We start from the raw sequence: 72089 nt of genomic DNA on the forward strand, positions 1-72089 counted from the left end.
TTCTTCATCCAAGTAACCATTTAAGAAGACAGTCTTAACATCCATTTGCTATATCTCAAAGTCATAGTACGCCGCTATGGCTAAGAGAATCCTAATAGCTCTAATGTCCGCAACTGGAGAAAAGGTCTCATCATAGTCAACATCGAAACGTTGAGTATAACCTTTCGCCACAAGACGAGCTTTATAGGTGTGTATATTTCCATCCATGCCCGTCTTCTTCTTGAAGATCCACTTACACCCAACAATTTGAGCATTTTGTGGAAGATCAACCAAACTCCAGACTTGATTGTCTTTCATGGATTTTATTTCCACCTTCGTAGCTTCAAGCCATTTGTCAGATTCCGGATCTGATAATGCAGCTTTGAAATTCGGAGGCTCATCGAGATCTCCTAAAATGTTTTCTTCTACCATCAGACATAATCTGTCAGTAGGACGTCTCGTCCTTTCGGACCTACGAAGTGGAATCGCTTCATCATCATCGACTTGAGGTTCATCACTTTGAACATTCCCCCCCCCCCCAAGTTGATGATTGCTAGGAGCTTCAGAAGTGACACATCTTCCTCTTGAGTCTCATCAAGTTCTACAACCCTCACACTATTCTCTTGAGCTAATTTCTTTTCAAAGAATTCAACATATCGAGCAATGCAAACAGTGTTTTTGATGGGATCATAGAAGTCGTAACCCATCGTTTCCTTAGGGTATTCGACAAAGATGCATTTAGTAGTTCTGGGTTTAAGTTTGTCAGGCGTATCGCGCTTCACAAGTGCCTCACATCCCCAGACTCTTAAGTAAGACAGATTAGGGACATTTCCATGCCATAATTCATATGGAGTCTTGTCAACCTTCTTGGTTGGAACCATATTGAGAATGCGTACATCAGTCTCTAGAGCATAATCCCAAAACAAAGTTGGGAGAGTCGTAAGGGTTATCATAGATCTCACCATGTCTAGCAAGGTTCAATTTCTCCTTTCAGACACTCCATTATGTTGAGGAGTGTATGGAGGAGTAAGTTGTTGGACAATTCCACACGCTTTCAGATAATCCTTAAACTTTTGGCTTAAGTATTCACCACCTTGATCCGAACGAAGAATCTTGATGGTTTTGCCGAGTTGATTTTCTACTTCATTTTTAAACTCTTTGAATGTTTCAAACACTTCATGTTTATGTTTATGCAAGTAAACATAACCATAACGACTGAAATCATCCGTAAAAGTTATGAAGTAGCTAGCTCCTTTCCTTGACACATGTCTAAATGGGCCTCAAACATCGGTATGAATAAGTCCAAGAAGATCTTTAGCCCTTTCCGGCGTATGCTTAAAAGGTTTTCTTGTCATCTTGCCGGAAACACATGACTCGCATTTATCAAATGATTCATCATTTAATTTTAAGATCCCTTCATGTTGAAGTCTTTCAATGCGATTTTTGCCAATGTGTGCGAGACGACAGTGCCAAGATAGGTAGAGTTCAAGTCCGTCTTGGCTGTTTTGCTAACATTATACATTGAATTATTTGAATCACAACCACGCATATAAATTTCATAAATACCATCATAAGCAATAGCATCAAAATAATGAACATTATTTTTAGAAACTGAAATACCAATATCATTAAAAACATTAATGAATCCGTTGTCTTTCAACAAAAAAACTAAAACTACACCTCTAGTAATAGATGGTGCATAATGACAATTGTCTAAAACAATAATTAAACCAGAAGGAAGAATTAAATGATATTCTCCAATAGCTTCAACAGGTGCTGGCAGACCATTGCCTACGACCAACTGCAAAGCTCCGGGCTTCAACTTCCTCCTTTTCCTAAGTGCCTGTAAGTCATTACAGATATGAGTTCCACAGCCAGTGTCATAAACCCACGATTTACGCTTAGTTAAGGAAAATAATTCAATAGTGAAGACATCTGAAGTACTAGCACCGCTAGCTTGCTTCTTCTTCACATTCAACTCGGCAAGATACTTGGGACAGTTCCTCTTCCAGTGCCCGACTTCATTACAATGATGACAGGATTGGTCTTTAGCCGGATGCTCTTTCTTAGCCGGAGGGGTTATCTTTGGTTTGGAGGGATTCGCAACTTGCTTACCCTTGCCTTTACCATCAAACTTGCCTTTAGCTCGGTGCGAATGTTTTCTTTTCTGGACACTACCCCTTTGATTGCAAGAACTTGGGGTGTTGGTGATTTCTTTGGAAGCTTCTTTTCATACTCAATTATCATATCATGAAGTTCAGCAATGGTATAATTCTTGCTATGCATATGATAATCGCTCACAAATTCCTCAAAATCCTTAGATAAAGACTTGAGAATTATCCTAATCATAATAAGATGAGCATAAGTATGATTCAACCTTTCCAATTGCTCAAAGTACATTCTCATTTCCAGTACATGAGGTCCAACCGGTGTTCCTTGCTCGTGTTGTAAGCAATGAATTGTTTTAATTAGACCAAACAAATTTATTTCAGTTTGCTTTCTATACATAGCATTAGATGCACTCAACTCATTAGTTGCAGCATCAATTCCCGGAACAACGGGTTTCTCCACTTCAAAGGTTTCACAGCTATTTAGAACCATTGTCAGCTGATGATTGAGGTCATTGAAGTTTGGTCCAGAAAGAGTTTCTCTTTCAAACATTTTCCGAAAAGCATTGGTGTTTGTGGAATGATTCATTGCCATCTACAAAACAGATTAAGTTCAAAAATCAGTATTTTCGATAATCAATCCTTAAAAAATTAATTACCCAATGTTTATAAAATAAACAATTAATTTCATTAAGGCTAGGATCTAATTGACATACAACCATTTCATCAGTTGATCTGCTAGAAATGATTGCACTCAAATGGTAAGTGACGAACAATAATTAAAGTACATGTGCAATTCCTAGTAAGAATGGGACCTACAAATGAAACTTGATTCATCAAGTGATTTGTAGTCATGTTTTGTCCTATCTTTTGCCACGGGTCAAGGTCTCACCGCTTAACTCGCTTTAAGTCGTCCAACCAAGAACACACAAATTTGTCCACCACTGTGTACCAGTGAGTGGGATTCGCCATGCAACTGCCATTTCACCACTGTGTACCAGTGAGTAAAAAACAACAGCCACATGTGTCCTTTACAAGTTGGATGGCAAATGACTTAAGTTTATTGGGTCATTCAATTTGATGTGTGATTAAAAAGTTATGTTTTGAAGATTCATGCATATCTTCTAAACATAATGTGTTTATAAAACTCATTTTTATTGCCTTTAAATACAAAAGAGCTCGGCAGCTCCATTTGAACTCACAAAGAAGCGCAAGGGCAAAGGTTTGCGATGAACGCAATTAAAAACCCGCCCTTTTAAAAGGCTAACGCACTCCGACTTATACCTCTCTTAGAGTTCGTTCAAATGGGTGAGCCGGTGTATCTTTTGATTTTAGGGCACCAATTTTATAAACAAAATCATTATTTCAATAGTTATTAGTCAAGTTTATTTTTCCAAAAACAATTTTGCACACAATTTTCATAAAAGGCAAAATTAAACTTACTAAATATACAACTTAACAATTAAGGTAATCAACCTAATTTTGGTCACTATGGTATAAGATTTGGCTCCTTTTTCATATGAAAAAAGACCGCATACATCAAATTGTCTTGATTGAGTAAGCCAAAAATTCTATAACAAATTATCTAGCATAAATAATAAGATGCTGATCTGGAAAATCCAGCAGCTTCACAACCAAATCTGACCTTGAAGAAGGCCGAACTGGGCTTAGCTCAAAAGATAAAAGTTGTAGCCCTATGAGTCAAGCTTCTACTGTAAAGATTTGAGCTTCTAACTCCATACAATTGATTAGTTATGATCGTTTTAGTGAACTAGTGTCATACAGGAATTTTCACAAAACTTAATCACATTGTCACACAATTAGTTATTCAGTTATCTAGCATAATTAACCCTAATGATCAAGATTTCATATCAATATATCTAAGTAATAACATGAATAAGTTGCATGAAAAATTCATGATTTTTACTTCTATTTAACCATTAAATAATTAAAAGTATACCATAAATACATGCAATTTATCAAATAAACATGTAATTAATCAAAACTTGGATTAGGAACTTCCAAAAAACAAATTTTTTTATTTTTCTGCAATTTCGAACCATATATAAAAATAATATAAATGTTATTTGTTTCCTTATTTTAAATAATGTAATTAAATTACAAAATCAATTTATATATATATAAATTCGAAAATAAATAAACTCAAGAACCCTAACCACCCTTCAAGTTTTGATCTAATTGGTAATCAAGAAACATACATAGTAGGCTCGTGATACCACTGTTGGGTTATATAACAAGTTATCTAATTAAATCACAAAGCACGCAGCGGAAGATTAAAACTATGTAGTTAATTAATTAACCAAAAAAGATAGCATATACCTTTAATTGAAGATGATAAAGTAAGAAACTTTATAAAAAGGTGTAAAGTAAAACCTCTCTACGTTTGCACACACGACACTTGAATATATGCGTGCTAGCACTTGATCACGAACCGGCAACGATTGGCTTCTCCTTTGCTTGCTTTGGTCGAACCACCAAGAAACCTAAGGGTTTATTATTTTCGGCCCTATGACCGAAAATAAGAGAGAGGGAGAGAGATTTAGGGTTTTAGAAAACCTTTAGAATTGAATGTGTGTGAAAAACAATTAGCCTAGACCTCTATTTATAGGAGTAGTAAACTTGATGACCAAGTTTAGGGTTTTGAAAACCCCTTTTTTTCCTCTTTGGTGGTCGTCCCCTCTAGGAACATTCTAGAGGGTTTCTTAATTGTTCTCTTTAATCACAATTATCTCCTCCATTAAGTCCGTCAGTTAAGTACCGTTAACTATTAACATTTAACAGCCGACCGTTAGATTTCTGTCGAAAGCTCCGCGGGACCACCTACCACTAGTCTTCGGCCATTTTAATTAATCAGTAAGTACTTTCCGGACATACTTTCCTCAGTTAATTATAATTACATTAGTGTCGACACGTGTGGCCCCGTAGGCTTAAATACTTTCCGGACATACGTTCATTTTACGTGATCATATTCCAACACTAACAATCTAACATCTAAGTATCTAACATAAGTATATACAGGGGATTAATGAGCATAACAATTTTGGATAAAACAGACTTTGTTATTTCTCATCAAACATATTACAACACGATAAAACAAAATTTGGAGAGGCCTAAATTTACAAGTTCTAATCACTATATCCATTGCTAAACTAGTTTCCTATTATTATACACAGAATCAATGTCTATACAGACATTTAAATAAGGGTTTAGTGCGACGGAATGCAACTAACTATGCCCAAAAAGTTTTAGTGTGCCCAAAAGGTTATAGTTTGTTTCATTCCGGCGCACTAAACCCTTTAAATAATACATCATTATCCTATATATATATGTACATTTATCTAGTTTCTTCTGCTTAATTTTGTGTCTACGCACAATTTTGAAGAATGTTTTTGTTTTTATCACTTGTTAATATGGTTAAGTTTTTGTTGTGGGTTATTGTCTGCTTCGATGTGTTATCTGCCCACAGCGAAGCGCGTCGGGTATGTAACATTTTAGTTGTAATTTCTAATATATACTAGCATAGTACCCGCGCATTGCGGCAGATACACAATTGGCATCACAAATCATCCGATGTACACCTTTTTTTCCTCCCGAATGGAGCATGTTCAAATCGCTATGCTTATACATGTAATAACAAGGGGTGAGTTGTGTGTTCAAGGGATAGGTTGTGTATGTTCAAAGGATAGGGAATAAGGAGAGTATAATTATAATTTCTTCATATGTAACTTTCAACATTTAGAAGAGAAAGTATTATTCTTTTAATAAAAGAGTATGGAAGATAGTATAACGTATAATACCTTCTATACATATTCTAAGAAAACAAACATATATAAGTAGATGCGCGTACTGCGTACATAGAAAGTAATTATTATGAACACGAGGGTTGGTGCCCGCACGTTTCGGCGGTTAAACGGCGATGATAATACAAAACAATGTGGGATGAATTGATATGCGTGTGTGTAAATAGGAAGAAGAGAAAGAAGTGACTGTATGTTAGATCTTTGTAGGATGTTTGTCTGATTGTGTTTAGAGATATAAAATTAAAAATAACGTATGAATTAAGGGTAATATGGCTATATTCAAAAAAGTTCTTAAATTACTTAAAATAGAGTTTCAATATGTTTTATAAAGGGTTTATAAATTATAGATATAGATAATTAATATAGGCCAACTAGTTACGTTTAATAAACTACTCTAATAATTACTCTGTAATAATTAAGTTAAGGGTAAATTACAAAAATCATACCTGAGGTTTGTTCGAAACTACACTGGTCATACCTATAATTTAAAAATTACGCGAGTCATACCCACTGTTGTCAAAAACTTACACTAACCATACCTATCGCTGACGGTCGTCTATTTGACCGTTAAGTCAAGTTACGTATCATGCATGTGAGGTATCAAAACTGTAATTTCGTGCATACTTTAGGTACTATCCTTGTAATTCACTATAAAAATAATTATTAAGAATTTTAGAGTTTTATTTATACTTCATTTATTAAGTTGGGTTGATATGACATTTATTATGAAACAATAATTTTTATAATGAAAAGTATATCGGTGAAAAATTGTTGATACAATAATGCATTTATTATTAAACATGTCATTAGTATTTTGTTATATGTGTATAGTAAATATAACAAGGATGAGAACCATCAAAACCATTAAAATTTTCACTTTTATATTATTATTATTATTATTATTATTATTATTATTATCATTATTAATTTATGATTTATTCTTTTTAATAAAAACCTATTTAAAAAAATATATAATTTTAAAAAGCAATATAACTTTTTCGTATGGTTTGCTGACATCCTCCTCAGATTAGAGGGGTAAGCAATATCGAATACTCGTTACGGTTTTAGAATATATCTCAAAGTTAGCAATTTGTAATATTTTGTGTTTAAAGTTCCAGGGTTAATCATTAGTCTAATCTTAGAATTTCAATTTGATTGTGCGTCTTTAATGTGTGATGAGGTAATGCTTTTGATTTTGAGGGCAAGTGTTAGACTTGGTTGAAATGGTTCACTTTAGATTTCCAGTTACAGCAATGATGGATTAAGAGGCTTGAATGTTTGTAAGTAATTTATATGTATATTTTCCGGTTATAGCAATGATGGATTTATTCTCTGGAACGCCACTTTCTTTTTTACTTTCATGGCACTCAAGTAAGCTTAAATTTGTATCTTTTAGTACTTATATATTGGCAGGTTGAACGGGTTGGGCAACGAATCGGAATGGGTATGTGTTGGAGCGCAAAATTTTGATTTAGGACTATCGGTTGGCATGACAATCATACCCAAAACACTGAGCTCTTTTGCTGAGTTACAAAATTGTGTTACTTTAATGACTATTTAACTTGAACATGGTTTGGGAGGCTGTAGCTATTGACACTGGAAAATTTTCACCTGTTTGCTCCATACGCCCCATTTGACCCACTTTTTTTTTTGCCCGAATCATGACCCTACAGTGACCATTGGAGATGGTCTAATCAAACAACCAGAAGAATTAGCCTTCTTTCATATTTGTGTGAACAAGTTTTGGTTTGAAGCTTTAGAGATGCTTTTCTTCCTACTCTTCTTGATTTCGTATTACAAATTTTGCCACTAATATTGTATCATTAAATGAGTAAATATATGTATATATGTATTGAAGGGTTTTTGTCAATTTATATCATTGAATGTATATGAGTTTCAATGATGAGGTTATAGTTTGTGCATATGATGATCGACCTTTGCTGTATATATACATATTACCATATTTTTTTGATTAACTTGGGCATTTAGTTAACTCTTCATTATGCTCATGAAGAGTCTCCTACTCTCATGAGAATAGCAAAGATTAGAGCTCTTAATAATTTTTTGCTATTACTTTTACCATACCAACCGAACAGAAAACCTTCTCCTCTTTCTTTTGGATGATTCACTCATTATTCATAGCTTCATTCCCAGGTTCATTTCTTGATGGATTTATCTTTTTACCTTGATTAGTGTAGAATCTATCAATATCCTTGAATATTTTTTTTCTCTCAATAACAGGGTATAAATGATTAACAAACCATCAAGCTGTTATTTCAAAGTTTTCCTTGCATTCTTTATCTTCTTTGTTTTTTAAAGATACTTGGTGGAAACAACTTTTGCATCGGTTGAATTAGTGTCCAAGAATTGCACATCTTTAGATAAAGTTAATCAATCTTAATTAAGATTGTAATTTATTTGTTGGTTTTACTTAAAGATGAGATTTTTTCTGTAGGTTTTTGTAATTTGAATGTGGGTAAAGTTTAAATGGATTTGATTCATCGTTTGAACAGAGATCTTTTTCGTGGACTCAGATTTTAATACTTTGTAAAATTGATTATAGTTCTGGAACCATAGTATGCAAAATCCAGGTCTGTTATTAACCAAAATTGTTGTGATTTTCTAATTTTGGTGAAACAATTTACAGTAACAATTAAAAAAAGGTGTTTCATCCGATTATTCACCACTAAATGGTGTCCTCATTTAATCGGCGTCTCGCTAGCATTTTTTTTATTTTTTTTTGAAGTAAAAGGAAGTAAACCTTTGGTTTGGAATTATTATTATCGATTGTGTAGTTTCTGTTGATCCTTTTGCTATCACCTTACTTACCATGTGATATTAATCTAAGAGGTTAGTTGCATTTTTCATTGAGATTTTTCAATCCATAAATTTTATTTTCCAAAACAATGGTTGTGTAGCTTTTTATGTTTGGATGAAAACTAAAACTTAAGAACTATCTCTTCTGATTGTTGGGGCTATAATGCTATATATTTAATATCATCATTGCTAAGAGTTACTTTGGCTGTATCATCCGTGATCAGTTTCTTTGATTTTGTTTATAATTATTTCAATATTTGTTGATTTTGTCATACATTGTTAGATGAACTGGATATTTTAGTTTTTCTTTTCTTTTCATGCTTTGTTTTGAATTTTGATTATTTTGAGTTAATAAGTTTTAGCTAAATCTATAATATATTTGGCGCTTAGATGTTTTGTTGATCTTGATACAATGTAATATCTGGATTATTTGTAGGAATAAACATGCACTTTTACCAAGCAATATATGCAATTTTTCGTTTTCGCAGCAGGACGTGAATAACATGACTGGATGTTCGAGAAAGATTTCAGCTATATGGTAAGTTTTCCGGTTTTTTATAAATGTCCAATGGATGACTAAATTATCAATTTCTCATAGCTTATTGTGCTTTGAAACACTTAGAGTAATCATGGATAGAGAAACTGGCACGTCCAAGGTTTTGGCTTTGTTACTCTTGGTGACACCGAGGCTGCTTTTGCTACCATGGAGTCAATGGATCAATGGGTATTTGTTCTTTCTTTGATCTTATTGGTTACGTGGTTTGAGCTGCTCTTTTTATATGGGTTTATTTTGCTTCAGACTTAGGCTTCATACAATATTTAAAGTGATGTTAGTTTTGACGTTCTTAATAAATCTTTAGCACTCATGACTGATGTGATATAATTGTAATGATAATGGACAAATAAGTTGATGCATTATGCCAACATTCATATATAGAGATTTTTAAGTATGTGCTAATATGACGCGTTTTGAACAAAATTTGCAGGAGTTACATGGCCAAACTCTTAGGGTGAACTACACCAAATCAGAGGTCACAAAGTGGAGGTATAGCTTTCAGGCATGTGATTACTTTGGTGTTTGGATTGGAAGAATGTTTGAAATGATCGAGTGATAATGAATGTTTGGCAACTAAAGAGGAAACTGTTACAAAGAATATTTTGGTTAACTCGAAATTTATCATCTAAATGGTTCTGAGCTTTATTTCTTTATATGATCATGCAGTAGGTTTTCAAAGGGATAAGTGTTGTAAAAGGACAGCTATGCAATTTTCTAAGGTAATTTGTCTTTTTAACTTATTTTCTGATCTCATTTGTGGTATGTATACTTACGAAAAGTCAGGCCTTTTGGATATAATCTATATGTGTACATTGGGATTTGGGAACAGGGCAAGGTTTAATGAGATTAAGAAAATATAGGGTTTGACAAACTACTATCTCTTGAGTCTTTCAAGAAGATTAGAAATGGGTACATGTTGAAAGATGTGTATGTGTTTGGAGTTGAAGTTTTTGTTGATTCGTAGTTTGCATAAAACGACAAGTGCTTATTTGTAAATCCCCCGACAACTACCAATACCATTGATAAATTTACAAATGCAATACAGAAATATATTCGTTCAAATGTTCTCACAGTTGGGAATCTCAAGTGGTACATCAACTTTTACTTTCTCCGAGTTATATGGATTTGATTTGCCCTGGCTTTTTGAGTCTCATCACTAAGGATTTGAACTTCTGAATTAGTTTTTGATTAAATAAGGACTGACGGTAGTATAGTTGGGGATAGTTTGGGTTGGCGTAATGGGTGGGTTGGGTAATGAGAATAAACACTATGGCTATAATACAAGCTGGCCTCAGGAGCCCAGTTAATGACTCACTAAATGTAAAGAAACCGGGAAAGCCGCAATGGGCTTCATGGAATACAATGCTGTTGTTGTGCCAGGTAGCCCTGCAGCTGGCTACTCAAAGGATGATTAGGTAAGCCCAGATACCGTGTGTTATGGATTCGATAACACTTTTTCTGAAACAGCACGTAAGTTAAGGGATGTTTGGATTCGAGCCATCAACCCATTAGTTTATTACTTAGAGATGGAAATGGGTGGGTTGGGACATCAATATTCCAATTTTTAACGTCATTTGAAATGCTTTTATTTGTGCATAAAAAGTTTACTTATACAAGTGCAAAAAAAATGATGCAACTGCAGAATGTTTCATTTTAACTGGATGTTTTAGTGAAGCAGCTGAGCCCTATGCCAAAGGGGACCAGATCTCCAATTATCTATTGATTTGCATAAAGTATGCACTATATCGGATATTGGAAAGAGCCTGTGGATGTTAAATGTACAGGACTACAACAAATTGAGCAAGAAATTTTGGAGAGTTGTGCACTTCATTTCCATAAACATAAAGATCCTAAATCCATGGTAAATTTGTGAAAACTGTTTTCTCCAGAATCTAAGCGAGTATTCTTAAGGTCATTAGGCTACAATGATGAACTTTTATTGCTAGCAGAAGAATGGGGTCAATTTCTTGATGTTGTTGAGCTGGCGAGGTCATTTGGTTATGTTTAAAAGAGGCTGATCTCTTGGATAAGCCCAGTCATTGATTGGAGGCCACATATCTCTTTTGCTCACATGGGAAACTGGAAACAGAAGTTGGCCATTGAAGTCATTTGCCATTAACAAGACCTTTGTGAGAAAGCAAAGTTGTTTGCAAAAATGAGCTCTCATAATTCCTATGATTTTTTTTGTAATGAGCTTAAAGTACTCTCTAATGAGCATAGTTTGTAGCCTGAGCTCAAGAAAGATTTATTTTCTCACAAAGAGTGGAGATATTAATGATTACGAAGATATTGGATTCTCATTTTCGTATAAATTTCTCAAAGTACTTTTAGAAGGATGAATATACCAACCGATATTACTAATATTTGTGAAAAAAGATTTTCCTGTTAGAACTCTGGATTTCAAGTTTATCTAGTGGAAGGAGTATGACGTGAAAATGAAGAGCCAAATAAAAGCGATAATCTTGATGATTTTTATTATCTTCTTATTTTTGTTTCCATGTATTTTGGTTTATTATGTTGTCGCCATATATATCTTATTTTCATTTCATATGCTTGACGTTTTAACGTTTTCAAACTATTATAACGATATGTTAAAAAGGTGTGGATTACTGGATTATATATGTCTTAATTTATGTGAGTAAAGATATGTGTTGATGGAACGTGGCTTAATCAGAAACTAAATTGATGTGTACTTTGTAGTTGGATCTACGAATATGGTTAAATTAGTTGGGTTTGACATGTTGAAACTAATATAAATCTTTGGATTGGAACCAAAATAAATGTTAAATGGTGGGAGTTATTCTTGGTTACAGAGAATGAATTTAACATACTGTTGTTTTGATATGGAGTTTATGTCCTGTCTAATTTGGAATATGATATAATAAGGTCCTTCAACCAACTCATGATGAAAAACAACCAACTATAATCAAAGATTAGTTTCCCAAAATGCAAAGAACGATATTTTTTAAGAACATCAATCATGAGTTTCAAAACCAGTTTGGTCCTCTTCTATTGCTTAAACACTTACCCAAGAGTGCATTGTATACCCACTTACCTAGCTAGCCGTGCATCGCACGGGCGTGCACTCTAGCATATATATATATATATATATATATATATATATATATATATATATACTAGGTTTAGTCCCGTGCGTTGCACGAGATAACATAAATTTCGATCAAATAGTTCAACAAATTTTCAATATAAAAAAAAAGTTGTCATCGAAGAACGAAGATATTTTTTTATGTAATGAAGTAAAATGTCAAATGACAAAGTAATAAACATTATTAGAAGGAAAAATTATAAACCTCAAGATAAATCTTCACTTTTTTTCATCTTCCCTCATCTTTTCCACAAGCAATGAATATTTCACCATTCTCTCACCGTCTATGTAGGAATTAATCTTGACTCAGTCATATTATCTAGTTTGAGTTGGTTTTATTTAAGTTAGTATTTGAGTTTGTTTTAGTGTTGCTTCAAATAAATGGTATAAAGTCATGGGGTTGACCGAATTATATGCAATTGAGAATATGGACGTTATGGGTCATACCCATGACCAATTCCTTAGGTAGAGTTGGTAGTTTATTTGCTTATTTTTAGGATCACATGAGATGTAGTTTTGCCTATTTAAGGCTTTTTCTGTCATTGAATGAGAAGTAAGTTTCACCTTTGTTTTTTATATTTTTGTACGTATTTATACTCTCTTTTCATATTAACATACATAATATACATACTGAGTGATGTTGAGAGTGATAAAAAAAAAAGAAAAAGATAAAATTAAAAAGGTGAGAAAGAAACCAGATTTACACCACCATCACCACTTTGCTACCCACCCCTTTGGTACCTACAGGGCGAGTGGTGTTCCAACTGGTCACCGGTCGATCACCACCTTGCCTCCTTACGTATTACGTCCACCCTCAAAGAATTAAACATGGAGTATATAAAAACATAAATTCAACTTAAATTAAGACAACATTTTTTTTATGTTCCAAGTAATATAAAGTTTATACTTTTGTAATATATTTATGTTGGAAAATAAAAATTAAATATAAAAAAAAAATTTACATCTCAAAAGATATTATATTAAAAAAAAATTAAGAATCATTATTACTTTTTAATAAGAATTAAAAAGATCTTTAAAATATGGAAACTTTTATAAATTTAGAATATGTCATTAATATATATTTTAGGTAAGAAACTATTACCATATATCTCTTTTATATATATGTTAAGTGTCATTTAATTATATAAATAATATTTTTAATAGTTTTTTGTGCGATTTTAGACCTAATATCTATAATTTTTTTCAAAATATAAACAAAAATCTCATTAGATCAAGTGGTTTATGTTTCACATAAAATACTTGAGGTTGCGAGTTCTAATCATGCTTATGACTTTTTAATATGCTATTTATTCATAATTAATAAAAGCTATGTGGTTGTTGACTGGATGATAATTTGTCAAGTATGTATAGGTGTTAGCTTACGTGTCAACGTTTAAGAGACTAACGACGTGAGATCGCCACGTAGGAAAAAGATGATGTGGCGAGCTCTGAGATATGACACATCATCAAATTGAGATAGAGAATTATATATATATATATATATGTGTGTGTGTGTGTGTGTGTGTGTGTGTGAATTTTAGTATAGAATATCTACCCACTTTAATAAATGAAATATAAATATAAATATCTTAATAGTTTTTATTAGGGTGAATTACACAAATGATACCTGAAGTATACACGAAATTACGGTTTTGATACTTCACATGCACATCACGTGACTTGACTTAACGGCCAAATTGACGGCCGTCAGTAATAGGTATGGTCAGTGTAAGTTTTTGACAACGATGGGTATGACTCGTGTAATTTTTAAATTGTAGGTATGACCATTGTAGTTTTGAACAAACCTCAGGTATGATTTTTGTAATTTACCCTTAAGTTAAATATCAACTTGAGATTCTGAAAATTAATAGAACATTGAATTTTTTTAATTGTCGTTTATAAGTATTGATCCAGAAGTATTGAACCAGATCAAGATACCAAGCTATAGGCCCAATTGAAATAGTATACATCGAGTTATTAGAATTGAACCATGTTAGGTTAGCCTCAATTGGTAGAAGTTTATGTCTCTTAAACTCGATCTAAGGTCAAACATTGGAATCTACCAATAAACTAAAACAGGATTGACATGTTTTTGAAATGACACGCGACGTAATCCTTGATTGACACATGTCTTTATAATTATTTATTTTGTTAAATTAGTTTTTTAGTTGTATATAAATTCAATTTCCTAATTAGACTTAGAATTAAACTTTAACTCTTGTCTTAATATAAAAGACATTATAATTACCTTATTTGATTGATCGTTTTCTCATTAATAAATTGTCTATTTTTCTTTAATTCTTCGAACTCCTATTACTTATATTAGTTATGATAAATTATTAAATTGAAGGCTTCAAAAATTTGAGTTTACGATCCGAAATCACAAGGTTATTTGCCATCATTCACTATGCTTACAAGTTCTGATTTTGACGTGGTTCTAAAAATTTAAGGTAAATCCAAAATTCTAGCTAAACATATATTATATTTATCATTACTGTTTATCATAATTTAACTTGGATCATTGATTTATTTTAACCATAATTTATTTCATACTCATAAATCATGTATGAGGCATATTCGGGTTTTTTTTTATGATACATCAACCTACACCAGTTGACGTCACAGCCACCACCAATAGTCGTCGTCAACACCACCAGTTGCAGACACCACTATACGGCTATTGCCACCAACAACCATTATCGTCACCATCATCGCACATATTTTTGGGTATCTGATGTATAGAGCGAAAAGGGTCCTCCGAGAATATTATCGCACATTTAAGTTTGGTGGGCCGCAAACATCAAAACCCAATTATAAGTACAATTGTTTCAACATTACATTTACATAGCTAGTTAGTGGGCCTCTATTTATTTTGTAGCCCATTATATGTAAATTACTTGATTTCATTTATTTTAATTTGGTATATATCATGGGGATGGGAATATAAGGCTGTTAGGTACCTAATCTTATGTGTGAAACACTCACATATTGTTTTTTAATCCATAAATATCATGGAGGCCCAAACATTTAATCATTAAACAAAAAATATTAAAAAATTTGTAAGTGAGGGGTTCCACACCTAAGCTTAGGTGTCGGACAACCTTATATTCCATTTTCCCATATATCATTTTCAGGTAGCGTATATATATATTTTTTAGAAAGGTAGGTAGCGTATATATCGAAACGCCTCCTTCATGGATACCCATAAGTCCATACAGGGTCGGCTCAACCTTTTCGGGGACTCTAAGCAAGATCAATTTTTGAGGCCTTTTTACGGTCTTCAATACTTCGTTTGAGATCGACAAACGATAATCGAAAAAACTTATAAATGTGAGTAATAGTCACCCGTAAACACATACATGAAAGTATATACACTAAAGTAAATCTTCTCATTAACTAAAATAAATCTTTGTGTCTAAATTATTGTATTTCATTTTTAAGTTGGCTTTGGTCACTCATCAGGAGTTTATTTCTAGAATTATATTGTGTAATTGTACCTATTAGCAATTAGCATCTTGTTAATTTGCTTTTATCAATAAAAACATATGTCAGTTCCAAAAAATATATATATAAAAAATAAATCTTTTTATTTAAAGGCATAATATGATTAGTAATAGAATTGTTATGGTGACTATTAATAAGTGTTCTTTTATATGTTTCTATGTATACAGAATGACAAAAGGATTACAATAGCAGTTATTAGGAATTGAGAAAAGGATCAATTTTGTGTATACAAATGGACAAAAGGATAATTTTTTTAAGCCCAAAAATAAATTTATATAACAAACTAACAAAGTACACCTCAACTCAATTTAGGGGCCCTAACAATTGTGGGGCTTAAACAATGGCCTAGCCCAACATACATATAGAGCCGGCACTGAGTCCATAACATATTGTATTTTTGGCATGATATCGGCTATACAGTACAATTCCGTTCCCCTCAAATTTTAATGTAAACCAAATGGTGTGTTTAGTAAAAAAAAACGAGAAACGTGTTTTAGAAATTTTCTAAAACGAAATATGGAAAATCGAAAAGGTATTTATATGTGGTTTTTTCAAATGCGTTTTCCATGAAAACAAGATATTCAGTTTTTAATTAATAACTATACTCTAAAATACCCATATATTCAACTTTTTAGCTTTTCTGATTTTAGCATCTCGGCATGAGTATAAAACACATCAGTATGGTGAATCTAGTAGTGGTCGTGAAGAAGAGCTTGAGGCTCAGAACGTGGGAAAAGATCAAAGTGTTAAAGGAAAGGAAGAAGCCTAGTACACATATTTTGGTAAGCAGTGGTTGTTAGAGAATTTCATCCATGAAAAACTATATATAAACTTTTGCGTAAACACTCTAAAGCCCATAACACCTTTTATACTTATAATAACAGCTAACAATTAGTATAGCCATAATATTAACAACCAGACAGCATTTAGAAATCATTAAGCATCAGAATTTTTTATTTCGCACAAATAAGGAAATTAAAGATGGCATGCATATCTTAAGGTTGTGGTTGACACTCACATGAAAACTGATGAGAGGAAAAATAAGGACATAAATAATTCTAAAGTACAAAAGACCCGTTTACAAATTTATACAAAATGTTAATAATGTTTACCGTTTGGGAAAGCATCCAACGTCGTTCCAACTCAACTCATGTACTTGCTGAATTATATAGAAGCTTGAGTAGTACTGTATCACTTTTAGGATGCGTAAGATGGGCAAGGTTGGAGAACCCGTGACTCGGACTCGACTCGGCGAGAGGGGGGGGGGGGGGCGGAGTAGGGAGTTTTTGGAGACTTGGACTCAACTCAGGGAGAACTCGGATTAGAATTTTACATACAAACATAAGTATTTATGAAATTATATGTAATAATAGAACTTTAAAAATATCTTCCAAACTTCAAATTTTTGCATAATTGTTTAACAACGGTAACATAATAATTCAAAACTTGAAAATTAAACGTATGATTAGTTGATAGAATCACGTTTCATCATCATTTTGTGCGTATCGAGGTAAGAGAACTTGTGACTCGGACTCGACTCGGCAAGGTGAGGAGTCAGGAGTTTATTTTGGGTTTTTGCCCGACTCGGGGGAGTTTTACAACCATGAAGATGGGTGACAACCAAAGGTGGACGAAGCGCAATTTGGTTCTTTTCGGGCCTTAAACATCTCCTCAGTCTCAGACCACAACTAACCTCTTAACCTGTATCAAGCACTACATTCATGAGAACATTTTATTAACAAGGAATCATTAAATATATATATATATATATATATATATATATATATATGTTATCTGTTTAATTTATTTGGTAATGTAGTTAAAAATTCTCTTTTTCTTAAAGTTACCATAAGTGCAGCATATTAGCAAATGCAGAAGGTAAGACCGCACAAGTGACATGACCATCGCTATTTTACGATCTTAAATTTTTTAAACACATAATATTACCATAACCAGTAAAAAACCATTTTCCAAATGGAAAAAACAATGGTTAATTATCTACGTAACTGATTGACAACGATATCAATTGAGAGCAATATATCAGAAAGATTTTTCGTCTAGAAATAATGCTAAAAGATGATACGAGTAACCTTTTTCGTCTAGAAAGACTGACATATATAAGATTTTTTTTTAATACATGCTGAAACTTTTTCGTGTCATAAGCCTATTTTTTGATCCTGCAATGTACCCCCAAGTGTTCGTTCAATTCTTAATATCAATATACTCTTAATTAATTAAGGGATTAAAACAAATTTAGGTGGCATTTCCACAAACAGTTTGTGGGCATATGAAATGTTAAACCACATTATCAGATAATAATAGGTAAACAAAGGTTTAACATTGATAGATTTAACAAAATAACAGTTTTAGATTGATATAAGCAGACTGCAGAAGGGTGAAAAATGAAAATGATGCATCTCTGATGAACTTATCTATATGGAGTCAAAATGGCCCAATTGGTAAATAACTCTAGTTGAGCCTTTCAAAAAACTTGGGCTAAATGAGTTTTATTATTATTACTATTATTATTATTTTAAGGTTAGTTTCGATTCAAATTTGTTGGAGACAATTTAACCAGCAATTTGCTGGACCTTCAACCCTCCTTCTTAATCACTTCGAAGTAATTTAAGATGTTTGGTTTTTTTCTTTTTGGTATTATAAATTACTAGAATTTAATTTTTTTTTAACAAACTCATTCGGTACAAACTTTGTCTTTAAACTTAGAGATTATTTTTTTTCACGTCAAGACTTCAATCCAAAATCTCAAATCCTCACTTGACCTCATAATACTAGAAGTGTGTTTATCAATGATATGCGACTAAAGGATTCTAAGTAACGTGTAAGATAGTCAATGATAATCATATAAGAGATAGATTGATGTAGTGCTTTGAAATATACCACTAATAACCTTTGTCTTTTGAGCTCAAGCCAAGACGCCAAATATATCGACATACCCGGTCGTGTATCGCACGGGTTTTCACTCTAGTATAAATAAAAAAATTAACAAAACCCAAAGCTGAGCAACTAATAATAATGGAGTGTTAGTATTAGGTATTTTGAATTTTCCAAATGAAAATAAAACCTTGATGGGCCACCACCCACCTCCACTCAAAAATGAATAACCGATCACCTACCATCATCCATTCCAACTCCGCTCTTCATTCATTCATTATTATGACTCCGTATTATTTTTTTAATCGGTCGATATCAAGATGAGGGATTTGGGAGATGATGGGCCAATACTTTCCTTTTCTTCCATCACTACTACACTTTTTTCTCAGAAGTGTACTTTTTTTAATCTTGTACTTGTTTCCATTCAAGCATTATATGGTCTGAGACAAAGGTTGGAAACTCAGAAGCACAATACTTTTGGGAAGGTTGGAAACTCAGAAGCACAATACTTTTGGGAGGTAACTATGATTGTCTTGTTTGAAAATGTCATTAATGTAGGGTGTTTTTAATTATAGATGACAAATGGGTGGTTTGGATAACATGTCTGCAGGGTCAAAGGGTGTAATTTTGGGACTTGTTAACATTGTCCAGCTCGCATTGTGTGAGCTTGAAAACTCATTTTCTATACTTTCAAGCTATTTATGACGATTTATGCATTAAAAATGCACTATGAATGACCATCGACCAATTTGACCCACTCCATTTAAAGCTAGCCTCTTTGATTTAACTCGCTGGAGATACACTATATACCGACTCTACCCCTTCACAAACAAGAAGGTTAATATCACATACTCTACTTTTAAGTTTCAATATCTGCAAAACGAACTTTTTGGTAAACCAATAGGCATTTCCGTGCTGGTTCGGGGCCATTGGATAGAACTACGTACATGTTCACTTATGTTGAGCCACAACCTAGCAGCCCAAAACTGGAAGAGTTGCTAGAAGATTATTGGGATCTAATGCCAATATATCAGGTAATGTATTCGAGCTTTATCTATAGTCCTTGCAAGAAATATTAACATCGCCAGGCATGTTTTATAGATAATTAACTAGACATATGATGCTATTATATGCTGATTTAAGATTATGAACTTCAAACAGGGAGTTTCATTGGGTGAGTTAGAGATTCTGAGAGTTATACATGGTATTTTCCCGACCTATCGTGACAGGTAAAATTGTATACCCATCGTATATGCACATAATGTTTCCATGATTTAAACCCTTGCTCCTTTGCAAGGAATGATCAATGCTTGATCAACAGTATCCCAACTTATGGTTGGTTTAGATTTTCCTATTCATCTTTATTGGCATTAAGACATAAAATCAATCTGAAAATATGACCAAGTCATTTATCTTCATCGTGGAGAGTTTAATTTGCAGTCCACTACCAGCAGCTTTCAATCGTATTCTACAGGTATAATAATCAAGTCTTTTAAGCTTCAATATTTAACATTCAAATCAAATTTCCGCATGCCCATTACGTTGTTATTTTCTGCAGTTTGGTGATGCTAGTGGCATACAGTCTCCTGTTTCCTTTGGCGGTTTTGGAAGTTTGACCAGGAATCTCGGAAGACTATCAAATGGTAAGTAAAAAAATAGGTTACCAATTGAAGTTAACTATAAACTCAGTTTAGAACTCCCCGTATTCATCTTATACCTATGAAATTCAGGAATACATGAAGCAATTAGTGGAAATTTACTGGACTCCGAGAATTTGTCATTGTTGAATCCATACATGGTCAGTATATCCTCTGGGCTAGGTTATATTCCATGGGAACTACTTTTTTACATGAATGAAATATATTCTTCAGCCAAACCTAAGTGCATCTTGGTTATTTCAATGAGCCATGTCTGCAAGAAAAGAAACCGGTGTCTCACCAGATTTCAGTAATGACCTTCTTCATGTCAATTTCCAGAGCATGCAGGTATATAGTGTAGCTTTTAAGTTAGATTATACCCCATTAATCATTTTTAACTGTTAAAAGTGTTTCTGCAGAAACTAGGGGATCCAGTGCTAAGACCATTTCTTCAGGTAGGCTCTAATTGAATTTCTCTCTTTAGAAAATGGTTCAAAGGTAAGTGAATCTGACTCTGACTTGGCTTTGACTCTAACTGTGTGTAACACCACAACAAGGCGGAATCATGAGGGTTACATACTAAGCACAACACAACATGGAAATTAAGTAGAGACAATCTAGAATGCATTCAAAGGATTGGATAATCCATAAATCGATCAATTACAAGTACCGGATCATACAAAAATACATAAGGAGCACATCCATCAAACGTTTACAATATAATAGTTCAAAAGATGGTAAATGTTCATAAGCATAACCCATAATCGGGAATCTATGAACCACGGATTCATGAAGTCCAATCCAGGCACAATCAAGCAACAAATCATCATATACGTCTTCCATTAATCCGTTCACCTGAAAAGTGTACTAAAACGTGTTAACATAAAGTTGGTGAGTTCGTAGGTTTGAGTAATAAATTAAAATCAAGTGTGTCAGGATATCAACCGTTAACGATACACGAGGATTAGGATACCTAATCACGTTCACACAAATCAACACAAGTCAACGATTACGTTTAATAATAGCAATAACCGGCACGACTTACATGATGAACAATGCGTAAAATACGTTTTCTGGCACGACTTACATAATAAATAATGCGTAATAAACCGGCGCGACTTACATGATAGACAATGCGTAAAATACGTTTCCTGACATGACTTACATACTAAATAATGTGTAATAAACCGGCACGACTTACATGATAGACAATGTGTAAAATACGTTTCCCGACATGACTTACATAATAAATAATGCGTAATAAACCGGCACGACTTACATGATAGACAATGCGTAATCGTGAACACATACAATCACGTAAACAAGCAAAACAAGTAAGCATTCAGCGTCCCGTTCCATATCATAACAAGTTAATTAACCGACAACCGTTTAATAACGAGTACACTTTCCACTCCAAAATAAGATAAACGTAGGGGCTACGAGACTCACCTTGAGCGGCTATGACAAGTTAAGATTGAGCTACAAGCGTAAGATATTCGTCACACGTTCACAACCTGTAGTTAAACATGCATACACTTTCAAAGTTACTCTCGACGGGAGAATCCAGGCTAGCTGGCGAGCGATCCCAGTTCGCGACAGTTTCCATTTGGTAGTTTTTTTTATCGTATATCAATATACGCTCATGATTTGAGGCTCGTTTGATCATAAGAATCAAAATCATTTTTGTTGGATGGATATGAGATTGGGGGGATGTTAGGAATTGTCTTTGGCATGGATTAAACGACTTAAAGACATAAAGGAAGAAAGTGGGCAGCAACATAGGTTTGACTAAAAAGTCAAAATTGACCAAGAACATTCAAACTCTAATTCGACACTTGAAAATCCGATTTTGTGAGATTCAAGACTCAACTCGGCATATGATCAACATGATTGAACATAACAAACATAACCCCTTTCATAATTTCGTTCCATAACATCACTTTAACTCAAGAATTGTTCTTGACCCATTTTGACCTCACAAAACCCTAATTCAACCTAGACCTCGATTTGAAGAATGTTAAGACATGGTTTGAGCATAATTTGGCATAAGTAATGTGTATGAAACTAACCCATACTTAAAAAATCATTCCATAACTTCAATTAAGCCACAAATTCGATTTTGACCTAAATTATCCAAGTTGTAAGGCGCTGTGCGTATCGACCCGTGCAGTGCTGTAGCTAACGCGTTAAGTATCCTGCCTGGGGAGTACGTTCGCAAGAGAAACCCTAAAATCGACCCATTAAGCTTTTGAACCAAAAATTGACTAAGGGTTGTTTAGGTTAGACTTGAAACGTGATTATAAACATAAAATGGTGGATTTGAGATGAGTTTTACTTACCAAAATTACCTTCAAAGAGTCAAACCCGAATTTGAGCTAAATGGAAGGATTTCTTGGACTTTGACCTTTAAATCCTTGGTATGATGACCCAACAATGAAAGAGATGGTGAATTTAATGTGATTCCAACTTAAGACACAATTAATGATTCAAGAAATTTAGAAAGAGAGGGGGAGATGTTGATGTGCATTTTGTGAGAGAGAGATAGAGAAAGATAAGAGATTAAAGGTGGGTGAGAAAGAGAAAGGATAAAAGATAAGTGGATGGGGGATGTGGGGCTGGTTTGGGAGAACAAAATAGGTGGGTATTTATCCCACTAATGCCACACAAATAGCTAGTTAACTCGACACGAGTATAGTGTAAATGCTTGGGCATAATTTACACTAAAGTTCTCAAATATTCATTTCCGAAATATAAATTCGTTCAAGTCTAACAACATAAGTCACGATAAGTAAACGAGTCAAAACGGCAAATGCTACACTATTACCTTATGTATATTATCACTATTTGTCCCCAACTAGTCTATTGTCGATTCCAACACTTTTAAACTATTACACCATGTAAGTAGGCTCTTTATGTCCACTTTTTCTTTTTCGACTCTTTTAGACTATTACCCATGTAAGTAGTCTATTCATGTTAATACAAGTTAAAAATCACGAATGTTACATTGTGACAGGATGTGATACAATTTGGTCCTCTAGTAAAGACGCTAGGCCTCGTTATGCTAACAAAGCCTCAAATAATTCCTTCTATATTTAAACAGGTAAATAGCCGGCTCAGATTGTTAAATTTACCGAAGAGAAAGATCTAATATTTACAATCAACAGGTTGGCTTCCCGGTGCTGATCGACTGGCTAGGACATTTTTCATCATTGGGTTCTTATACATTTCTTTCAATATTCATTGACCCTCTTATAAGGTATCAGACTATCTATGACTACTAATATGAGATATTATAGGTCATCTATTCAGATTGTAAGATGATTACGCCAACCATTTTAACATTGTGTCAGGCCTGTGATCCATAGATTTTCAACCGAGATGAAATACAAATGGCACAGACAACTTGAGGCATGGAAATATGGAGCTGGCTTGGATTACAAATTCAGCCAAGAAGAAGTAACCAAGAAAGGTTCCAACAAAGTCAATAAAATCGAAAACGTAAAGATATGACCTTTCACTTGAAGTCATGAACCATTACTTATTGGTTTCCAGCAGAATGTAAATCTGTGATATAGAGATTTGACAACGATATTAACTGATTTCCGTCATTGACAACAATATTTATGTATACTTTAGGAGGTAAACCAAACCAAAAAGACTATTTGAACAATATTGTATGGATTCAAGGTATACCGAGTGAACAAGAATACATGTTCATGAAACTTTGTTTATATGGACTTTGTCGATGATAAACATCTTAGAATTGTGATCATGGACTCCATTTTTTCCATGCCTTAATGATGACAATTATTAACAATTTCTATGAATGAAAAAGATGGAAGCCACAACTGGGTTATGTTATGTCACTTATGTGTTATATACTTAGATGTATGTTGAAAAGTTAAGGGATCGACCAAAGTGTATAGCACCAACTCTCAGATGGTCATCGAAATTCTATTTCAAATTCAATTTACATAAACTTCTATAAACTACCATAAAGGCCTATACATCAAAAACCGCCACTTTACATAAAACTGCCTCTTTATGTTTGCTATACAACAACCACGTCAGATTTCAAAGGTATAGATTGCTTCCTAAGACATGCCACATAGGATTGTTTTAGAGGGATTTATATACAGTATAGTGTGTATATATATATATATATATAGGATATACTAGTCCTTAGGCCCGTCCATTGGACATGTAATTTCAAGATATATAAATCTTATAATTATTGTGAAACAAAAAGTGTATGACCAATATCACAACTTAATGTATACAAAACCTAAATAAGAAACATATGAAAATTAACACGATATAAATATTGATTCCAGTTTACCTTTTTTTTCCAACTTTAGTTAATTAAAAAGAGAAACAAAAAGTGTATGACCAATATCACAACTTAATCAATACGAAAGTTAAAAAAAAAACATATGAAAACTAACTCCATATAAATACTGATTCAAGTTTACCCTTTTTTTCAACTTTAATTAAATAAAAAGGGAAACAAAAAAGTAGATAATAATAATAATAATAATAATAATAATAATAATAATAATAATAATCAAAAAAATTTTGTAAAAGATTTTTTTATTAAAGGTTGGTTATTTTTTATTAAATAAACATTAAAAAAATTATAGAGGATTAATAAGGAGGGAGTATTAAGCTAAAAGAGGAGGTTTAGGGGTGCCAAGTGTACCCCCAATCCCGTCTTTTAGTTATATTATATAGATAGATAGATATAGATAGATAGATTATTAGTGCCATTAAAAAGATACAGTATATATTTAAACGATTGTTCCACCAAATACCTATCATCATCATAATAAAATTAGAACGACTTATGTTTTGAACAAAGAACGATGGTTTCAGTGTTTCACATCCATGTAACTTCCAATCGAAAAGAAGATCGATATATAAAAAAAATTATTGGTATTGCCGCATCAATTAATTACTAGTCACCTTCACTTCCGATTTCACCTTAAAAAAGCCGCATCCTTGTCTATGATATTATCTTCATAAATAAATGCCACTTATTTTCTCATTATATTATATGTATATAACTTATATAAAACAAAAGGTCACCGTAATACTGTGTTACACGCCAGTCAAACCTGTGTATTTTTCCATATATCCCCTCTTACAAGAAACCAACCAAACAACCTCTTTTCCATCCTCAATTTTCATCTCAAAAAAAACACACACACAATCACAAAAGAATCCAACAAAAACCATGGAAACAGAAGAAGAACAATTAGAATATGAAGAAGCACTCGTTTCTTTTATCCTGTCATTTCAAAACCTCAACTCAACAAAATCCCGGCGCCCGGAGCCGCCGCCACTGTCGGAAGTGGAAGAAACAACCGGGTACGTATTCAAAAACAAAGATTTGCTAAAAGAAGCATTCGCACATGTTTCTTTCAAGGAAAGAGATTGTTTGTCGTACGAACGGTTGGAGTATTTGGGTGACTCTGTTTTGAACCATTTGATTGCCAAGCTGCATTTCTTCATGTATCCTGATATGGCTCCTGGTGAGTTGACTCGGTTACGCGCCGCTACTGTTGACACTGAAGCACTCGCTAGGGCCGCCCTCAGGCTTGATCTTCATAAGTATCTCCGGCACAACAAACCTCTTCTTGACAGTCAGGTCTCTATATCTATATATATTGGCCGGGTTATTACATTTTACAAGATAAGATATGATTTTTCATAAATATATATCATGATTATTAATATGTGTGTGTTTGTTTGTGGATGATACAGATTGAAGAGTTTGTGGAAGGTATCGGGCAGTATCCGTCACACTCTTACGGCATGATTGATCCGCCTAAAGCGCTGGCCGATATTCTTGAGTCACTCATTGGTGCTATCTTCATCGATACTGATATGTCCATGGATGATACTTGGGAGGTAAATAATATCGCAATCTATGTTGTTGATACACACACACAACAATAGCACACTCAATGCAAGAGACGAAAAACAAACAGTATTTCAACAATTTTTCGCTACATATATATATGTTGTACTTTATTATTATTATTATTATTATTTTGTTTTGGGTTTTAATAGGTTGCGGAGCGTTTATTACAGCCGTTGATGACTCGTGAAAACTTAAAGGCACACCCGGTAGCAAAGTTCCATGAAGCATGCCAGAAGATGGGATTAAAACCACACGCAAAAGATATGTGGAGCAAAACAGGAGAGATCGAGATATACATTGACGATGAATTGATTGGGACAGGAAAATACAAGCTAAAGAAGATTATTGCAGTAAACAGAGCCGCACATGATGCATACCACAACCTTTTCGATAAGTTCGGTACTAAAGATAGCGATCAAAACCTTAGTAACAAAGAAGATGATGATTAAAATAGTATTATTGCAGGGTAATCAGCTTGCTTTTAAGTTGTACTGCCATCTTCGTATAAAGTTTAATTAGAAAGAGAAAAATCTAATTTGTTTTAGCATGAAATTATCGATAGAGTAACCTAGGATTAGACTCTAATTTGTTCTCATATTGGGATTATTAGTCTCATTGTAACCTTTGGTGTTACATTAATCTTGTGAATTGGCTAATAACTATGAATCAAGTTAAATGCATTTTCATTGCTTATATGTTTCTTTTTACCTCTATCAAGCATGGGTTACTTTTGTGTATATGGCACTCACAATACACTTGTGAACTCGGTAGATAAAGGTGTAAGGCTTTATATTGTCACAATTTTCAGTTTCACTTTTGTACCTGTTAACATCTTTTATTTTGACCATGTCCATTAATAGAAAAATAAAAAATAAAAAAAAAAGTATACAAGGAATATGGTCCTCAAATGGTCCTCTTTTATAATTAGTTACAAAAAGGACTTTCATGAAAGACACATGTAAGTATAGAAGCTGGACTAGACCGGTTCTGAAAATGAGGCAAAACATCCCGGTCCCGGTATCTTTAACGATTTCGGTTTTCTCAAATTAGCAACAACTTAAATTTAATTGAGTAATACAGCTAACAAAACATCTTGTTGAACCTTTTTTAACTGTGCATCAAAATATAATTCCTCTAACTGATCTTAACCATCGGTGAAAATTACCTTAGTAACACAAAATATAATTTCTCTCCATTGCTATGTAGAAATCATCTGAATTTCATGCCTTAGATGGGCCCCATTAAAGTTTTAGGACTAGGTCGGTTATTTCCAGTATTTTCCAGGTGACAGTACTGGTTTTTGCCTGGTTGGTACGGATTGTGGGAACCTTTAAAAGCGGGAACAGAATTAGCAGAAGCAAAAAGGACACTGCCAAATTAATGTACCCCACTTCATTTAGTTTCACAATAAAATCACCCAAACTCTCCTGCAACATCATTGGTTGTAAATTCCGAATTGCAACCTTATTTGGCATACCCATTCACAACATTTGTCCAGTTATTGATAGGATTTTTTAACTTATGTGTCACATTTAAAGTAACTAGTAAAGTAAGTTTTAATTAAATGGGGTTAATATCAAAAGTACTCCAGACCATCGAGATGAAAAGAAATATTCAATATATAACATATGAGAGAATGATATGTTGGATTTATTTCGTAAAGCTTTGTGTATATTAAGAAAAATTGATATAAAAAAAAAAAAATGTGCAAATTTGAAAACAGACGACTATGACAATAAATTATGGTTCAAATGGCCATCTTATATCTAATTGTAAATGGATCATGAGATGAAAGAATGCATCAAATCAAATTACGTACACTAGTCTAAATTAACGTGACAATTAAGTGAGTGGACCAGATTCGACAACCAGGTCAAATGGTTAGGGTCCAAATCGAAAGCTTTTATCAAACTGAGGAAAACGGTTAATGGGTCAAACGGGTTGGTGATGTCAGATTGATCCATTGCACTAACCAAAGGCGGCTCAACATAATAGGGCCTAAAATGAATTTGAGTTAATTGCAAGATTGGTCCCTGTGATTTGTATGTTTTTGCAATGGGGGTCCCTTTTTGACTATCGTTGCGATGGGGATCCCTATTTTGAGAATTTTTTGCAAAATTGGTCCAATTTTGACTGAACCATTAAAGGTGGCCGTCAAGTGTGCACATGTGCCGCACGTGTGGGGGTGTTTTTGTACTTTTTACCCCACAAGGACCTCCATTGCTAAAATAAAAAATCACAGGGACCAATCTTGTAACTTTTTTAAAAATCTATCACCAAATAATAACTTTTAACTTTTCCATAAAAAAATAAATCTTATTAAATAGTTAACTTATTTTTAACATTTTTTAACTTTTCATGATTATTTGTTGTCAAAAAACTAAAAACATATTACCACTAAAAATTTTAAAACTTATAAATACTTCAACTTATGATTAACTTCAATTAACATTATAACGTATATCTGATTTCTAACATTTTTCAAAAAATGTTATTAACTTCTTGTGTATTTGAATTTGACACGAAAATAGATAATTAAAATACCATATATGACATTTATATTATTCGAACAGAGTTGTTTTTTTATAATAAATATCAAATTCCTAACATGCTATCTTTTATTTATTTAATCTTATATAATAACAAAAAAAATATATAAATCAATTTTCAAAAATAAAAATATTTACATAAGGTATATCTCCATTATTAAAATTTAAAAGTATACATAAATTTAATATTAGGGACCTAATGAGTAGATAATTTTATGTTACAATCTCTTAAATTAAGTTAATCATTAATTATATAATAGTTGTAAATAAGTCTTATAAACTTATAATTTTTAAAAATCTATCACTAAATAATACCTTTTAATATTTTAAAAAGTTTTATAAAGTTACAACTTTTAAAAATCCACCACTAAATAATACCTTGTAACTTTTTAAAAAGTTATATAAACTTACAATTTTTAAAAATCCATCACTAAATAATACCTTGTAACTTTTTAAAAAGTTTTATAAACTTACAATTTTTAAAAATCCATCACTAAATAATACCTTTTAATTTTTAGTGGTAATATGTTATAAATTTTTCTTAAAACAAATAATCATGAAAAGTTAAAAAGTGTTACAAATTATATTCAAGTCAATTATTTAATAAAATTTATTTTTTTTAATGAAAAAGTTAAAAGGTATGATTTAGTGATGGATTTTTTAAAAATTGCAAGATTGGTTCATGTGGTTTTCCATTTTTAGCAACGGGGGTCCCTGTGGGGTAAAAAGTACAAAAATACCCCCACACGTGCGGCACATGTGCACACTTGACGGCCACCTTTAACGGTTCCGTCGAAATTGGACCAATTTTGCAAAACATTCTCAAAATAGGGATCCCCATTGCAACGATAGTCAAAAAGGGACCCCATTACAAAAACGTACAAACCACAGGGACCAATCTTGCAATTAACTCAATGAATTTTTACTACAAAGCTTTTCAGATTAATACAATTGTTCATACTTTATGCAATTGATTTTTTGACTGCGTGACAATGTCTTCTGACATAGTACCGTTGTTTATTTGCACATACATGTAAGCATATAGCTATGTAAGTAAACATGTTCATGTATAACATAACATACAATTTCATATTTTTTTATGTTTTTATTTTCCTAAACTTTTTTGTAATTCTCGTATGTATTAGATCTATGTATAATTATAAAAATATGAGGCCTTTATAATATTGGGGTCTGAAACTCTTACTTCACTTGTTTTACCATTGAGCCACTACTGACACTAACACTGTTTTGTAATTCAGAGGTGTTGTGGAAGCTTTATTTATTCTTTTATTTAATAATCTCTGATTGAGCACTTTACTATCAAACTAGTTAGATCTCTTTTACTAAGGCTTGTTCATAAATCTCTTCCTCACCTCTTCCTTACTCCTACGTCAGCTTTTCTCAATCCAAGAACTACCCCTAGCATTAAGAACTCATCCTCATCTCTTCCTAAACCTTTTTGTTCTTTTTATGATCCGCAACGGTTACAACACAAATGGGCCCACTACGCTCTGTCGTTCTTGTTCTTAATTAGGAAGGGAGCGCTTTTCGACGAGGAGAAAGGGAGTGGTAACACCATAGCAGTAATGTCCTTGAGGAAGAGCTCAAGGACAAGCTTACTACGAGTGGCCTAATTAGGACCAAAGGGACATAGTCCTAGCCGCTAGCGGTATATGTTCCAAAGGCTTAAATTATATAAGGAGAGGTAAAAAGAAGTTTGGTTACACGTATAGAAGATACAAATGCTGAAAACTTTCAATATGAGATTAATGGGTGGTATTAGATAAACTCTTTCATATAATATCATTAATTTGTATTTCAAATTTAAACAAACTTCGAGTACATACACTACTAGAAAAATAGCCTTTAATGACACCAAATGCATGTCATAAAAGGGGTCAGATGACTTTTGGTGTCATAAATCGACCCGTCATAAATTTATGACACGCCTTGCGCGTGACATGCTTTTATGACACACTTTTACGACATGCTTTTATGACACGACATTTGCGTGTCATGGTTCAAATATTTAAAAAAAATATTTTTTATAAAATTATTAATATCCACACATTAAATAACAGTAAATCTCATAATAAAAATAAATACACGTACCCATTCTTCACGAACTTCATCCAAATCATCATCCGTGTATTCTTCTTTATCTTCCCCGATCTGACATATACATATACGTACAATACATTAAAAAGGAGATAAATATTAAAAAAAAAACATGAAACTCCCGAAACAAGCATCCATTATTTCAAATAATTAAAACATTATTAAAAATGTGACCTTTATCATTTTCCAATTGATGCCAAGTAAAGCTATACATTCCAAGGTTACATTGACATTCAACTTGCTACCACACTATGATCTAAAAAATATTTAACCCTTCAGAACTATTGTTATCCTGCATTTAATATTTGCAAAACACTAATAGACAAGTAATAGGCTTTCTTTTTGAGAATGCATAAGCAAGTAGTCTGAGAATGCAAAACCCTAATATTTGGAACGATGTAGACAGAAATGCAAAACCCAGGAGTCTGAGAATGCATAAGCAAGTAATTGTGTTTCGTCAGGATTCACCCTAATCTGGCTCTATATATACAACGCTAATAGGCTTTCCCTCCCCGTTAAAGTCATTTTCGATTCAGCTAACATTCTGAATCTTTGTGTATTTCCACATTTTGCTTATTCATATCCGGTTTTAAACTGAAATATATAAACCTAAATTCAGATTTGGTGTTCAGTTCCATTCGTGTGAATTGGTTTCGATTATCGCTTCCAAAAACATGAACAGTAAGCAGTTAGCAAGCAGTTAGCCATGGGCAAATTCCATCGACACCCGAAAATTGCAAAAAACACTGAATGCTTTCTTTCTGCTTGAATAGTGAAACGACTATCATCACTAAATGTTATATATCCATATTGCTTACTATGGACTTGTTCTTTTACAATAACAGTTGTGAATATATATGGGATGCTAGACTTACATTGTCATATTCAAGTACTTGAATTCCTTGCTCAACTATTTCCTTCATAAACTTTAACACATAATACCCACATTCAGTTCTTCCGGGCTGCATTGGACACTACACAAGAAAACATGAAATATTTGTTCATCATAAAGTTAATTCCAAAAGTTTAACCAACAGTTCATCCTTACCAAAAGATAGCAGGATTGTCAAAGAGTAGAAAAGAGCAAGCGAAAATTGCAAAATTGCACCAAAACATTGCAGAAACAAGCAACCAGAACCTACCCATCACTTTCCTCCCTAAAACTTTCTTAATAGCATGTGTTATTTTCTACCAGACAAATACTCAGCATTTGTTATTTTCTACCAAACAAAGAGCAGCAAAGTCCACCATATATATGGCTCCAAAACAGCCCCCCATGAAAACAGTGTAGGGCCGAAAAACGCAGCGTTGTTGTCAACAAAAGGGAATAAAAGATAACATATCAGTTTGTATTTGGTGTTTACCTTAGATGGGACCCAATTGAGTTTACTCTTCTTCTTGAATCCACTTTGTACTTCATATAATGCAATTGCCCTACAAAAAAAAGATGATAGCAAGTATTACTTAAGGTTATAAGATGCTTAAAGATAAGATAATTTATTACTTACGCATCAACTATTTGTTTAAACTGCAAGTTGACGCTGCTAGTCCTTAGGGAATCAAGATAATAGCAAGTAGTTGTTTTCATGTTTAGCACGCCCAACACCCAATGTCTTCTACAAAAAAGCCAAAACCAAACTATGTTAAACAACTTATATAGGGTTGTTCTAGTAGTTCATTCTCTTATTTTTTTTCTTTTTTTTAAGTTAAAAGCCGGTGGAAAATCAAACCCGAGATTGTAGGGCAACAAGACGATGTCATTGCCATTTCTCGAAGATAATCGTTCTGCAATGCGTTTACTTGAATCATCGAAACTTTTTTTCTTTGACTTAACATCACTTCGCATGATTGCAGTCGGGCTCATAAAACAAATTCCATGATCTCTGTTTGGTCCATTCTTGATTTTCTCAAACAAGTACCTGTTAAGATACAATTTTAATGCATTGAACAATCATATATACTATGTTATATGCAATCAGATTTTTTGACTTCAACGAATAAGTGTTTAAACCGGAAAAAAGATAATTTAAAATTAATCACTTACATGGTATAAGACATAACAACAGCACCAGTCATCTCATCCATTGCAAAAACTCTGTCAAAATCATCAAAGTTTAAATACGTGAAACTCACGTGCCCATATAGAGAGTCCTCGCACTGCACTCTTATTGAATCGACCTTTGAAACTTTTGCATCAACCATCATTGCAACCAATTTCAAAGCTTTATTATTTTCCAATCTGACCCTTGTCGTTCGCTGAGCTCTTGTCATCTTTCTTGGGGTAGTTATTTTTCCATTCACTATAGTTTTTTTTTTCTTTTTCTCATTAATGGCGTCATCCTCACCGGGTTCTCTTTGTCATTTTTTTCCCGTCGCCTTTTCTTTTTCCATTCTCTTTTTTGTGATGCTGTTCTCATCCTTCCTCCCCTCAACCTCCTTTGGATTTCTGTCTACATCCTTCCTCCCCTCAACCTCCTTTGCATTTCTGTCTACATCGTTCCTCCCCTCAAGCTTCTTGTCCGCATCCTTCTTCTCCACACCATTCTTTGCTTTTTTGGCCACGATTTTGTTCTGCATTATTATAGACATATATATTTATGTCAAATAGACCTGTTTGACTTTTAATGTCAAACATACCCTATTTTTATGTCAAACAGACCTGTTTGACTTTTTAATAACCAACATACCCTACTTTTATGTCAGACAGACCTGTTTGACTTTTTAATGTCAAACATACCCTATTTTTATGTCAAACATACCTGTTTGACTTTTTAATGTCATACATACCCTAAATTTATGTAAAACAAACCTGTTTGACTTTTTAATGTCAAAACCAAACCCTTTTTAATGTCAAACAGACTTAAACAGATCTACTCTTTTTCTTTCAGTAAAATAAGGGTCTATGTAAATAATCTTACCAAATCAGAGCATTGAATGACTAGGTGCTTCGGCCAACGTAGTATGTACCCAAGGGCATCTTTCACTTTCTCAATGAACTCCTCTACAATTGGAAATGGTAGTAAAGCTTCTCCTTGAAGACATATTTCCACCATAACTTCAACATTCCCATCTAATATATAAAGGCAACAAGTAAGATCCAAATTTCTTATTAAAAATGTAAGAATAAAAAAATATTAAATAAGTAATATAAGGCAAATATCTTTCATAATACATGGGACACTATGATTCATTATGCTTCCTTTGGCGACTATATTATTTGAGGGAACGTCAACAGCAAGATAACATGATTTATCCTACAAATATAGTATGTTATTAACCAAGACTTGCAATGAATTTTAAAAAATAAACAGTTAACTTGCACCCAAGCCAACATTTACATCTGGTTCTTCGGGTTCTTTTGGTTCTTCGTCTTCAACATTTTCATCGTGTCCCACTTGGCAACTTGCAGCTTCCGAAACAGTATTAATATAAGAACCTTTTTTCAGTCTCTCTAGGTCATCTTCAACTCCTTTTAACCGTCGACTTATCTCTTTAGTCTCAATGTGCAGGTATTGCTTAACAGTCTTGCGTAAGAAAAATATTGGTGTGGTCTTACAAATTTACCCATCCCGCGTACACGCCCACGTTGTTCTTCAGTACCCAGGGCCTGCGTAAGCACATCCTCTTTCCCACATGGATTCTCTCTACATTTTTTGTCTTTCTCTAGCATCTCCTGAGTAGAAACATGCATATCAGTTTAGTAAAGCCGCTCTTGACCAAAAAACCTGCTGCAAATATTTATTATTGAAGACTTGTGGTAAAAACTTACAATTTTATCAACAACCTTTTGGACCTTTGGGTCAAATTCTCCTTTTTTGTTTTGTCTTGCTCTTTTCCAACATTCTACCCTATCAATATCCTCTTCCTCCTTGCCGGTTTCTTTCATCTAAATCAACAAGAATAACAAAAGTGAATTCATAAACAAATACAAGTAAACTGTTTGATTGATTAAATTCATACTATCTCAGAAATGAGTCCGGAATATCCCTTTCTGCTCAAACGATGGTTGTATTCATTACATGCACGGACATCTCTAGCTTTCTGACTTTTAACCTGGATTGGAAACATTAAACAATCATGTATGTTCTAAAAAACTTTATAAATACTGAATGTAAATGATGTTGAAAAGTTTAACGAACCTCCCACTTTTTCGAAGTTATTTTTGATACAAAAAATTTCCAGTCCTTTTTTAAGTGCGGATACGTAGCAGGAGGAGTGTTTAATTCAGCCTTAGGAAGATCTTTTCGTTCCTTAATGAATTTTTTGTAAAGATAGTGTTTGAAGTTTTTCCACTTTATGCCAATTGATTGGAGAGTGTTCTTCCGACTCTTTGGGTCAACTATATAATGTGACTGAAACATAAAAATCAGTTAGATAAACAACCAAAAAGGAAGCTCTTAACGAAGTTACAAACTTACAATTAAAGACTTGAACTCTTTTATGCTAAGTAGACGTAAGTCAGACTAAACGATAAAATTCAAGGATGACTAAAATGAACCAAAACGTACTGTTTTTGTTAAAGTAGCTTTTCATTCAAGCAATACAATCTTAAAGTACTGTTTTTGTTACTTTCGAGGTGCACTTGTGTGTTGTTAATCTGTGTTCGTGTGTTATGATGTTATCAGGTTTATCTGCTGCAATGAACGAGTTACGCTCCTGTGCACCAATAAGTTTGAAACATATCCTCGCTCAAGAATTAGTCAAAGGGCTGCATGCAGTTTCTAATTCTTTGTTGAGATATAGTACCACCAGGGTGCTCAGGGAGAATGAGTCTGTCCTACTTATGCTAATTTATCTAGTTAACCTATATGCTAATTCATATAAAACTCAACATAGCTACAGCATACATACCTATATTTAACTGCTAACAAAAATCCATAGCAATTTTCTATAAATTCCCTCTTAACTAGAAAAAATATCAACATAAATCACAGCAGAGACAAGTATATGTCAATTCATCAAACTCACATATATATACATGCATATAATTAACTAAAGTATATGATGTTACTTACCAAAACATATTGCCAACAAGCTTCTTTTGTTTCCTCGTCAACTTCCAACCAAGAGTCATAAGTTATGGGAACCATAGATCTTGCCACCATTCCCTCGAAAGTAGTGAGTTTTTTTGCTCCCTCTCCAACTGGGACTCCTCGTTTATTGTATTTTACTAATATTTTGCGTTTAGTAGCTTTTGATTTTACCGTCGGACCTCTTTGTGAACTCGAGCATTTTTCATGATCCGAAGTATCAGAATCCTGATCTTTTACATTACCCGAATCAGTACCAGAATTGTCATCTTTTACATCACCCGAATCAGTACCAGAATTCTGATCTTTTACATTACCCGAATCAGTACCAGAATTCTGATCTTTTACATTACCCGAATCAGTACCAGAATCCATGTCATCAGCTTAAAACCTATTTCAACAATAGTTCAAATAAAAAGTTATGAAGATCATAATCAGTACCGGTACCAGAATCAGTAAAATGCATATATATATAGTTAGTAAAAAGTTAGTAAAATGAATGCATATATATAGCCTATGAAGATCATAATCAGTATGAGTACCAGAATCAGTAAAATGCATATATATAGTTAGTAACAAGTTAGTAAAATGAATGCATATATATATAAAGTATCAGAATCAATACCAGGCCCTACTTGTATCTTAATGTAGTCACACCTTACTCGTATTAAATAGGTGTTACATATCACTAATGAAATAGCAGAGCAACATACTACGTTGGAAATTCGTACACGATTACCCAAACACAAATATGAAACCAACAATAGTTAGTTACACCATAGTGTGAGCAAATAAAGTAATTAAACAATAGTTCAAATAAAGCTTTTAAACAAATATGCCCTCGTCATCCAAACGCGTACAATTAAAATCATCGTCAAGGTCTACTAAAGTGGGGTCTAGTGTAGCATCAGTAGTAGCATCATATTCCAACATATCATCAGCTTCACCACAATCGCCATACTTGTACATCTTATGTGGTGTGAAGCCAACGACAGACAGATTCCTATCTTGTTGATCTTGAACATAAAAAACTTGTTTGGCTTGACTAGCTAATATGAAGGGATCAGACTGGTAACCAAGCCTATTAAAGTTAACAACGGTGAACCCTAAATCATCTTTTTTTACTCCACGACTATCAGCCCAATCACACATGAAGACATGAACTATAAATATGTGATAATCAAGATCCCATATCTCCTTTATACGGTCGAAGTAATTAACAGTGCCATACACGGGATTGGAGTCTTTTGCACTAGCAATCTACAAAGTATGAGCAACTATGGATACTCCACTACATTGAGTGACTTTTGACTCATCTCGAGATGTTGTATGGAACTGATACTCATTAATGGCAAAACCACTGTATTTATTAACAACAAAATCAGGCCCTCTAGCCAACCAACGAACAGTATCACAAATAATTTCTCCGTTAGCCGAACGCTTTTCAACCTCTTTCTTAAACCATCCAATAAATGTCCGACTATGCTGGCCCTCTAACCATGTACTATTTCCACGGGGGTTAAGATCCTTCAATTCCAACATATGCTGCCTGAATTATAATATAAGTTAGAAGAGTATTAATGAATTACCTATAGATCATAAATAATATGAACTTTTATGTAATTCTTACTCTATGTATGATGTAACAGCTGCAATGTTTCGTAATACATAAAGATGAGCTTTATCAAGTAAGTTAGCATCCACAACACCGATGGTAGCCCGTGATAAAGGCTTTCCGGTGCGAATTCTTTCATCAGCACATTCATGAGGATTGCCAATAGATTTAATGTTCTCGAAGTAGTCTGAGCAGAATTCTAAGGCTTCCTCTGCCACATAACATTCAGCAATGCAACCCTCAGGTCGATGATGATTTCGTACATACCCCTTGAGTGTCTTCATGTATCTCTCAAATAGATACATCCACCTAAAATGAACAGGGCCACATAACCTCACCTCTCTGACTAAGTGCACCATTAAGTGAATTATGATATCGAAAAATGAAGGAGGAAAATACTTCTCTAGCAAACACAAAGTTAATACAATGTCACTTTGCAACTTGCTTAGCTTACTGACATCAACAACTTTAGCACACAACTCGTTGAAAAAGCGACACAAACTTATGATTGTTTTCCTCACCTTCACGTTTAACATCCCCTTGATTGCAAAAGGAAGAAGTTGTTGCATCAGCACGTGACAATCATTAGACTTCAAACCATTCATCTTTGAAACATCATCAGATACAAGATTCTTGAAATTGGAGCAATAACCATCCGGAACTTTTATGTTAGACAGAGTATCATAAAATAGACGTTTCTCTGAGCTATTTAACGTGTATATGGCAGGTGGAAGATAAACTCTGTTCCCTTTCTGTTGATTTTGTAATTCAGGCTTAATGCCCAACTCTTCAAGATCTTGTCGTGCTTTTAACCCATCCTTCGTCTTGTGCTGCAAATTCAATAATGTTCCATAGACACTCTCACACACATTTTTTTCTATGTGCATAACGTCTAACTGATGACGGACAAGCAACTTCTTCCAATATTCAAGTTAAAAAAAAATCGATTTTTTATGCCAACATTTAGCTCTCTTATCGATAGTTTCTTTTTTCTTCTTTGGGATTTTCTTCTTTGGCGATTTCTTCTTTGACGTTTTCTTCTTTGCTGTTTCCTTCTTTGACTTTTTCTTCTGCCCCCATGTATTCTCAAACCCCTCCAGATAGTCGTAAATTTCGTCACCTGATAATGGTTTTTTAGCAACACTACTCTCTTGTTCATTGTTGAAATCTTTTTTTCTTTTACGAAGAGGATGCTTAAGCGGGAGGTGTATTCTATGCCCACGGAAGCACACTTTTTTGGACATTGGCAACCATTGTGAACATGTATTCTCTGAACATATTGGACAAGCGTTGTAACCTTTGGTAACACACCCTGATAAGTTACCATATGCGGGAAAGTCATTTATAGTCCAGAGTAATACTGCCTTTAGATTGAAGTATTCTTTCTTATAAGAATCAAATGTCTTAACGCCAGTTTCCCACAAGAGTTTTAGATCTGCTATCAATGGTGCCAAGTAGACATCAATATTGTTACCAGGTTGTTTCGGCCCTGATATCAATAGAGTCAACATCATGAACTTTCTTGACATACATAAATAAGGTGGTAGGTTATATGTTATTAGGATAACCGGCAAACAACTATATTTTGAACTTAATGACTTATGAGGATTGATACCATCGGCAGACAAGGCTAACCTAAGATTCCGATCTTCTTTTCCAAATTCTTTCTAGTTGTTGTCAACAAGCTTCCAAGAGGGGGAATCACGAGGATGAGCTAGCTTACCATCATTAACCCGACCTTGTGCATGCCAAATTAAGTCTTCTGCCACTTTGGGTGACGAAAACATTCTTCTAAATCTAGGGACAGGCGGAAAATACCACATAACTTTTCTCGGCACGTCTTTGGTATTCTTCTTCCAACGAGATGTGCCACAAGTTGGACAAATAGATATGTCCTTATGTTCATTCCAGAATAGAACACAATCATTTTCACATGCATGAATTTTCTCATAATCTAGAGTAATTCCTTTTAGAAACTTCTTGGCCTCATATATCGAGATAGGAATCGTATTGTTTAAAGGCAAAACATCTTTTAGAACACCCAGCAAAGCTTCAAAACTAGTATCTGACCAGCCAAATTGACCCTTCAAATTTTGGAATTTTAATAAACCATTAAGAGCATTATATTTTGACCCTACGTATAATGGCTTATCACATTCTTCAAGAAGTGATTTCAATGAATCAGGATCATTCTCTACATACGTGAAGGCATCATGCACCATATCCTTTGTATAATCAAACTCAGGAGGCCTAGATTCATTAGGGTAAGTAGAGAATGATGTAACATTAGAAAAAATTTCTCCATGGAAAGACCAAATCTTATAATTCTCATCGAAACCGTGGGCAAACAGATGATAACGCACCATATCAATCGAGTGGTGAATCAAATTGATACAATTCACACAAGGACATGGAATAACTTCTAAATTTTTATAATTACTTTGCGCAAACTCTAAAAAGGCTTTCACGCCTTCGTCATATGCCGTTGATAATCTATCAGATGAAACCCATGATTTATCCATGACCTTTGCATTAAAAAAAGAAACTGAAATGCAAAAATTTCAACCTTTTTGCATTCAATAGATAATAAGAGAATGAACATATAGATATATAGACACAGATACATATATATATATATATATAGATAAGATACAGATACATATAGATATATATAGATACAGATACAGATACATATATATATATATATATATATATAGATAAGATACAGATACATATATATAGATACAGATACAGATACAGATACATATAGATAAGATATACAAATACGATTTCATATATATAGATACAGATATAGATACATATAGATAAGATATACAGATACAGATACATAAAAGGGATTGTATAGATACAGATAGATACATATATATATATAGACACAAAGATATATAGATATACAGATACATATAGATATATAGATACAGATACATATAGATATATAGACACAGATACATATATATATATAAATCAATAATAATTTTAACAAAAAGAAAGTAAATTATTATTTACTAGTTTTAGGGCTTCGTCTTCAACAGATTTTAGGGCTTCGATTGTAGCAGCTTCGATTGATGATTGTAGGGCTTCGATTGATGATTTTAGGGCTTCGATTGATGATTTTAGGGCTTTATCTTCGATTGAAACAAATTTTTATATTTTTGATTGTATTTTGATTTTTGATTTTTATATCTTTCTTCGTTTGATTTTTTTTTTAACAGTAAAAGGGTCTTTTTTTGGGGGGTTTTAATTTGGTTTAGCAGGATCAATAGCGGGAAACAAAAATAATAAGACGACACTAAGGATGACACGCAAAGAAAGTGTATCCCGTGTTACACCACCTTTTTTATGACACTAACATTTGCGTGTCATAAACCCTTCAAATTTTATAAATTATGACAGTATTTTTATGACACCTGTTTTTGCTTGTCATTAAAATGTGTGTCATAATTTTGGTGTCATTAAAGGCTATTTTTCTAACAGTGATAGAAATAACGATCCATATCTCATGGCTTGAATATGATCATAGTGATTAACTGTAGCTTCAACATGCGAATAACATGATCCCCATGGCTGCGCCATGAAGCACAAAATAATAACAAAAGATGTCTCACTACATATTTTGATTGTTTTAATATGTTAACCACTTGGTAACAACCCATTGTACCCGCCACTTCCCAAGAGGGATCCTGGGTTCGAGTATTGCTAAAGGCAAATTTGAGATAATTTTAAGATTATTAAATGACTGAGATTCACTAGGACACTAGGTACCAAATGACACATGTGATCAGAGGGTTCCTCCATTTTTTTCTTCTTATTTTGATATGTTTTTGACATTGCATTCACTACATAATCAGCATTTATAAAAAGACTTTACCAATCCTATATTTGAATATTTCTTTTTAAGTCATATAGATTTGGATTAATGAGGAAGTGAATAGGAAGGACTAAACGACTAATACTCGGCCCAATACAGCGCCTAAATGCCATAATATATTATAAGCCCATATGCAAATTTACAAGAGACGAATTTATTTTTGGTAATGGAGGTAAAGCACATAATCTACCTTCAAAAAAAACATTTGTATTTGGAGGAACTTGAAACTTTAATTGTTTGGGTTCAAATTCAGGTGTGAGAAAAATGCTCTTTGAGATGGAGACGTGAGTTTTTCTGTACAGGTTAATTTCTTTTGGTATTGCAGTTAGATATACGAAAAACCAACGTTGATTGCCGTGCATACACTTATTATTGTCTTTAAGTCAAGGGATAGGTATCTTGTAATGTAACAAACTTTGAACGAATGTCTATAGTAATAAATAACTAAAGTTGTGTGTATTGTATGTAAACAACTCGAAAATAATGTTTATTGTATGTAAGAAAATGTATTCAACCAATTAAAATCAAACAAGTGGCACCTCTATATGGTTGCCACGTATGTTTTCTTACATATAATAAACATTTTTTAAAGTTGTTTACATACAATACACAAAACTTTAGTTATATCCTACTATAGATATTTGTCCAAAGTTTGTTACATTCCAGGATACTTATCCCTTAAGTCAATCCTCAGTATGCAATTGATGAGTGCATCCATCTGATCGCACCTTTAATATAGTACTTCTTCAAATTTAAACTAGGGACTATCACCTTTATTGGGCCTGAAATCTTTCTATACAAAGCACCAACACCATGATCAAATGCAATGGGTTTGTAAATGAGCCTGCACTGCTTCAGCCGTCCGCATTAAAGTTACAATTATAGCTCGGATACCACTTAGATATAGGATAATCCCATATTCACCTTCTCATATATATATAGATGGTGGTCGACTATTAATTAAATGAATCGATAAGGAGTAGCTTGTAAACTTATATGCATTTTCTTCATATATTTTTCAATATAAGATTAGATTTGAATCTATCATTCTAACTTAATACAATATCGCTTTATATGACAATGTATATAATAAAGACATGAGTACAATAAAGTCTATGTATTTGTCTATTTTGATACATCCATTTCTACGAAAACGAAATTGTACACGTACATAATTAGATAAACACAAATAAGAAACCATTAACTAATCCTATTTGAGTTAAACTTAGACTACACTCCAATCTTTATTCTTCTAGAACTCGATCCACGCTTCAAGCCATAACTGAGCTTTAGATAATTCCGCCAACATATGTATCATTATATATTTTTTAACAACCCCTATTGTTTGCATTAAACAAAATGTTTTTTTTTTTGTTAAGGCAAATATATGTATCATTATATAAACCTTGTTAAACTTGAAAGATGCTAAAGTTATCAACAATAAAATGCAATACCCAAAAAAATCGTGAATTGAAGGAATTAATCAAGAGACGTTTGGATTGACGTTTTTCACATAGTATTATCTTTAGAGGATTGACGTTTAGTTTGGACCGGTCCGGTTATATTACTGATTACCAAAAGCTCATCTTGTCTTTTATTTATGTTGTATCTGCACTTCTATTTCTTTAAGTGGGTGTTTGGTATTGCGATTACAAAACAAAATCTGTGTTTTCAAAATAGATTATGTGTTTTGAAAAAGCATGCAGATACATGTTTTTCCAAAACTGCGTTTTCATAGCCGATAATCACTTTTTCATACAAACATTTTTTTAAATTATTTACGTTTTACAAACGTAATAACCAAATAATCACTTTATAACGCAATCCTAAGCACCTTCTAAAATGATTAGTTGTACATTATTTTTCTTAAAATTGAGCGAAAAAAAAAGAACCATCACGTAAAATCATTTCATGTTTCCATAAATGGAAGAATCACTAGAGAGAATCATATTTTATTTGCGTTCATTATTATTACATATTTACATCTACCTCATCACACAAAACTTGTCACCATCACCTTCTAAGTTCTAATTAGGGGGTTTAAAGGGAACCAAACTCGATTCTCGGTAATATACTAGTAGGGGCATAAAATTTTGAATATTACATATTATATGTTATAAACTGAGAATATCTAATTAACCAAATTGTTATGAAAAATGTTATGAAAGTTTCACGAAACAAAAGTTAACTAACAACTAATATAATATATATTTTTAATATTATGATTTTAATAAGTACAAAGAATATATAGTTTTATTTTTATAACGTTTGTTATTATTTAAAAGAAAATTTAGTTTATATGTTTGAATTTGTTAGGAGTTATAGACATTTATTCCCTGTTTGATCGGGGCACTTAAATCTTTAGGGTCGCTACTTCTAATAAAATAAAAAAAAAGTGATAAATACATAAATCAAACTATGGAATAGAAAAGAGGAAAAAGTGATCTACTTTTTTCTGTTAATAAACTTTTTCTAGATTTTGAAGACTTTCATTTTATCAAATAATAAACGGTAAATCAAACCCAAATATTATTGTAAGATAAAAGAGATAAATTTAATACAACAACGAGTCTTTTAATATATTTATAATAGGAAAATATGTTTACTCTCCAAGTAAAACAAGTGGAAGAGTCATGTGGTATCAAATGGTGACCATAACAACCTTACAATGTTTATAAAGTTTATTTTTAATACTATTTTTATAATTTATTTAAGTTTTAAAGTTAATTGGCATCCCGATATAATTTAATTTTACTGTTATTAATATCTTGAAAACTGTTTGGCAACCCGTAATGAAAATCCTGACTTCACCACTAAGTAAAACATCATCTACACTACAATTTACGTCACTACATATGGAGGATGGTTGTTTTCTATATTCAAATTACTCAAGAAATTTAAGTTGTTTGTATTTTTCCAGATTGAATTGTATCTTTTGTTTTTGATTGATACATATTATTATTGCCATTATAAAAAGTATATAAGCAACTTACTCAAGGTATATATTTCTAATAATAATATCTAAAAAACTGTTTGGCCACCCGTAATGAACATCGTGACTCCGCCACTAAGTAAAACATCATCTACACTTTTACGTCACTACATAGGGAGGATGGTTGTTTTCTATATTCAAATTACTCAAGAAATTTAAGTTGTTTGTATTTTTCCTTAGACACCACACGAAGCTTTCACATCTATGTAACTACCCATCGAAAAATAGAAGGCATAAAAAATTTTGGTATTGTCTCGTCAGTTAATTGTAATTATAGTCACTTCCGATTTCACCTATGACCTTAATGAATTAAAGCCACATCCTTATGATATTATATCTTCATAAATGCCACTTACTATATATCATTATATTCTATTATATATTATATTATTACCATAAGTTGTATTTTCATAAAATAAAAAGGTCACGTCATCCTCCTTGCAAGTTACACGCCAGTCAAACCTCAAATCCTTCGTCTATTTCCATATCCCCTAATACCAAATAGATTCATATTTACCAACATATGTGCATATCGAGTACGTAATGCATAATTTTAAAGTTTTTATGATTTTCATAAAAAGGAAAAAGAGTTTTCACATGAACATTTTTTTATATATATTATTATACTTTTTGTTGCTATGGTATATTAGATTCCGAATTCAATTATTCAAACACTCATGCAAACTCCTTACTTTTTTATCTCAAGGGGGATCCTGCCAAGCTTGGGCCAAAAGGGATACATATTACAAATTAAGTTGAACGTTCACATGGACCTTTGTGTTGATTGTTTTTAAGGGCCATAACTGGATCTATTTAAGACATTGATAGTACTAATAGCCCATGTGCATATCCTTATTGCTTCATATACCAACCTAAATTGGCGATTCTTCCAAACCAAACTAATTTAAATTTGTGTGATTCCCCTAATACCAAATAGATTCATATTCATTATTCATAATTTTATCATTAACTGGTTCATCAGTGAATACCTAAACCACAAACTGCTCAAATAAGTTAATATATATGTATAGACACACATAAATAACTACGTACAAATATATGTTACTAATTTTAAAATACAGGCTTTCTACCACTGGAGGAATACATTCTTTGGTTTAAAAAAATGTGTCTAGGTACAGTTTATCAATCTGATATTCTGATAGCATCTATATATATATTCACTAGGTATATTCTGAAATGTATTCAGTTAAGCAACTGTGAAGCCAAGAATTGTCCGTCGTTGGATTTAAGCGTTCCTCTTTTCCTACGCTCTTTATGATGGCTTCACTCTTCATCTCGGTGCTAGATTTTTCTGCTATTACTATACTTCTACTGGATTTTTCACCGTGTACAGATGTTTCTACAATAATATGCTCCTTGTGCATGTGATACCCACGCCTATGCCTCAGACCTTGCACCTCAACTTTCGGTCCCATTTGTTTCTTGGAGCACTCTGAGCCTTTTAAAACCAAGCCTGTATATCCCTTGCCTTATAGAATTCGCCACATCTGCACTCTTTTTTCTGCTGTCTTCATAGGCCCGTGTTTGTGTCCTAACAGCCTGTATGTTATTAGTAAGTATGACCATTTCTCTGATGTATTTGTATTGATGCAGGTTGTTTATCACCAACAAAAGGAAAAGCGAGAAGCCTGCATGAATTTATGACCTCACCCTTATCAATCAAATAAATTCTTAAAAACAACTCATCAGAAATCATTGATCTTACGAGTATCAATCTTTTATAATATATATACAAGTACCAACTGTGATTGTCATACAACCTAATACCGACATGCAGAATCATAAAGGTTGAAATCAAAGCGGGGACATTTCTAACAATGGGGAAAGATAAAATGAGTCCAGCTAATTTTGAGTCTAAAAAAACTCCATTGATTTTCTTTCATCTCCTCCAATTCCAACCGCCTCCTACCACCACCACCATCATCTCCGACCACCACCATGATCATCCGGTGACGGCGACCATCTCCGGCGAGACTTACACATGTGTAAGTACAACTTATGTACACAACAATGAAGGTTAAAGGCAGAGCCCGTCAATCGATGGCACTATGGCAGTGGCCAAGGGCGGAGCCCGTTAGTCCATGGCGGAGCCATAGCGGCTAAGGGCGGAGCCCGTTAAGTAGATCATCCATTACCGGTCACCCCCTATGACATATCACCCTCTATGACCTATCACACTATGACCTATCACCCTCAATGACCTATCACCCCCATCAGCTTTGGTTTATGAATATCCTTAAGGGCGAAGCCCGCTCCAAATCATAATTTTTGACAACCACCACCAGCCACCATCATCGCAGGAAAGTTAACTTTCACATTTGTAAGTCTCGCCGGAGATGGTCGCCGTCACCGGAGGATCATGGTGGTGGCCGGAGATGGTGGTGGTGGTGGTGGTGGTCGGAGTTAACTTACACATGTGTAAGTTACATGGAGTTTTTTTGGACTCAAATTAGCTAGACTCAATTTATCCCATCCCTTTCTAACAATCATAGTATATAAGTCTCGTGCTCCCAATAATCTGAAATTGTTTAATATTTAACTTGATACTATAAAGCAAACAGCTTATATTTCTGTCTTCCTCCTTAGACTATTAAGCAATAGAGGGGCACTCATTTATTCAGTTGTTATCTTTAGTTCTTTACTTACCAGCATTGCAAAATGGCGTTAGTTATGATAAGCTTCGAGAAAGAATAGTACCCATATACTATGTAATTAATGACACTCATTAAAGAATATAAAAAATAGATACTTGAGACAGATCCAAATATCTAATTTTCCTAACAATTTATATGATGGATATTATCATTCAAGAAGTGTTAGTTCCCAGACAGTTACAATAACAGAACATAAATGTTGTCTTCTTAATCTTCCGTATTTCTATTAAAGTTTAAATTCACAAGCAACAATATACGAGTACTTAAAATGGTATATGATATGCAAAATACAATGCAAAGTTATGGGCATTTGTGCTTGTGTTGAGAAAACAGATTCCGTGTTTGCAAAGGTAGTGTTTCGCAAATCTGCCCTTTCTAACTAAAACAACCACCACCACTAAACTTGTAATTAGATTTGCAAACCCCATGATCAAATATTCTTCTCCAAAATAGGGGTTTAACAAGTCGAACAATTTATAAGTTAGTGGAGCTCAAGCTTGACAATTTTTCAAGCCCAAAGAAAAGTTACTGCTCAAGTAGTTTCATGAACCAAGCTTAGAAACTTATAATCCGGCTTGTCTGATTATCTCGAGTCAAAGCAGCTAGTCGAGCTTAATGAGTTGATATGTCGTATTTTATACCCATTTCCCATAGCTTAAAGTGGTTGATTAGCGAGGTTTACGAGTCGTTTTCGTATACAGTTGGTGCGTTTATGGAATTTGTCAGTGTTTCAGGTGGAAAACAGGTACCTAAGCGATAACTTGAAGAAAACGAAGTTTCTGGAGCAAAACGAGTGCTTACGGACGTTTTACGGGGCACATAAGTGAAGATTAGAAGAAAGTCAAAGCTGGTCAAGGTGGTCAATGCAAGTCAACGTGAAACTGCGACGCAGTGTGGTTATGCGCCGCAGTAATTATGTCCGAGGTTGAAACTGCTTCGCAGTTGAGCGAAACTGCGACGCAGTTTGACTATATACGACAGAGGGCTAGTCAATGAAAGTCAAGTCAACAAAAAAGTCAAAGTTGAAACTGCGACGTAGTCTGGGACTGCGACGCAGTTTATCGCCGAATCTGCTGAATTTGGTCAGCATATAAATAGCTGCTAAAACATTCCAAAAACCTATCTTTGATATTCCAGACGATTTTGAGCCCTCTTTTTAGGGTTTTTCTCATATTTCATCAATTTGGAGGATCTAAGGCTTTATTGGAATTATATCGTTATTCGTTTTCAATCCTTTGTATTCGGTAACAATGAATTCCTTCATTTTAATTTGCTATTTCATATTTAATATGAGTGGCTAATCGCCTTTTCATCCATCTTGATGGAGTGAGACATTATGTAGGGATTGCACAATATTTATTAATTCAAGTGATTTGATTTAACGTTTTGTCATGATTTTAATCTATTAATTCTTTGTTATTCAATAATTGATTGCGGATAATTTGTATTCATTGCTTAGTGACGACTAGGATTTGGGTATAAGTTATTTTGATTGCTTGGGTAGAAGCAATTGGTTCTATGGCGGGTACGGTAGAGGGTAATTAATATTTGATAAGAATTAATGGGTTGATGGTTGGGTACAATCAATAGGCAAAATTGTTATCTGAAATGACCAAAACCATTGTTAAACTAGAGAAGTTATCAAAAGGCGTCTCGGGGTACCGGTCTTAATAATGAAACTAGTTTACACAAGAGAGTTGAATAAGTTGTTAACTTGACGGGTACGGGGTTGGCGATTAATTTGAGTCTCGGTCATTTAATCACTAAATTGAATTTGAACTTCATCAAACGTGCAATCTTAACATTTTGTCGAGCAAAATCAAGATGGGTGACCTTTAAATTATTGTTTTCAACAACAAACTTCTTTCGATTAATCCTCCGGGATTACTAACAAATTTACTAACTACTTGCAAAGTGGCAATTCGGCCACAAAACCCCCATTTTACTAGAATCACTTAATAGTTACAATTACTTATAGAAGTCCTTGTGAACGATCTCGGCTTACCAGTTTTTACTATACTGCATGCGATCAGGTACACTGCCTGTGAGTGTGTAGTAGTCAGTCTTCCGGTAAATCGTGTTTATAAATTTAAAGCTAGATTTCACACATCAAGTTTTTGGCGCCGCTGCCGGGGACTTAAATTAAGTAATTGTTAGTCTTGTGATTCGATCCTTCCTAGCATTCATTTGTGAGGAAGTTATTTGTTTTTAATAGATAGATCTTATTTTTATTTTAGTTTTATTGTGTTAGTTTCTGGTGCGGTTAACGGTATTTCTTGTGGCGCGTGTGCAGGTACTTTGTAGTTGATGAACACAAGAGCTTCTGGTAGACCTTTGCTTAGTTCTCAATCTAATCCAGGGAAAGCCAGACGACGCTTACTTAGATCAAACAACACGGAGCCCTCAAACACCGACAACATAGATTCAAGTACTGAAAACCGTGATCACCCGGACGTTGATCTGGATCAACATTATTCAAAGAAAGGGTCAACGTCCGAGGTGAACTTAAGTTCTAAATTCTCCGAAGGTAGTGGTTTGTTCAAAACTGGTGATAGCTCAGAGGAAGAAGATAATCGGGATAAAACTCATCAACCGGATTTAACAGAAATCCCTAGAGAAAATCTTCAGGTAACTCAACCAGTTAGAGCTAGGAGAATGGGTGATCAAGAACCGGTCAACCCCAATAACCGTCTTGACGGTGACCGTAGGAGAAATGTCCCCACTAATAGGGACACTCCTATTCGCCTTCCAACCACCGGAGTTAACTTTTCTCTTAAAGGAAGTCATTTGAAAAGTGTGGAGGAAGAGAAGTTTGATGGGGTAACTAATAATGATCCGTATGGGCATTTAGAGAGGTTCGAGAAGATTTGTAGGTTTTACCACTATAGCGCGAACCAAGATGATAATGTGAAGCTTGAGCTTTTTCCACTCACTTTATGTGGAGGAGCTAAGGCATGGTTAAAGGAGCAACCGGATGATCTGTATACAACTTGGGATGAGCTTCGTGTTGGGTTTATTGATGAGTTCTATTCTATAAGGACTCAGAGACAGTTGGAGAATAAAATCTGGTCATTCACTCAAGATCTAGGGGAAGATGCAGTAGATGCTTGGAAACGATATAAGGAGATGATCAGGAATTGCCCAGGAAACAATCTGAACACAGAAGCAGTGGTTGAGATCTTCTATGATGGTTTGCTAAAGAGAACTCGAAGGGAATTAGCCGGGGCATTTGGAGGTAGTTTGAACAATGTGACCCCGGCTGAAGGGTACAAAATCTTAGATGATATGGCTAAGGAGTTTTCTGATCGCGAAGAGCTTATAAGCAAGAGAACTAGTGGTAAGACTGTGGCGAAGTTGGAGAGTAGTGAAGAATCAAGCTTGGTTGCTGAAGTCAAAGCCCTCACAAAGCAGATGAACGAAAGGTTTGACAACCAAGATGTGAGATTCAAAGGCATTGAAAGGGATGTTAAGGTGATTGCTGATGGTTGTGACTACTGCGGGGACATGCATTATTCAGAGGATTGCCCAGATAAGTCGGCACAAGAAGTTAACTATGTCCAGAATCAGCAAGGGAACTTCAATCAGAGTACCAGTTATCAAAACCGGTCATCAGGTACTTCTTTTCCTTCATCTAATTTTAATGCTAATAATTCTGGTTTTAGTGGAAGCAGGTTTAGCAGGTTCAACAATCAGCAGAATGCGAATGCTGAATTGAGAGATATCATGAAGGATTTGGTAGGTGCTCAGAAAGCTACCAATGAGAAGACGGCCTCTCAATGGGATGCTATGACTACTAGGTTGGATAGATTGGCAAATAAGCTTGAGCAAAGTTCGAAGAGTACTCAAGCAATGTTTCAGGATATTGAGGTCAAGCTTGAAAGGCTAGGAGCGTCGAACAGGCAGCCCGGTACTTTACCGAGCAATACCCAACAGAATCCTAAGCCTCAGCAGAGCAATCAAGGATCTGGAACCAAATATAACCATCCAAACGCGAGGAATCAACAAGTCAATGCTATCACAACAAGAGCAGGTAACACTTATGACTCTGCAAATGCTTTACCTAATGTTGTTACTCCTCTTGTGCAGGTTGAACCAGAAGGGACTGTTGATGAAGAGATCGAGATGGAACTGAACCCGCCGTGAAGATCCCGGCCGTTCCATCTAAGAATGTTGAGAAACCTACTGTTGAGACACCTCCTATGAAGCCCTACCAACCGAAGGTGCCGTTTCCTCAACGGTTGAAGCGGGGGAAGATCAAGGAGAACTTTAAGAAGTTCGTTGAGTTAATTCAAAATGTTAACATTACTGTTCCATTAGTTGATCTCCTTGCAGGTATGCCAAACTACGCGAAGTTTCTCAAAGATCTTATTTCGGATAGGAAGAAGCTATAAGAAGACAAGACGGCAGTTATGAGTGCCGAGGTTTCTGCTATAATAAAGAACGAGATACTCCCTAAGCTTGATGATGTAGGGAGTTTTCTTATTTCTTGTTCTTTTGGTGTTGAGTTGTATAAGGCATTGGCCGATCTTGGGGCCAGCATTAATTTAATGCCTTACTCTGTTGATAAAAATTTGTCTCTTGGTGCGTTGCCCCCGACCCGCATGAGCATTAGGCTTGCAGATAGATCATTCGAATATCCCATGGGGATAGCGGAAAATTACAGATTAAAGTGGGTCATTTGATCTTCCCGGTTGATTTTGTTATTCTAGAAATGGAGGCAGACATTAATGTGCCTCTAATTTTAGGCCGACCATTCCTCATGACCGCGGATGCTATCATCTGGGTCAAGGCCAAGGAAATCTCTCTAGGTGTCGGTGATGACCGGGTTGTTTTTAATGTAGATAAAGCTCTTAAGCATCCGTACTCATGTGATGAATCTTGTTTCAGGACCGATGTGATCGAGGAGGAAGATGCTTTGGAAAAGGAGTTTATGGACTATTTGGATATGGAAGATGGACAAGCTTTGTTAGCTTGTAGTGAAGAAGAGCATGAGTTGGTTGAAGAAATGATGCATGAAATCATGGCTCTTAGTGTTGATGAAATTCCACCGGAAGACGAATATTTTGAAGAGATCAAAGTTGATAGAAGCATCTGAGTGCCTACGTCGGTTGAGAGCCCTCCAACCGATTTGGAACTCAAGCCACTTCCGGATCATTTGGAGTATGCCTATTTAGAAGGTACATATTTTCTCCCCGTTGTCATTTCATCTTCCTTGATGGAGGATGAAAAATCTAGGCTTATTACTGTGTTGAAGGCCCATAAAAAGGCCTTTGCATGGAAGATTTCCGATATTCCGGGTATAAGTCCAGAATTCTGTAAGCACACAATTAATTTTGTTGATAATGTTAAACCTGTTGTGCAAAGACAACGGAGATTGAATCCAAACATGAAGGATGTTGTTAAAAAAGAAGTTTTGAAGTTATTAGATACGGGAATCATATTCCCCATCTCGGATAGTTCATGGGTAAGTCCGGTACACTGTGTACCGAAGAAGGGTGGGATGACTGTTGTTTTAAATGACAAAAATGAATTAATTCCCACAAGAACTGTCACGGGGTGGAGGGTATGTATTGACTATCGGAAACTAAATGATGCGACCCGCAAGGATCACTTTCCATTGCCCTTTATCGACCCAATGCTTGAACGGCTCGCCGGGAATGAGTATTTTTGTTTTTTGGACGGGTTTTCCGGGTACTTCCAAATACCCATAGACCCAAAAGATCAAGAGAAGACCACCTTTACTTGTCCCTATGGTACTTATGCCTATAAGAGGATGCCATTCGGTCTTTGTAATGCACCCGGGACTTTCCAACGTTGCATGAAGGCCATTTTTCAGTATATGATAGAAACCTCCATGGAAGTATTCATGGATGATTTTTCGGTTTTTGGTAGTTCATTTGAAAATTGTTTAAAAAGTCTTGACATGATGTTGGAGAGGTGTGAACGGGCACACTTGGTTTTGAATTGGGAAAAATGTCACTTTATGGTCAAGGAGGGTATAGTTTTGGGACATAAAGTTTCTAAGGAAGGGTTAGAGGTGGATAAAGCTAAAATTGATGTGATAAGTAAGTTGCCTCCACCCACAAATGTTAAATCTTTTAGAAGCTTTCTTGGTCATGCGGGGTTTTACCGTAGGTTTATAAAAGATTTTTCTAAAATCACCCGGCCTATGACTAAGTTGTTAGAGAAAGATGTCCCATTTGTTTTTGATAAAGAGTGTCTTGAAGCTTTCAACTTGCTTAAGGAGAGATTAACCAATGCCCCCATTATGACTCCACCCAATTGGTCTTTACCATTCGAGTTGATGTGTGACGCTAGCGATTATGCCTTAGTGGCCGTTTTAGGCCAAAGGGAGGATAAGCATTTTCGCCCTATCTCGTATGCTAGCAAGAACTACACTGTTACTGAAAAAGAGTTGTTGGCGGTTGTGTATGCTTTTGATAAATTTCGTCCCTACTTGGGCCTTAACAAGACCATTGTCTATACTGATCATTCTGCCTTGAGGTACTTGTTCTCGAAACAAGATGCCAAGCCTCGTCTAATTCGTTGGGTCTTGCTTTTGCAAGAATTCGACATTGAAATTAAAGACAAAAAGGGGGCTGAGAGTGTGGCAGCTGACCATCTTAGTAGGCTCGAAAATCCTCACCGTGAGGAGTTACAAGAGCATGATATTAATGATGATTTTCCTGATGAGTTTTTGATGAAGATTGAAACAGGACCTTGGTTCGCTGATATTGCTAACTATCTTAGTTCAGGTGCGATTCCGGAAGATATGTCAAAGCAAGAACGGAGGAAACTTTTTACCGAGGCCAAACATTACTTTTGAGAAAATCCATTTTTGTTTAAAATTTGTGTAGATGGGATGATAAGGAGGTGTGTGGCAGATGATGAGACACGCCAGATTCTTGATGCCTGTCACCATGGGCCAACTGGTGGACATTATGGAGCGTCAGTCACCGGTAAGCAAGTATATGATGCTGGATTCTTTTGGCCAACCGTGTTCAAGGAAGCACAAACTTTGGTAGAGGTTTGTGATGTGTGTGAGCGACAAGGTAACATTTCCAAACGTGATGAAATGCCTCAAAACTTTATTCAGGTATGTGAGGTTTTTGATGTTTGGGGCATAGACTTTATGGGACCTTTTCTCCCATCGAATAGGAATTTGTATATCCTGGTTGCTGTTGATTATGTTTCAAAGTGGGTCGAGGCGAAAGCCTTGCCAACGAATGACGCACGTGTTGTCATTCATTTTCTGAAAAAGCTTTTCTGTAGGTTTGGAGTGCCCATGGCCTTAATCAGTGACCGCGGAAGCCACTTCGCGAATCACCAACTCGCTAAGGTGCTAAAGAGGTATGGTGTCAACCACCGTTTTTCAACCTCATATCACCCACAAACGAGTGGCCAAGTTGAAAACACGAATCGGGCATTAAAAAGAATTCTTGAGAAAACCGTAGGAGATAACCCGAAGTCTTGGTCCACCAAGCTGTATGATGCTCTATGGGCATTTAGGACCGCCTACAAGATACCGATTGGGACAACCCCATTCCGGTTACTTTATGGCAAGACTTGTCATCTTCCTATTTAAATTGAGCATAAGGCCTATTGGGCGCTCAAGAATTGCAACATGGACCTAGTTGAAGCCGATGAGTTGAGATCGATGCAACTAAATGAACTAGATGAACTTAGGTTGTATGCGTATGATAACTCTTTGTTGTATAAGGAACGAACAAAAGTTTGGCATGACCATAGGCTTAGGAAAAAGGATTTTAAAGCCGGTGATAAAGTCTTGTTGTTCCTTTCTAAATACAAGTTTAAACAACCCAAGTTGACGTCTAGGTGGACCGGCCCTTTTGTGATCAAACATGTGTATCCGTCTGGTTATGTGGAATTGTTTAAATCGGATGGTACTTCGTTTATTGTGAATGGTCACAGGTTGAAGCTATATCATCAAGAGGAAAAAAGTGTGGGAGTCATCGTCGACGAGCTGCCCTTTTTCGAAATGAAGCAATGATGGAGAACTTCGAGTCTAGCTAAAGACTCGTTAATAAATTAAGCGCTTCGCGGGAGGCAACCCGTGTGTTGATGATTTTCTATTTTTGTTAAATTTTTAGCAATTTCCATGTTTTTAAGGTGATTATGTCGAGTATTGCAGGTCTGGAACTTCTCTACGCGATCCGGTAAGTTTTTCGTGGACGAAATTCAAGGTAAGTGTGGGGCGGAGGAACTGCGGCGCAGCTGCCACACTGCGATGCAGTTTTTAGCTTATAAGGTAATGCGACGCAGTTTTCCCCAACAGCGAAGCAGAAAAATCCTCGACAAATAAGAGACTGCGATGCAGTTTCAGTGTTGTTTAGAAAATTCGAAAAAAAAGAGGAATTGCGGCGCAGCTACCACACTGCGACGCAGTTTTTAGCTTATAAGGTAATGCGACGCAGTTTTCCCCAACTGCGAAGCAGAAAAATCCTCGACAAATAAGAGACTGCGACGCAGTTTGGTTGATGCGACGCAGTTTCAGTGTTGTTCAGAAAATTCGGAAAAAAAAAAAAACTGCGACGCAGTGTAGGAACTGCGACGTAGTTGGGTCAAATCTGGTCAAACAAATAAGAGGCTAGGGTTGTTTCACTTTTTACTTTTACCTAAAAACCTTCAACTCTTTTTCCTCTCAAGCATAGACTACCGATTTTTCTCCCATTCCTTCCCCTGATTTTGTTTGAATTTACTTTTGTTCTTCAATTCATCACAATGACTCGTTCAGGAAAGGTTAGTTGCTTCTTCTATTCTCTTTTCCTTGATTAATTTTGTTGTATTGTGGATAAATGGGGTGAATGGAAAATTGTTGTGAAAGATCTTGTAAGTGAACAAAAACAAAATGGGGTTGGATTGTTGATTTCTGCCGTATATAGATAAACTCGAATTAATCGATTTTCGTTGGCAAGCTTTTGATTGAATTAGTTTCCAACCTCTGCCTAGTTTTTCACGAGTGCAACGCAGTCACCAAACTGCGCCGCAGTTATTGATTTCGAGGTTCAGACTGCTTCGCAGTCCATCAAGACTGCGTCGCAGTCTGACCCTGTGCAGACCTGACCCCCTTATGGAGCATCTATGGTGGATAATATTTTGTGGTTTAAAAGTTTTGATGTTTGCCGTCTTTTTGTAGGCTCCCGCTACTAGTGGACGAAACCCGAGACGTGCAGCTTCTTCTCACACAGGTGAGGAATCTTCGGGAGCAGCTCCAGCCGCTGTGGCACCAGTTCCCGCTCTATCTGAACACTAATGGCTCACTTGGCCAAGAGCTTCACAGGAACAGAAGGCTGCTTACAATGAGCGGTTGGAAAAATTCCTTCATAATGACATTGAAGAGCCCAGGTATCTTCCTGATGATATGCTTGACATGTTGGTTATACGAAGGGACATTGAGGGATTTCTGAGGCTGGTTGGTATGGAAAATGATGAGAATGGTAACCCTGTTGACCAAGAATTTCGAATGTGGATAGACGTTTTTGGAAATAGGGAAATGGTTTGTAAGGAATGGTGCTTGGAATTCTTTTCAACTATCAATGTGAGCACCATTGACAAAGTGAAAAACATTTTTGATGAGAAATGCATACATTTTCGTTGTGGGGGGAGAGATCGATCTTTAACCATAGTTGAATTTGGAATTGCTACTGGGATGTACACTAGGGATTTGGTAGATAATAATCAATTGTTTAGGAAAGTTTTGAGGATGGGAGCCCGTACCGGGTTGGGATTCCCGGAAGGTAGTCAGAAGTCATACTACGCATAGATTTCTGGGGAGACTTGGAGTTTTAAGTCGAGGGTGAACTCTATTAAGTCACCTGTTTTGAGGTTGTTTTTAAAGATGATTACATACTTGGTTGTCCAGCGATCAAATCAGCGGGACAAGGTGTATTTGGAGGATATGTGGTTGTTGAGGCTTTTTCATGAGAGTGCCCTGTATAGATTAGCTTGTGCCCCTTACGTGGTAGCAAAGCATATGGGAACCCGAGGCATGAGGGATAGGAAGCTTGTTTGTGGCCATTATGTTACAAAATTGGTGAAATTCTTTGGTTGTGAAGGGGATCGAGCAAACATGGTGTTTAACTTGAATTGGAAACCTATGAAACCGTTTGAGTATCCGGATTTGAAGCGGTTTGGGTTACTTAAGCCTCAAACTAATAGAGGTTTTTACTCTTTGATTGATTTTGGTGATGCCGCCCCTGAGGGCGAGGAAGGTGATGATGGTGAAGATACTGATGAAGAGATGGAGGAGGCAGCGGAGGAAGAATTGGTTAGACGCCCTAAGCGTCGTGCTACTTCTACTGCGGGAGCTTCTTCTTCTTCTTTTGCTGTTCCTGCAGGTTTTGATTTCACCTCTCTTCAGTCTGTTGTTGATAGGATGTTCGAGTCTCAGCAGTCATTTCACACCCGCATGGATAGTTTCAGAGAGCAAGTTGGGGGAGATATGACTATGATGGGTTCTAGGCTTGGGAGAGTGGTATATGACTCGCGCCGTTACCGGCCCATGTGGGAGGCACAACTGAGAGGGCAGGATTTTAGCCCACCCCCTGATCTTCCCGACTACCGTCCACCCGCCATGTTTATCCCGCATCAGAGAGTCGGTGGAGGTTTTTACTTTCCTCCCGAGCATGTGGTCGAGAAGCCTCCCCGTCACAATCCAGGGGCACTGGGAACGGATATGCCGGTCCGATTTGGTTCTTATACAGGTACTTATGCTGGCATGGACGTGACCCAGATAGGAGCTACTGAGCAGACTTATGCAGAACATGTGGTTGGTTCTTTCTTTAATTATGGTAACCTTCCTGTTTACCAACATTATCCACCACACTGAATCATATGCAGGTTGAAGAATTGAAAGCCGTCAGTCAGCTGGTTTTGATGGCCTGTACTATTTGTTTGAACAATTTAAATTCCCGTACTTTTTAATTTTTATTTGGTTGGTTTGTATCCACCCTTCGGGGTGATGAGACATCGTATTTTCTTTCCGTTTCCTTAGTATAATTAGGTTAGAATGTGCATGCTTAACGTTGGTATGATTATGTTGGCTTTTGTTTGTGTTCATGTGTGATAGCAAGGTTGTCATTTGCATATGCTGGCAGTAAGTTCAGCGCTCATATTCTTGTTGGCATCATTCGCGCATGGAACACCACATAGACCCCGCAAGTTTTTCTTGTTCTTATTTTGATTTTTAGTTATATTTCCCTATTTCCCTTAGATTGACTTAGTTTATTGGACATTGAGGACATTGTCCAACTCAAGTGTGGGGGGGGGAGGTAAACAGGAAAAAGTCGGGTATTTTTGACGATTTTGCATGTTTGTCCTCGTAGTTAATTGCTTTTGTCACCTAATTATAGATATAAATGAGCAATGTAACTACACCTTGGTAATACTTTTAATATGTGGAATGTGTTTTGACTGATTAACATGGCAATCCCTTCTGGATTAATAACATTGCTAGCATGCTTATAGCATCAAAACACCAAAATTGTGAGATATTATTGATTCATTGCTAGTATGACAGGAGTTACGGTTTTGGAACTATTAACCTTGTAAATTTGTCCCTCTCTTAGGTTTTCGGATTTATCCGGGAGTAAGGGTCTCTTTTTGAGCTCTGAACTAGGATGTGCGAGTTTGAGATTGATTTTCCATTTCCGGATTATTTCATTTGCTATGAGTGTGCCGGTGATTGCGTTGATTCTAGAACTTGTCCTTGTTGATCGTTCCGTTATTTTGCTATATGATGAAGAGGCAAATTTAGGACCAAACCTCTGTTCTTTGTTTATTCACCCTTTTGTTTCGTAAAAATCTGTTATGTGCATGTTTTGTAATGTGCTTAGTAGCTAACTATATCGGTTAGTGAACCAACCGTTGAAAACCCGTATGTTGCACTCACTTTTAGTGCAAGAAACAATAGAAAACATGTTGTCATTAGCCTGTTCTTTGTTGAATCTACCTAAATAAAAAACTTTCTTCGCCATACCGATAGTCGAAGTCCCGGTGGGTCATTGGTTGCCTTTGCTAGATTGGATGGTTTGGGTTTTGCCTTATTATGTCGGGTCGGGATATTCTCATTTTATGGGGGTAGTTTGATTTCGTCATGGTTCGTGGATAAAGTCTAGATTGTTCATCTTAGCAAAATTTTGTAATGATTTGTCATTGTTTCTTCGTTATGTAAGAGAATACCAATTAGGCAGAGTAAAAGTAGCTCACAAAAAAAAAAAGAGATGAATAAAAAGAATAAAAGAATTGAGAAACAGAAAAATGAAAAAAAAATTTGAGCTTGGGCTGTCAGTTGGTATTTCTCCTTTTTGTCAAATCATTTTGTGAAAGTTGGTTCGTCATTATAATCAACAAAGTGTGCTGAAGTTTAATATGTATATGGTTAGTTTGTTTGAAGTCAATATTGGTTGGATTTGATTGATAAGTTGTTTGATTGTCATGCACAACAATGGTGTCGGTTTTTGGATCGTTCTATTGGGGTTATGGACGGGAGAACTTCTTGGAATGCGGACCGTTGGCAACTAATGACATGGGTTTGTTTGGACTAGACTATATGTGAAAATTTGTTAAATGTTGTGTTAGTTCTTTGTTAACACAAATTGTTTTCCCAAATTCCCATACCTTGTTTAAATGCCCTGTTTAGCCTTAAAATGTTACATCCCTTAAAGTCCTCTTCTGATAGACGTTATAGGGCGCATGCGCCTTGGTGACTTAGGAACGATCCTTGTACAAGCCTATGGTTAAAAGATTATGCATCATGACTTGGCTATTGAGTGATTTTTCAATATTCGACCCCAGAAGAAAGTTAGTGGGAGTAGGATAGGCGGGATATCACTTGTTCGTTTCATTTGTGCTTTGTCGTGTTATTAAGGCTTGTATATCAGTCAAATATTGTCAAACGTTCCGGTTTTCATTTAAGATTAAAACTGCCTAACCATTTATTCTCATTTTTGATTATGGTTGAGCTTCTTTTTGATAACTGAAATGTGGTTCCATAATGCACCAAGGTTTGATTTGTTTTTAGTTTAGATTTGCTTGAGGACAAGCAAAGCTTAAGTGTGGGGGGATTTGATATGTCGTATTTTATGCCCATTTCCCATAGCTTAAAGTGGTTGACTAGCGAGGTTTACGAGTCGTTTTCGTATACAGTTGGTGTATTTATGGTATTTGTCAGTGTTTCAGGTGGAAAACAGGTACCTAAGCGATAACTTGAAGAAAACGAAGTTTCTGGAGCAAAACGAGTGCTTACGGACGTTTTACGGGGCACATAAGTGAAGATTAGAAGAAAGTCAAAGCTGGTCAATGCAAGTCAACGTGAAACTGCGACGCAGTGTGGTTATGCGCCGCAGTAATTATGTCCGAGGTTGAAACTGCTTCGCTGTTGAGTGAAACTGCGACACAGTTTGACTATATACGACAGAGGGCCAATCAATGAAAGTCAAGTCAACAAAAAAGTCAAAGTTGAAACTGCGACACAGTTTATCGCCGAATCTGCTGAATTTGGTCAGCATATAAATAGCTGCTAAAACATTTCAAAAACCTATCTTTGATATTCCAGACGATTTTGAGCCCTCTTTTTAGGGTTTTTCTCATATTTCATCAATTTGGAGGATCTAAGGCTTTATTGGAATTATATCGTTATTCGTTTTCAATCCTTTGTATTCGGTAACAATGAATTCCTTCATTTTAATATGTTATTTCATATTTAATATGAGTGGCTAATCGCCTTTTCATCCATCTTGATGGAGTGAGACATTATGTAGGGATTGCACAATATTTATTAATTCAAGTGATTTGATTTAACGTTTTTTCGTGATCTTAATTTATTAATTCTTTGTTATTCAATAATTGATTGCGGATAATTTGTATTCATTGCTTAGTGACGACTAGGATTTGGGTATAAGTTATTTTGATTGCTTGGGTAGAAGCAATTGGTTCTATGGCGGGTACGGTAGAGGGTAATTAATATTTGATAAGAATTAATGGGTTGATGGTTGGGTACAATCAATAGGCAAAATTGTTATCTGAAATGACCAAAACCATTGTTAAACTAGAGAAGTTATCAAAAGGCGTCTCGGGGTACCGGTCTTAATAATGAAACTAGTTTACACAAGAGAGTTGAATAAGTTGTTAACTTGACGGGTACGGGGTTGGCGATTAATTTGAGTCTCGGTCATTTAATCACTAAATTGAATTTGAACTTCATCAAACGTACAATCTTAACATTTTGTCGAGCAAAATCAAGATGGGTAACCTTTAAATTATTGTTTTCAACAACTAACTTCTCTTTCGATTAATCCTCCGGGATTGCTAACAAATTTACTAACTACTTGCAAAGTGGCAATTCGGCCACAAAACCCCCATTTTACTAGAATCACTTAATAGTTACAATTACTTATAGAAGTCCTTGTGAACGATCTCGGCTTACCAGTTTTTACTATACTGCATGCGATCAGGTACACTGCCTGTGAGTGTGTAGTAGTCAGTCTTCCGGTAAATCGTGTTTATAAATTTAAAGCTAGATTTCACACATCAAGTTTTTGGCGCCGCTGCCGAGGACTTAAATTAAGTAATTGTTAGTCTTGTGATTCGATCCTTCTTAGCATTCATTTGTGAGGAAGTTATTTGTTTTTAATAGATAGATTTTTTTTTATTTTAGTTTTATTGTGTTAGTTTCTGGTGCGGTTAACGATATTTCTTGTGGTGCGTGTGCAGGTACTTTGTAGTTGATGAACACAAGAGCTTCTGGTAGACCTTTGCTTAGTCCTCAATCTAATCGAGGGAAAGCCAGACGACGCTTACTTAGATCAAACAACACGGAGCCCTCAAACACCGACAACATAGATTCAAGTACCGAAAACCGTGATCACCCGGACGTAGATCTGGATCAACATTATTCAAAGAAAGGGTCAACGTCCGAGGTGAACTTAAGTTCTAAATTCTCCGAAGGTAGTGGTTTAATTGAATTTGTGAGAGCAACATCATCCAACAAAGATGATGTTAACATCATAAATCATTTTCCCTTTAAAATTTTGATATAAGATATGGGCAATGTTTGAAATACGGTTATATACCGTCCAGTATTACCGGTACCATTGGATAATTCGTTATCTTAAATCTGGTATTTTCTGGTATTTACATTATTCAATATTGGTCGGTATTTTCGATATTTCCAGTATTTTTTTATATTTGTATTTTCATTTTTTTTTTTTATAAAAATTTTGAAACTATTTTTATGATACTTTAATGTTAATTTTTGTTATTTATAAACTTTGAAACTTATATTTTGTTATAAAATACCTATTTGGTATTAGAATATCCCTTTCTACTTCTTCATCCTAGCTCTCCAACTGAATGTCTTACTCCAGCTTTCATTTCAGTTACTGATTCGCCTATCCTCTCCATTCCATCCGAGCTAGTTTTTATTCCTCTATCTAGGCCAACATTCCTCCTCTATTTTTTGATAATTGTATTTTGACTATTTTTGTTAAATTGTCAAAAGTTTTGTATGATTTTTATTAAAATAAATTATATAAATTAAAATAGTCATACCAACCAGTATTTCCATAATACAGATAATACCGATATATCGGAATTTTTTTTACACCGGTATGACTAAAATGCCGGTTTTTAAAACATTGAATATAGGTTCACAATAGTTATAATCTCTTATAAAAATTGCTTTCAAGTATTTAAACTTTAATATATTTCTACGGATTAGTTATATCTTAACCAATATCTATTTTATATAACCAAACTTTCTATCTATATGACTTATTGAGTTGGTATGTTATAAATTATGTAACATTATTTCTTTAATTATAAATATCACAATCATATTCAGAGCATTATCAATATGACTGTTGACTTATTGGTGAGTGTTTCATCAAAGTTTAAGTTTTCGTATAGAAAAATTAATCAATTTAACTAATATGTTTAAAAATCAACCTAAAAATTTAAGAACTTACACATGGATTTCATTAATTCTCTTTCATAATCGTATCCATTGATTTTTTTTCATATTATCATCATCCTATGATTAGGTTATTTTTTAAGCATACTAATTAGATTGATTTATCATTATCTTAGGTATAACTCATTGAAGATATTTTTGAATATTTCCGTAACATTCTTACTCATGATATTTTGAACAATAACTTGTTTACTTTGTGGTTAATAGAGTTTATTATAATTGTATTCCGTCTTTTTTTTTTTTTTAATTTTAAAAGGCAGTCTATTTTAGTTTTGCTCTCGACTATATTACACGAACAATTGTCTACTCCATTTTGCTCGATGAACTAAAGTGGGGTGTTATATACGATGGTACAGATACATTTGGGTCGGGTTAAAGTAGTGTCAAATAGTATTACATGATTTTAAAACGGTTTTTATGATTATGTGACAAAATAACGACTATTTGGCAAACTTGATGATATATGGCGCGATTTACTTACCTTGTAAAAAATATATATGGAGTGGTTTTGCACCATTTTTGTGAATACCATTTTGGCCCATTTATATTTACTGATTTATAATATTTCATGTATTAATTAAATAGAAGTGATGCAAATCTAAGTTATGAACATATGTTATACGAGTAGTCACTTCTCTTATGCACTGCTAAAATTTTATCTAGTATGCAGCAATCAAAAGTTAATCATTGTCCTGGAATTCAACATAAGATTTCTCGTATTTGAGAAGGAGCATGCTATTGACACCATTTTTCATCTATTGACACCCCTCAGAAAGGGCGAATTTTTGAGGGCAAAAGAGGCGAAATTAGCCCCTTCTGACATTGATGTGACATGTCCACAAAAGTAAACCAAAAAGACGATGTGACTACTTCTTTCTTCTTTTTCCTTTTTTACCTTTTTTTAATGGCATGCTATTGACAAGATTTTTCATCTATTCACACCCCTCAGGAATGGCGAATTTTTGAGGGCAAAAGGGGCGAAATTTGCCCCTTCTGACATTGATGTGACATGTCCACAAAAGTAAACCAAAAGGACGATGTGACTACTTCTTTCTTCTTTTTCATTTTTTACCTTTGTTTTATTTATCATTTATCTTATAAAATGCATACTTCAAAACTATTTTTATATAAAGTTAAATATAGAATGTATAAAAATATCTTAAATTTATAAATTTTATTTTTCATGTATATTTATGTAACTTAGATCTAATCTCACCAATATATATTAACAAGGTACCCACATAATGCAACGGTGATTGTGACGGCGGCGTTGTGGTGGTAGAGGAAGACTATTGTTGGTGGAGGCGTTTAGTGGTGTAGAGAATTGATGTAAAAGTAACTGTTGCGAAGAGTTAATGGAAATATTTTAAAAGATAAATGACTGCTGTGTAATATAATCATAAAAGGTATTTTAGACATTTTTCTCTATATAACTTTTAACATTGGGCTATTTCAAAAAAAAAAGATAGTATAGAAATATAGATAAAAATGAATCTTAAAAATCTTTTTGGTTAAGCTAGAACAATTAGATGAGTTTCAAATATATTAAATATAACCCTTGGATAAATTTAGCGATGTTATAAATCTATACATTAAAATTTAAAAATTCACATTTATATTTAACTAGATAAAATTAACGAATTTTTTTATAAGATATATACTAATCAATCTTTATCTTTACATATAATAAAGGATAATTGTCTTCTAAAACTATTTTTAAAAAAAGTGTTATGTGGCAAGTCTATATTTTTCTTCAAAAAGGTTTGATTTTATTTATGATGTCATATTTTATATTTAATATTGTAATATTTTTAAAAACATGTTGAACTTTATATACAAAATAAAATAAATTGACAAAAGTGCAACTATCGAACTTTTATTAGTAACACGTAACATAAAACATGAAAAATCCAAACATAAGGTAACTGAAAAACAATTAAGCTCTAGATGTTCATATAAACAAATTGACGGTGCAAGAAGTTCATGGTAAAGATATAAGACTATGTACTTTGAGCATATCATTAGAAACATCATATATGTATCGTCATAATGTACGTCTAGCGATCAAACCAGGTTTAAAAATAAACTTAAATACTTAATATATACAAAAGATGTATCATATGTTTTGACGAATATGCATCAAATTATCTTGCCCCAAAATAAATTTAAATATAAGAATCCATCAAAAAGATATTACCGATATGTGTACGGTGCCTAGAATAATAATAATAATAAAACAAATATTGTAAAAATTGCAACATCACCATTTTTCAGCATCTTTTTTTTAATACAATAAATACTTTTATTTTATAAATTATTATTATTTTAATTTATATTATCATTATACCAAGTTAAAATGTATCAGTAAGACAATAGCATACCTTACATACTCTTTTTTAATATATTTTTGTTTTAAAATTTTAACTAAATACCCGGGTTAAACCTGAAAAAATTAACTAGTTATCTATAAAATGGAATTTAATTATTAGTATAGACTAAAATGACACATGCTACTTATATATTATGTCACATATCCATTAAAAGATACTTTAATCCTCAAGGTACTACTTCACATATCAAATATTTATTTTCAAAAATTTAAAAAGTTGAAGAAATAAAAAAAGGTGAAATGCATGGTAACATTTTTAAAAATGAAAAGTCAAAAGGGGCGAATTTTGCCCCTTTTGCTCAAAGTCAAAACATCAACTCTTATTAATGTTGTTGACTGACCGATGACTTATAAGCAAAAGGGGCGAATTATTTAGGTCAGAAGGGGCGAAATTTGCCCCTTTTGAGATATGGTGTCAATAGCCAAATTCCTTGGTGTCAATAGTATGCCCCTTGTTTTATTTATCATTTATCTTATAAAATCCATACTTCAAAATTATTTTTATATAAAAATAAATATAGAATGTATAAAAATATCTTAAATTTATATTTTTCATGTATATTTATGTAACTTAGATCTAATCTCTACCAATATATATTAGCAAGGTACCCACACAATGCGACGGTAATTGTGGCGCCGACGTTGTGGTGATAGAGGAAGACGGTTGTTGGTGGAGACGTTGAGTGGTGTAGAGAATTGATGTAAAAGTAACTATTTTGAAGAGTTAATGAATATATTTTAAAAGATAAATGACTGGTAGTGTAATATAATCATAAAATGTATTTTAGACATTTTTCTTTATATAACTTTTAACATGGGGTTATTTTTAAAAAAAGATAGTATAGAAATATAGATAAAAATGAATCTTAAAAATCTTTTTGGTTAAGCTAGAACATTTAGATGAGTTTCAAATATATCAAATATAACCCTTGGATAAATTTAGCGATGTTATAAATCTATACATTAAAATTTAAAAATTCACATTTATATTTAACTAGATAAAATTAACGAATTTTCTTTATAAGATATATACTAATCAATATAGTAAATAATCAAAGATTTCCTTACGAATAAAGGTAACTAGATCTATACATGGTCGTTGACCAAGTTATAAATAATATGCATATATATAGTTAAAAGTACATGAAACATGTTGAACTTTATATACAAAGATAAAATAAATTGACAAAAGTGCAGCTATCGAACATTTATTAGTAACACGTAACATAAAACATGGAAAATCCAAACATAAGGTAACTGAAAAACAATTAAGCTCTAGATGTTCATATAAACATATTGACGGTGCAATAAGTTCATGGTAAATATATAAGACTATGTACTTTGAGCATATCATTAGAAACATCATATATGTGTCGTCATAATGTACGTCTAGCGATCGAACCAGGTTTAAAAATAAACTTAAATACTTAATATATACAAAAGATGTATCTTATGTTTTGACGAATACGCATCAAATTATCTTGCCCCAAAATAAATTTAAATATAAGAATCCATCAAAAAGATATTACCGATACGTGTACGGTGTCTATAATAATAATAATAAAAAAACAAATATTGTAAAAATTGCAACATCACCATTTTTCAGCATCTTTTTTTTATACATTAAATACTTTTATTTTATAAGTTATTATTATTTTAATTGATATTATCATTATACCAAGTTAAAATGTATTAGTAAGACAATAACATACATTACATACTTTTTTTAAATATATTTTTATTTAAAATTTTGATTAAATACTCGGGTTAAACTTGGATTAATTAACTAGTTATCTATAAAATGGAATTTAATTATTAGTATAGACTTAAAGGACACATGTTACTTATATATTACGTCACGTATCCATTAAAAGATACTTTAATTCTCAAGGTACTGCTTCACATATCAAATATTTATTTTCAAAAAATTTAAAAAGTAGAAGAAATAAGAAAAGGATGAAATGCATAGTAACATTATTAAAAATGAAAAGTCAAAAGGGGCAAATTGGTCAAAATCAAGACATTAACTCTTACTACTGTTGTTGACTGACCGTTGACTTATAAGCAAAAGGGACGAATTGTTTAGGTCAGAAGGGGTGAAATTCGCCCTTTTGAGGTATCGTGTCAATAGCCAAATTTTTTGGTGTCAATAGTATGCGCCTTTGAGAATAGCAAAGCAGAGATATAAGAGTTTTAACTTTTAAGTAAATTACAATATTAGAAAAACAACTTTCTTTTTATAGATATTCTCCATTATACTTTTCCTAGCTTATTGTTTTGTCTTGATCAACATGGTGATAATATCATGTCATGCTATTGCAAACGGAGTAGGATTTTGCATGATTTCATATAATTTATAGAATTCTTTGATAAATGCATATTAATTCAAATATTCATTCATATATCGAGTTTAAGACCACAAAGTAATTAATGCACATTCAAATATTCATTCATATATAGAGTTTAATACAAAGTTACTCGTATTACACAAGTAATTTCTTCAAACAAATCACAATCTTAGGTAAATGCTCTAACTCTTTAAGTACAAAACTTATCAAAAGTCTTTACCTTCGGCCTCCTCCGCCACTACCGGATCCACTGCCGGTTCCTTTTCCAGCACCGGCACCCACTCCAACACCTATTCCAATGCCTATTCCAACTCCAAATCCCCCTCCTTTTCCACCACCTCCATGTCCTCCACCTAAACCACCACCACCTCCAGCTCCTCCGCCAACACCTCCACCAGCTCCTCCTCCGACACCACTACCTACCCCTCCCCCCGCTCCAAAGCCACCTCCATGACCCGAACCACCACCAATTCCACCTCCCCCTCCACCGCCTCCACCACCTCCTCCTCCTCCACCGGCACCAACACCTCCGGCTCCACCCACACCTCCACCAGCTCCAAAGCCACCACCATGACCTGAACCACCCCCAATGCCGCCGCCACCACCACCGCCTCCTCCACCACCTCCACCACCACCAGCTCCAATACCTCCAGCACCACCACTCCCTACACCTCCGCCAGCACCAAATCCACTCCCATGACCCGAACCACCTCCTAGACCACCACCTTCGCCGCCTCCTCCTCCACCTCCACCTCCACCACCACCGGCACCAACTCCTCCGGCCCCACCACCTACTCCCCCTCCAGCACCAAACCCACCACCCTTACCTGAACCACCTCCAACACCTCCCCCTCCTCCACCTCCAGCGCCACCACCACCACCAAGTCCACCACCTGCTCCAAATCCACCTCCACGGCCTCCTCCACCTCCTAAACCACCACCACGTCCTCCACCACCACGCCCAAACCCTCCACGACGACCACCACATCGTCCTCTCCCACATCCATCATCACCCCACCGATCAGTTTGATCAGCATTGCCATCAGCAAGGGCCAATGCACTCAAATGGAAGACAATGGCAAGCCCTAGTAGAATCACACAACCCCATTTTTGTGAGCCCATTAATTTTATGTTTGCTTTTGCTCGCTAGTTCTCAACACTTTGCTTTAATTTGTTGTTGCTCGAATTGAAAATGGATCTATATATATATAGGTCACCTACATGTGATAGTAATACAGTGACACGCAAGTTGCAACTTTAGAAGATATTGATTCACCAGCAGCTAGTACGTAAACTTATAATAACTCATTAATGTCGTTACTTGAACATGCAACGCGTTGAGGCGTTGGTTGGGAAGTTATTATCAGATTTAATTTGTAGTTGATTAAGTCAAATAACAAAGGCTTGCTGCTTGCTTAGCTGGATCGGATATATAACGTTTATTCAAAATACCTTTTTTCCTACTTAATATCATACTCATATTTCAATTCATACGAGTATAATTTTTTAACTAATTTCATGTACTCCTTGATATACTCAGACATATATACAAAAGTAATCTATATATATATACTCCGATCGATCCGTAAAAGTTATAAATTAATCTATAAGTTAGTTAAAATGTAACTCATCAACCGGTATAGAAATTAGAACATGTGAACTTGCTGTACGTATATCTAATTCGGAGCGTTAGATACTAACTTAATTATCAAATATCCAATACATGCCATTTATTAGTACAATAAGCATAGGACAAAAACATTATATCATCATAAATCAACATAGTCTGACCTGTCAATTTTAGTTTAGATTTTGTTTTGTTTTTATTATAACTCGTTTACTTTGATGTGTTTCTGATCAATTAATTTAATTTCCATGTTTTAATTACCATTACTCGGGTAATTATCCTACATTATTAATACTACTCGATCTATTTCGCCATTACAATTTAATGGTGAAGAATTCTAGCTTAGGCTAAAATCGATAAGTAGCTAGGTTTATAAGTTTACTTTAATTTAATAATGTGAGTTTTTTTTTTTTATAGCTCGATAAGTAGCTAGGTCACCATTTCTTTTGTGTGAAGTTTAACTAGCTCATACCAAAATAGCTAAATTAATTAAGCTTAATTTGTTAGAATTTTTTTTTAAAGGCAACAATGGATAAATGACTAACACCCCCACACGATGCGCCTACTCCGGTTCGAAACCTGACAACGCCCTAAAGGGTTTGTCCCCCATGTGTTGTTAGATGGATATAGTGTTGCTAAGGCCGTCTCACTACATTTGTATGTGACAAGATTCGAACCTGATTGAGTCCCACAGGAGAAAACCACATTATGGAAACCCTCTAATTTGTTAGAATCTAACCAACAATTTTAGATCTCAAGTTTACACACATTTAAAAACCAACTGGGTTAGATCAGTGGTTGAAGTTCTTGCCTCGATCTGAAGACAGAGGTCATGGGTTCGATCCTCATGTCCAGCAAAGTTGGAGGTCCTTTTCTACCTGTGGTAGATACTGGAAGCAGCCTATCTACCTTTGTTAGGGGTAAGGCTGTCAAAATCTCAACCTCCCCTATACACCATCAAAGACAGTATTTGAGACCAAAACCCCATGAAAAACGGCATTGGGAGTTCCTTTTAAATTTACACACATTTCTATAAAAAGAACCATAAGTTGTAAAATTATGACATAATGTGTGAAAGTAATTAAAACGTCTAAACTATTTCTCTTTATCCATACGTAGCGTATGTTTGGCAAAACTAGCTGGTAGCTGTAGGCTGGTGGCTGGAAGGTGTTAGCTGTAATAGAAAGCTAGTGGCTAAAACTGGTAGATATATTTAAGTGTTTGGCAGAGTAGCTGTACCTTTTAATAAAATGTATAAAATGACTAAAATGGATAGAATTAAATAACAAATACTACTTAGTACTACACGTAATATATATATATATATATATATATATATATATATATGAACCCATCAAAAATACGAAGTATGAGAACAATGGGTAAATTTGAGATTTTTTGTTTTTTCTCTCTCTCTCTCTTTCGTCTACAATCTTTTTTCACCCCAAAAATCTTTATATAGACATAACATGAAAATTAATAACCATTATTCCAATTTAAATATATGATTAAACTCGAATTTTGTGCTCTTTCATTTGATATTAATTTTATTAAATTTTATAAAAATTGCGATGGATGGACCAAATTTGAGATAAGATTGTGCATCCTTATTTTGAATTACCAGACGCATCCATTTTTTTAAATTAACAATTACACAACACATGTACACGAGCATAGGTTTAAAATAGATAGTACCTATGTTGGTGCATCCATTGCAAATAATACTACCTTTTGTTTTTGGATGCAAAAAAAGATACAATAATTTGGATGCACAAAGAGTAAAAACACAAAATAACTTGGAATCTTAGATGCACAAAAAGTGCATACCATACCAATCAATCTAATTTATATACAAATGACTTGCACAACAAGTGGACGCATAATCATAAAAAAAATGGATGCGAGTAACATGTTGGATGCATTTTTATGAACCCATCACCCGTTTCATGATGTGGCTGATCACCCAAAAACTTGTAAGGGTGTTCGGTTTGAAAAAGTAAAGACTCGAGAAAGTTTACATGAAAAACACCAGTGTCGATGCCAACCATAAGAAACTACCATCATTGCCGCCAACCATAACCTTCATCACCAAAAACAGAGATACTTTCGTCCAAGGTTATGGCCAACCATAACCTTGATAACAAACCACCATCCTTGACAAACAACAGATCAAGATTTTTTTTCAAAAACAGTATATAGTTAATATTATTCTGGAAAGGAAAAGATGATTAATGATTTTTTATAATCTATTTTTTGGTTGATTGAGAATGAACTTTGATAGAATAGTAGGTGAGAAGAAAAATAGACGAGAGATGTTGATAGAGTGGTGGATGATGATGAGTGGAGATATGGCTTGTTGAGTTTGTACCTTACATATCAGAGAAATAGATAAATTTTGATTGTGTATTTCCAAATAAGCCCTTTTGGGTTTTTATTTAATCAAAAATTTCCCCAAAACTACCAACCATAGATCAAGTTTTTCAATGGCCCAGATCTGTTTTTACTCATTCTTATTTTTTCACT

The 72089-nt window shown here is 34.4% G+C and overlaps 3 protein-coding genes, 1 long non-coding RNA gene and 1 pseudogene across 4 annotated transcripts; 3 read left to right on the forward strand and 2 right to left on the reverse strand.

Moving 5' to 3' along the window:
* The first annotated feature begins 9184 nt into the window (after positions 1-9184).
* On the forward strand, positions 9185-10001 carry LOC122599095. The gene is made up of 4 exons (XR_006323864.1): positions 9185-9263; positions 9348-9449; positions 9712-9770; positions 9948-10001. It is a non-coding gene; the product is annotated as an uncharacterized LOC122599095 (long non-coding RNA).
* A 9364-nt stretch (positions 10002-19365) lies between these two features.
* LOC122601550 lies at positions 19366-24151 on the forward strand (annotated as a pseudogene).
* A 1384-nt stretch (positions 24152-25535) lies between these two features.
* On the forward strand, positions 25536-26990 carry LOC122602192 (ribonuclease 3-like protein 3). The gene is made up of 3 exons (XM_043774907.1): positions 25536-26067; positions 26184-26330; positions 26493-26990. The coding sequence occupies exons 1-3, from the start codon at positions 25654-25656 to the stop codon at positions 26790-26792; spliced, it is 861 nt and encodes a 286-aa protein (XP_043630842.1). The 5' UTR covers positions 25536-25653; the 3' UTR covers positions 26793-26990.
* Positions 26991-39322: 12332 nt separating this feature from the next.
* LOC122601551 lies at positions 39323-40177 on the reverse strand. Its single transcript, XM_043774304.1, has one exon. The coding sequence runs from the start codon at positions 40175-40177 to the stop codon at positions 39323-39325; it is 855 nt and encodes a 284-aa protein (XP_043630239.1).
* Positions 40178-68155: 27978 nt separating this feature from the next.
* LOC122601552 (glycine-rich cell wall structural protein 1-like) lies at positions 68156-69061 on the reverse strand. Its single transcript, XM_043774305.1, has 2 exons — positions 68587-69061; positions 68156-68514 (listed from the first exon to the last, which is right to left on the reverse strand). The coding sequence occupies exons 1-2, from the start codon at positions 69059-69061 to the stop codon at positions 68156-68158; spliced, it is 834 nt and encodes a 277-aa protein (XP_043630240.1).
* Positions 69062-72089: the final 3028 nt, after the last annotated feature.

Source organism: Erigeron canadensis, chromosome 5 (assembly GCF_010389155.1).
Source record: "Erigeron canadensis isolate Cc75 chromosome 5, C_canadensis_v1, whole genome shotgun sequence".
Lineage (NCBI taxonomy): Eukaryota > Viridiplantae > Streptophyta > Magnoliopsida > Asterales > Asteraceae > Erigeron > Erigeron canadensis.

Excerpts from the sequence above, each read along its gene's own strand:
- LOC122601552 (XM_043774305.1), bottom strand. The coding sequence starts at position 69,061 with ATGGGCTCACAAAAATGGGGTTGTGTGATTCTACTAGGGCTTGCCATT. Across the intron at positions 68,515-68,586 it reads AGGGAGTGGTGGTGCTGGAG|GTCATGGTGGTGGCTTTGGA; the intron begins GTATTGGAGCTG and ends GGGGTGGTTCAG.
- LOC122601551 (XM_043774304.1), bottom strand. The coding sequence starts at position 40,177 with ATGGATAAATCATGGGTTTCATCTGATAGATTATCAACGGCATATGAC.
- LOC122602192 (XM_043774907.1), top strand. The coding sequence starts at position 25,654 with ATGGAAACAGAAGAAGAACAATTAGAATATGAAGAAGCACTCGTTTCT. Across the intron at positions 26,068-26,183 it reads AACCTCTTCTTGACAGTCAG|ATTGAAGAGTTTGTGGAAGG; the intron begins GTCTCTATATCT and ends TGGATGATACAG. Across the intron at positions 26,331-26,492 it reads CCATGGATGATACTTGGGAG|GTTGCGGAGCGTTTATTACA; the intron begins GTAAATAATATC and ends GGGTTTTAATAG.